Below are 72089 nucleotides of genomic sequence, written 5' to 3' on the forward strand. Positions count from 1 at the left end.
TAAGGTTGAGAGTATATATCAGTAATTTAGGGTAAACTACATTACAGAGACATTGTAATTATACTAAAACCAAGTATAGTCAATCCAGAAAATTCACAGTTAAGGCTAAACTTAAAATAAATTCAAATATGACAAGGCATAGAAGTGTACTTCTGGGGCACCCAAACAACCTTAACTGATCTGTAGTGACCACCTGTAAGAGCAAGGGGCAAAAGGGGAAAGAATCTAATGTGTCTTTAAAAATCAATTTAATCTAAATTCCAAAGAATAATGGGGGAGCGAGGAAATGACCATTCATCCTAAATAAATAAAAAACAAAAATCTTCAAATGTAGCTTCTGCACAAGACTTCCATGAGCTTTAACTACATGGGAAATCTGAAGAATATGTGGCTGGGCGGAATTAAGGTTGTTTGGGTGCATTAACTGTCCATCTGCTTTGTTTTGGGATAGTCACAGCATCCCTGGAATGTATTTTACCTTAAATTATTGATATGCAGTCTCAAACGTAATGTAATTTTTTGTCTGATGATGTAAAGAAAGTGCTAGCCATGAAGTCTAGATTTTGGAATTAGTTTATTATTAACCTCAGGATGAGGAGTAAAACAGAAGTGGAAGCCTGAATGTAGTGAGGAATCTACATTCGTGGAAGATTAGCAGAAATGCTATGAAGATGACAAACGTATCTGCTATTCATATGTAAGTACCACAAACTGAATTTAAGCATTAAAAATCTAGAGCAGAATAAAACAAAGAAATTAAAGATAAAAGAAAAATACTTACCAGTCTCCATTTGTTGTTGACAGCTTCTGTAACAAGCAAAGAGATTCCTGCCCAGGATTACTCGGAGACCTGCAGAATGAATGGGTTTTCAAACAATGAGAAATAGAGCTGGCTGAAACATGTTGAAGATTTTCAGTAGAAAAAATTGACACTTTTGGGGACTATCTTTGATAGAAACATGTTGAAAAACATCCAGCCATCCTCCTCTTTGTTGTCCCATGGGGCTCTGATTAATTTAGGGTGAAATTTTAGTTATGTTTTGAACACCTACCTGGTGCACAGGCCTTCTGCATGTTGAGATGAGTTCCTGTCTGCATCCTGTAAAACTTGCCCATACCAGTATTGCCCTGACCTCTTCTTTTGTCATTCAGTGTTGCACGCATTCTAAAACATTATGCATTTCCTCACCTTTTGGGGGCGAAGCCAGACTTTGAGGCACCTGCTCCCCTACTTGGTGTAAACTTTGCTTGTGCCAATCAGAAACAAACACAAACAGGTTTTGGGCCCCGTCCTCTATGACACTTCTATGATGTCATAGTTGGTACTTTATGGGTCTGCCTGCCATGTGCAGGCAGGGAGAGGAGAAAGGAAAACGAATCCTGTGTATCCTGTGTACATCCGTAACCAAGCCTGTCTCTCTCTCAGCTCACGTGTTTCAAACAGAGTTTCTACGTTTGCCAGTTGTTATGCGTTGGTTTGTATTTGTAAGTATCAGTTATTACTAATTGCTGCATCTTTGTTTATAAATATTGTTAGTAGATATTTTAGTCATTGTGTGTTTTAAGTTTCATTAACTCTATTAGCTAATCAAACGCTGCTCCCTTACCCCTTGTAATTATCCCCACTAAAACTTTAAATTGATTAATTTTAGTTGTGTGGGTGTCTGCAGTTTGCATCCTGACCCATACTCTCCTTGCATCCCTTACCAATATAGTCTATTGCCAGGTGCAGCCTGGTAAATAACAGGCCTGCATTTTCTTTCGCCCCTGCGTGCCCGTGGTAATCCACACTGCACAGGTGTGAATTCCATCCTTAGCCTACAATTTTCTGATTAGCAGTAGATAATATATTCAGGGTTAATTTTTTGTTTTGGTACCTTTTGATTTCTTTAGGGATAGCACAACTCTTTCTACTTATTAGAGTTATGATGACCCAACTCTCTGAGGTGTTCCACATAATTAATAATCTATTCTCCATTACAATTTCCAGACTTCTTGCATTTAGTCATGTGCACATCCTTCTTGGGTTCCAGTGAAGAGTCAGGAGTTTTAAGAGAAAGCTGGGGCTTACTACCAGTTTATGTCTTATGCTCCTAAAGCTCATGCTTTAGGGTTTTGGTCAGCCACTGGCAGCGGTCAGGAAGGGATTTCCCCCCCCCCCAAAGAATTCTGGGAGTTTTTTTTATCTCCTTCTAAAGCTCAGGGATGGCCACAGCTGGACATGGGGTAGGGTGGGTGAGGACTCTGAGGTGTACCAACTATTCTTTCTCTCAGAACGTTGTGGAGAAGGGTTCACCTTACTCTGCAGAGTTTGTGAGTGTGGGTCATTTGCCAGAATCATCTGAGAAATCTCACTTATCATTTCCTTGCCATTGTGGGGGCCTCGAGGACTGGTGCACTTTGATCCCTCCTAGTTTCTGCCTCTGGCACATAACAGTCTAGTCTCCTCTGGGACGTAATACTTTGGTCTCATTTTGGTTGTTGGATTTAGTGTACAGATGCTGGGGTGTGTTGGTGACCTGTGATATACAGGAGGTCAGATTAGATGATCTAGTGGTCCTTTTGGCCTTAAACTCTACAATTCTATGATGACCTGTGTCACACAGGCTTTCATTAGTGACATTTTTACATGATATTTTTGGCAAACTAATATGTAGATCCTGGAGCAGGGGATCCCTGTGCCCCGTGGTTTCTATGAAGTATTTTGTTCAGCGAGTCTTTAATATGATATTAGCTACAGGAACTGAGCTACTAAACCAATAATTTCAGTAACCACCTGTGCTTTGAGATTAGCTCAGTGAGCTAGAAATAGTAATGAGTGCTATCACAGAGCTCATGTCTTGACATCACAACCAGAGACCTCAGAAAACTGTGCCTTGAAATGAGCCCCAGTTAGCTAGTTGTAATGAACCAATGACTTCACAATGCCTGTTCCTTGATATCTGCCATATTGCTAACTCTCATAGTCATTGGTGTTCTCAAGCTCCAGATTTCTGAGTTATGAAAATATGTGAGAACCCCATCTTTCACTCAGGACAACCTCCCTCCTCCCCCCCCCCCAACATGCACACACAAGTTTATAATCTTTATGATTGTGGAGAAAAGCTTGAAAACATGACCCAACGTAAGACCCAGAAACCAAAAGGCAAGGAAAGGATGTGAAATTTAGTTTAAAAAAATCTCATTAAATCTCATGATTTGCATATGTGGGGCTATCTGTAGGAGTATAGATGAACACAAGTGTAATTAGAGCCATACCCTGTAGGCAGCTGGCAGCCAAGCCTTCTATTCCTTGTGCACCTACTGATGTTCAAGCTAGTTCAAGTCCCCCCAAAACATGAGTTTTCGAAGTAATACATTGAGGGCACTTTTTATTTGTCATCTGGATTGTGAACTTCTCAGAGTACTCTTGGGCTATGTCTTCAAGCTTACTCACACAACTGTGTCACCTAAAAAGTTACTTTAAAAAAACAACAACCCTAAAAGCGGAGATTCTCCCGCAATCACATGAAAGCAGGAGTTGGGGTTGTAAGAAAAACAAATATCGCAAGAGTCGTGATAAGAGCATGAAGACTGGCAACAGTGGGGTGCCGCTACGTATGTTTAATGATGTGTGGAAAGAGCAGCAGCTTGCCACTTTCTGCATAAGGCACCACTTTGCTCTTCCTCCCTTCCTTTTCATCCTCCTTTTAAAATAATCCTTTGCTACCAGCCACCATTTGTTTGGTTTGTGTTCTACAGGGGTTATTATTAAAAATTCATTATTGCTGCTGGAAATTTATCACGCCTCCCTCCCTCTCAAAACACCCACACACATTTTCCCTCGCATGCTTCCCAGACAGAAGCAGCCGCAGTCTTAGCGGGCTGCTCTGCAAGCTCTCCAGCCACTAAAGCAAGGGCAGCGCGCGCCTCACCCCGCCAAACGCGAGAAGCCCCGCCCCCCTCCCCAGATCGAGCGCGCGCGGGGAATCTCATGCTTCGCCTAATCGATTTGGCCTAAAGCGGCTTCCGTGAGCCGTCTGAAGTGCGCGTGTGTGAGCCGCAAAGTAACATGGCGGCCGCCAGTGGCTGCCTCTTCTCCTCCGCCCGCCCGATGCTGCGCTGGCTTTGCGGGGGGCTGGCCGCAGGGCCCAGGTCGCTCCTCGGGGTATCGGCTTATTCCACCGCCCTGGTTGTGGGGAGCGGGGGGCCCAGCCAGAGCAAAGGTGAGACCCGCCCCCGGGAAGGGCGCTCGGGGCGGGGCCGCTGAACCCCCAGAGGTTCCATTGTAGGGATTCGAGTTCGGGTCTCCAGGTCTAGCGCCACGCGTCTCTGCTGCGTGTTCTGCCCTGTCCTTGGAAAGGAAAACAATAAATGCAAAAAAAAAAAAAAAAGCTTAAATTCAGTAAACTACGATAAAGTTAAGTTTGTGCAGAACATACTTTAATATATTTGACTTTCTTTTCAGCGCGGTATTACCTCTGAATTCCCTGGGGCTATAATGCTTGGTTTGGGGGTAATCACCACTTGCTATTGATGTTACCTGGCAGGTGCTCAAATACTATAGGGATGGGTAGCAATAAAAAAACCTTAAGAAGATCTTTTTGCAGTTTGTCCAAAGCTATGGAAGTAGACTTTGTTATAGTCGTCATATCTTTGCTCTGATGTTGACTACTTTGGCTGTGAGCATGCCATATATTTGTCACTCTTGCTTCACAAATTGTCATCAGGATATACCAATTGTTAATAAGGTCAGATTTCCTAGTCATGAAACAAACTTTCTATGTGTTAGTTTCTATGCATTTAAATATCTACTGATGGGAGAGCAGATCTTCGTGGGCAGTACAGAAGACTAGTTAATCAGATACATATTACAAGGATTGATGCAGGTCACAAGATCTAATTCAGTCTTGCCATGAGTGGATAGAAATTAATTGTATTGGTGATACACTAGGGCTGAATTTGTCCTAACATCATTAGAGTGCTTAAAGATCTGCTAAATTACGATTAGGGTATGATTTTATTTGCTATATTGATTTTAGCTCATAAAAATTGTATTCTTGAAATATGAGCTTAAGAACATGAGGATGGTGTTCCTTTTCGCCATTTTTTTAATTTAAATGTTCAAACAAGACTCTGAAAATGTACCAATATGAAAGATGGTTGGGCTGGGGAGGAAGTTAATAAGTGAGGTCCATGGTCAGTTTCATGTTGAGAAGTCATCTAGATCGTAGGTGTCTGGTAAGTTTGAAACTCCTTCCTCATTCTGGCAGCTCAAAGTGAAAACTCCTCTATCCTTCCCCACTTTCCTTGCCAGTACCCATTGCTGTGATGTGGGACAGGGTGTATGTGTGTAAAACTGACATTCTTTAGATTGTTGTAGGCAGTGTTATTGTAGCTATGTTGGTCTCAGGATATTAGATACACAAGGTGGGTGAAATAATATCTCTCACTTGAGTAGCTGCTGTTCATGAGAGAGATGAGCTTACACCAGACCTGAGGAAGAGACCTGTGTAAGCTTGTTTCTCACCAACAGAAGTTGGTCAAGTGGAAGATATTACCTCACCCATCTTGTCTCTCTAATTCTTCAGAGTTTCACAATTGCCAACCCAGAGGTGAAACTCAAGTGTCTTGTTCATTTTACTATGTTGCTCATAGCTTTCCTGAACAGCAACAGCAAAAGAACTAGAGCTGTGCTCAGACTCTGGAAGACAGCACTGTATTGACATACATTTGAAAGGTTATCTCTGCAAATGCATGGGCTCTGCATAAAGGCTAGAAATTTAACTCTTTAAAGGAGAGCTTTAATTCTGCAGAAACTGATGGCCTAGGTTGCTCTTTTCCACAGATAGCTTCCTTCCCACCGCTGGCAAGTGGTGTGTGTGTGTGTGTGATATATATTTTTTTAATAGTCCTGATCTGAAAGCCAGTTCTCGTCACTGTTTTTTATCTAACGATAACAATTAATTCTGCAGGTTGGATTTACCATTTAGTTTTACCGTTGTCTTGAGATGCCATGGAATGATGAGGCAAAGTAAAAATTGTTGAATGTGCAAGTTTTTAGCAATGCTGCTTAAGTCTTACTGAAGATACTTGCACTGCTTTATCTTGCAGTTGCAGCATCGAGAAGAAGCAGGACATCACCAATTGCAAGAAACAAAAGAGTGGTAAGAAATAAAAATGTTTGCAACTACCTTATCTGCAAGACTCTGAAGAGTGTTTACTGCGTATTTTAGTAATTTGTCCATTAACCCTCCCTGTCCCAAGAAGCTTACAATCCAACCATAAGACAAAAGATGGATCCAGACAGTCATGGGAATACAAAGAAATGATGAGATGCTATTAGTCAGCATGATACGCAGCGGTTTCAGCACACCAGCAACCTACCCGTTGTCAAGGCTTTTGTAGGCATCATGGCAAAGAGTTTTAAGGAGGGATTTGAAGGAGAAAAATAAAATGGCTTTGCGTATGTTAGGGCAGGATGGATTAATTTAAATCAGTGACTTAAATTACCAGCTTTAATCGCGATTTAAATCAGCAAACAGGAAACTGAGATTTAAATTGTTTTTTTAGTTTTGTTTTGCATCTGTACTTTTTAGTTCTTTTCCTAAAGAAAGATGGATTCTCATTGGTTGGTAATCATTAAAACATGTTGACTTGGAACTAAATATAGCCTTGAAACTAAATTTGGTGTTTCTTTTTGTTAACCAGGAGGATATGCCATATCAATATACATTTATTTAAGTAGTCATAGCTTACATCTATTCAGAATTTTAATTTTTTCTCACTAGATGAATCTTGTACTCATGACTTGTGTCAAGCTTTTTTTGAAAAATCAACTAAAATTGCACAAAACAGCATTTTAAAATTGTTTTTTAGTTAAATAAAACAACCTGAAATGTGCAGGATAAGAAAAAAGTTTATCAAAACATGAGTTTTGCATTTAAAACTAACTGATTTATTAAACAACATGTGAATTGAATGATTGTTTCTGGTCACCATTTTCCTTCAGAATTTTAGAACTAGTGGACCTCATCCTTGCACACTTAGTTTTTATGCATAGATTGGAAGAGGAAGACAAATTTTCCTACATTTTGAACTCCAGTTGGTTTCTTAACTTTGAATGAACTAGTAATTGAACAGAACTAGTTGAATAAACTAAAATGAAGAAAATATTTTTTTGCATCTGCAAAAGAGGCTACTTTTGTCAAAATCTGGTTTAACATTTCAACTAACTCTTGGTTACAGTTTAGTCCATGACTTCCACCAGTGCAGTGGTTTAACTTTCTTTAAGACTTTGGCAGAAAACATGTACTGCCTCATAACGTTGTTTAGTTTAATTAAATGATTTCAATAGGTTATAATAAACTTAGGCCTTAACATAGGTTGTTATAATTTCAAATGTAATTTTAAATAAGCTGATTTTAAAAAATAAACTTGTTTAATTTTAAAAATCTGATTTATTTACATATTACACATACACACATTTTTATCCATCCTGTTTTATAGAGAGTTCCTCCCAAGCATGAAAGGCAGCATGAGAGAGAAATTTTAGGTGCTTGCTTTGAAAATTTAGCAAGTGGGCAATGGAGGCTGGCATCATGGACCATTATAAGTTAAGAGTTGATCTTTAGACTCTGAGGGCAGGTCTGCACTGTGGAGGAAAGTGTCTAAGCTACACAAGTTCAGTTACGTTAGTAGGGTAACTCAAGTCGACATAGCTTAGATCTATTTACCGTGGGGTCCACACTATGCTATGTTGACGGGAGAGCGATCTGTGGTCGATTTAACCGGTCTTCACTGGTGGATTGATCGCTGCAACGTCGATCCACTGGCAAGTGGTGACAAGCCCTGAATGAGCGATGATAGGTAGTGGAGGTAAGCCATAAAGGGCTTTGAAAGTGTTTGGTGCGGTATAGAAAAGGCAGTCCGTGGAGGGATGTGGAGAGGGGTGATATGGTCAAAGTGACAGGGTAGGAAAATACAATTTGCAGCAGCATTCTGAATGGCTATTAGTGTGGGAAGATTGCATTTGTCAAGGCCAGAGAGAAAGAGGTTGCAGTAGTCAAGATGAGAGCCTGGATGGGGGTTTAATTGTGTGAATGGATGGGAAGGGATGTATCTTAGAGATGTTATGCTGAAGGACTCCATAAGACTTAGACATAGCCTGGATCTAAAGACGTAGAGAGAGGTGGTAATTGTACTGAAGCCAAACATTCCCAACTCCAGGTCCTCAGAGTTAAGGTAACATTTAAGAAATCCATATATGTTGAAGTGTGACCTTGATTTGAGTTTTCTGCATTTGCAATACTTGATTTTTAGGATAATTACATCAACTATCATGGCTTTGACACTAAACTACTAATGCATACTCTCAACATTAAAAGAACAGGAGTACTTGTGGCACCTTAGGCCTTGGCTACACTTACCCGGTAGTTCGACGGCTGGAAATCGAACTTCTGGGTTCGACTTATCGCGTCTAGTCTGGACGTGATAAGTCGAACCCGGAAGTGCTCGCCGTCGACTGCGGTACTCCAGCTCGCCGAGAGGAGTACCGCGGAGTCGACGGGGGAGCCTGCCTGCCGCGTGTGGACCAAGGTAAGTTTGAACTAATTCGAACTAAGGTACTTCGAACTTCAGCTACGTTATTCACGTAGCTGAAGTTGCGTACCTTAGTTCGAATTAGGGGGGTAGTGTAGACCAAGCCTTAGAGACTAACCAATTTATTAGAGCATAAGCTTTCGTGGACTACAGCCTACTTCTTCATGGTATGCATCCGAAGAAGTGGGCTGTAGTCCACAAAAGCTTATGCTCTAATAAATTGGTTAGTCTCTAAGGTGCCACAAGTACTCCTGTTCTTTTTGCAGATACAGACTAACACGGCTTCTACTCTGAAACTCTCAACATTAACTCTGTCTGAGTGGGCGTTTTTGTCTGGGAATCTCCTGTGTGTGTGGTTTGTTTGTTTGTTTGTTTTTAATAAACACATGGTCACTCGACAAGAAATCCAAAGGGAATGCATTATTTCTGATTTATTTGAATGAAAATATATATATATATACACGCACACTTTTAAGGACAGATTCAGTGCCACACCAAAGCAGCTAGAGCACAGCAACCAGTTAAGCTGAATCTACAGCTGCTTTGTAATAACAGAGCAGTGCAAAGTGGCCAAAACACTGATGAATCTGGCTCTAAACCAATTGACTTACTGGTTTAAAGGGTTGTGTTAGTAAGATATGTGGTATGTGCAGTGGTGGGATAGAGCTCAGTCTGAGGCCCAGTATGGCTGTGCTTTAAAAGTTCCCTGTCTTGGCTCCCTCATCAGTACTCTGTGCGCAGTGGAGATGAAACATCAGTGCCATGGGGGCCTTTCAAGCACTAAAACCCAAGCTATATTTAAGTTGTTAAACCTTTCAAGAACAGTGACAGTTGTGCCAAGCAATCTACTAGTGAGAATGTTTGACACATCTCCATTCTCCCTCATACCACTGAATCATTACAACTAATAGTTGTAGAATGAAAACTATCTGTAGATTCCTGTGGTGATGGCTTAGGTTATCTCTGTAACATTGGCCCTGCTTGTATTACATGATCCAGTTTTTAATTACTTTTAAAAATCCCTAAACTAACAGATAATTCATTCTATGCTCAAAGAGTAAAGGTGTGAAGATGAGGCAGAATACATTGTATTTTTCTTACAAAACAAAGACAAACTCAGCCTTAACTGTGTGGAATCGTGACCAATGCCTCAATAATCCATTCAAAATACTGCTGCAAAGATCATTTTCTTGATTTACTACATCACCCTCTTTGTGTCCTTCTGCTTGCTTCCCTTCTGTACTGCATCAAACGTAATTTTTTTGGTCTTCACTTTTAAGGCTTTTCATGGGCTTTTTTCCTGCCCTACCTATCACTTCTTATGCTGTTGAGCTATAGAGTTCCATATCTGCTCTGCCAATTATGCCAGCCTACATCACCCACTTCTACTTAAATTTTTGAAACAAGTACCTTCATGGCTTTTTCCAAGCTGCCCTTTGTGCATGGAAAGAGCTCCCTGCAAACATTTGCAAAGCCACTTCATTGTTGGCCTTCAAATCTTCTAAAACTCTTCTCTGTCATGAGGTTGACACAGATGTGACCTCTGGGTTTTATGGTGACCAGTATTCTCATTGTTATCCCATAATCCTCATTCTGTTTGTATCCAAATGTTTCATCTTTCCAGTAAAATAGTAAGCTCTTTGAGACAGGGGGTGGTCTCTTTGTTGTGTTTGTACAGTACCTGACACAATGGGGTCCTGATTCATGATTGGGACTCCTAAGGCACTACCACAGTACAAATAATACATAATAAATTCTAAACCAAGCCATGTTGGGGATATTATGGGGTAAAAAAGTTGTTGTTTTGTTTTGTTTTTTTAAATCAAGTGAACTTCAGTTAAATTTTCAAAATACCATAATTTTTTACTCTTGTTTTGTTGTTTGTTCTATTGTAATTTAGTTTACTTGCTTAGGCACTCTGAAAAATTCCACTTGGTGCTTATCTGCATCTTTAGGCATCTAAATACCTTTCAAAATCTGTCCCTCAGAGCTCACATTAAACATTATTTGGTCATCTCTATGAACTTATAACAAAACCATGGAAGACCAGACTTAACTTTCCTGATACTTCTAGAATACAAGCCGGGGGGGGGGAACACTTTATTTATCATAAAGAAACCACAAAGGGCACAAGTCTCTCTTTTAAATTCCTTTGCATGTCCCCTTTGAACTTTTCCCAGAATGAAATAAGAAATGTGATATAGAATAGTGGTCTAAAATTTGGGTTTGACTCATCTTTATTTTTTACATTTGCAGATTTGAAACTTGCAGGCATGCGCGCACGCACAAAATACCTCCGGGTAAAGAGAGAGACTTTCTTGTTGTGAACGTAGTTTTTTCTAGAACATCGTGAATGTAGTTTGGTTAAAATAAGATGTTCATATGATAGAATAAATGTTCTACAGTTGAAAAGGGATTTATTAAATACTTACTACAAAAGTATGTTTTCTTAAAACTCAATGACCTTAGCAAAAGGCATTCCTTGAAGTTACTGGCCTTAAGAAGATCCACGATAGCCAGCAAGTCAGTTATTCCTGAGAACACCGTTCACTTTGACTGTTACTGGTTTCATCTCTCACAATAACTGACCCCCACCTATTTTGTATCACTTCTAATTTCTTTAGCCTGAAGCTCCTAGAACTGAAAAGATGGCTGTTGATCAGGACTGGAGCAACGTTTATCCAACTGCAGCAGCATTTAATCCTTCTTCGGTGCCTCTTCCCATCAGAATGGGCTATCCTTTGAAGAGAGGAGTACCTCCACCGAAAGAAGGCAATTTGGAGCTTATAAAGGTAGGTGCATCACAATAGTCTTTATATAACTTAGTTTTATTCCAACTCTCAAAGACCAATGATTTGCAGTATGGCTTGATCAAAATGTTTTCTCCAGATAGCATTTCATACTTGATATATTTATATATACTTCATCCATTTATCACACAATATATTTAACATAATACAACTGTGCACCCAAGTAGCGAATGAAGATGAAGAGATTCAGTTCAGCTTTAATATCAGTTTACTGCGATCCCTTAAACTTTCATGTGTACAGAGTCTGGTCCTGGTGACTTGCTCTCATAACTTATTAATGAGACTTGTGCTGGGTCAGAGGTGAGAAGAGACACTTGTTTAATCCTCTCATTTGAATCTCCTATCACACACTTGGTCTAAAGACAATTAAACAGTGAAAGTAGTATTCTACTTTCTACTACATATTCTACTTATAAGTAGTCAGACTTTGTTTATTGAGCAAGTTATTGTCTGCTCACGGGAGTGCCTTCAATTTTAAATTCACACAGCAGTTTGTTTATAAGCAAACTAGGTTACTGAAAAATAATCAAATATTTTATTTCAGATCCCCAACTTTTTGCATCTGACTCCCCCAGCAATTAAAAAACACTGTACAGCTCTTAAAGGTGAGTTTTTGCCTTTTCTTTAAAATGGTCTCCTTGGAATTCTTAAGACACTTTAATAAGTAATTTAATTACACCATTGTGTGGTAGGATAAGAAGACCCAAATACAAAGCTTGCTGCTTGTCAGATTTCTTTCTCAATATTGTCCAGTACCATTTTTCTTTTGTCCCATTGATTGGTATGGAATCATATTTCACATAAGTCTATATATTCATGCTTCTTCAACTCTCAGGGAGTTCAGTTTTTTCCCCCAGAAAAGAGGCCATTGGGAGGCTTAATGTGTTACTCTGGGTTGCGATGTATTCAATGTGCTGGTGAGATTGCTTTTCTCTTCTGTTAGGCTCAGCTAGTGTAGGGAAATGGATAACCTGATGTCTTCATGAGTATGGCTTGGATATGACTCAGTCCAGAGAAAACTACGGCCTGGTTTATATACAGTGTTTTGTACCAGTAAAACTGTTGGCTAGGACTGCATTTTGTTTTAAACTGATATAGGTTTTCTGGTACAACCCCCAATCTGGATGTAGTTATCAGTATAAATGTGCTTCTACCCCATTCAGAAGAGGAAGCTATACTGCTATACATTTATACTTGTGTAATTTCATCCACCCTGGGGTTGTACTGCTTTAACTGTAGCATTTTAGCTATACCAGTATAAGGCCTGAGGAAAGCAGCTGGAAGAGTTGAGAAAGATTGTATACATTCTCCAGCTGTGATTGCGCAGAAAACACAATTTAGTTGTATTAGATGTTTGGTTGTTCTTGGATGCCCAGGTAGTGATGGAGGCCAAGAGTGTGTTTTTCATCTGTCTCTTTTGAGAAGTGCAACCTATCTTCTTCCAGTGAAGATCTTGCGATAGTTATCCATGCCAACGTCCTCTCAAAATTAATTACTGTAATGTGTTCTGCTTGGTTCTACAACTTGAAATGGCTTAGAAATTAAAACTAATGATGAACGTAGCAGTCCCCTTCTTAGGTGGAGTTTCATGCCAGGGCACATTCTACTTGTGCTATAGAATCTCTACTGTATGCCAGTAAGTTTCTAGGTGGAATTCAAAATGTTGGTTTTAATTTATAGATTCCTAAATAGCTTGAAACCTGGTTATTTGAGAGATCCACCTGTCTCTTCCATTCCTCTGAGATCAGTAAAGACATTTCACATGGGAGTCTTCAACTCCATACAGAAGAGGGATCTACTGGCAGTGTGTTTTCTGAGAGGAATTCTCTATTTTGAAATTCAGGGGTCTTCTATTTTGAAATTTGTTTTTCACCCTCTGCCCAATGCAACAGATCCACAATCTGTTAACTAGAGCTGGTCAGGAATTTTTTAGAAAAATGTCCATGTGCCAAAATAGACTTCAAAACAGAGTCAGGTTTTACAAATCTTCCAACTTCCCCCTCTTCCCCCCCCCCCCCCCCCCAAAAAAAAAAGTTGAAGAAAAGCTTCAAAATTGTTAAAACAAAACAATTTGGCTGACCCAAAAGAAAAAAAAAATAGCTTTTTGGTTTTCAAATGTTTTCAGAATTTTGACTTTTTTTTTCCTGATTTGAGATGGGAGGGGAAAAGACTTCTCAAATATAAGATATATAAATATAATAAAATTCTCAAATATTTGTGAGATGGGAAAAGTTTCCCACCCAACTCTATTAGCCTTTAGAGTATTCTGCAAAGCCCATCTTTTCTTCTGGACATCTGGAAAGGGTTCTTCCAGCATTAAGTTGATGAACTGATTTCAAAAGTGAAGCAATATTGTTGTGATGGTGCTTGTAAACCAATAACCGCTTTATGTTTTCATTACGTAAGGGAATATGGTTTCCCTATAAATATACAAAAAATTCTTTAAAACTATAAATACAGGTAAGCGACAATTTTTTTTAAAAAACTTGACTTTTGTATCCCTCAGATTTCTGCACTGAGTGGCCAACTCTATTGGACAGTGATGAGAAATGTGAGCAGCATTTTCCTATTGAAATTGAGACAGTAGATTATGTTTCAGCAGGACCATCTGTTCGTAATCCCAAAGCAAGAGTGGTGACTTTAAGAGTAAGTACTACATTTTAGTAAACAACAAAGGCATTTTTCAAGCTCTTTCCAGAAGTGTTGCAATTGAGCCTCAAATAAAAGGCAGTAGATTACTTTAAATATAGAGCAACATGTGGAAACTCCTTCATATTAGTGTGACCTGTATCATATATAAGTGAAGAGCAGTTTAAAGTAAAGCCCAAGTGGCATGCTTCCTGTCCATTCAAACGTTCTGAAAGGCAGACAGAGATACAGTTATTAGCCACATGAATTTATTTTAGAAACCAAAATGCCATCAAGCTTGATAAAGTCAGTCTTTGTTATTCCTTGGGTTATGGAATCTTATTTAAGTAATATCTAACCAATGACCGGCATTTTGTGGGCCTGGTATCTTTTAGGACTCCTTATTGCTTTTGCACTTTTTCATTTGTTTGCTATAACTGTAAGACTTATTATAATGAGAAACTTTATTATAATGAGTTAACTTGTGTTGTGGCCATAGGGATCTGTTTAACAGCTTTCTAATTAATCTGTCATGCTTTCTAATCTAATGTCATCAGGTTAATGTGCTCTGACTCGTGATGCTCATTATTAATTTGCTAGAATGTGATAGTAACAAAAGCTTGGATTGGAACTGTTCCCAAAAACAGAAATCTAGTCCTAGGAGTGTAGTCATTTCAGGTATTTTATTCTTTGTCTTCAAGGTGATTTACAAAGGGGAAAAGAGTTATAGTAAAACAGAAAATCTGTGATGATATAATTTTTAATTCTGCTTGATATTTACCCCAGAAATGGCAGAATATAAAGTCATACCTGGCTTTGCTGGAGGACTAGAGCATTTGGGTGATAGCTTACTTAGCTAGAACAGAAAGGGCAAAGTGAGTCATTATCAGAGAGCTTTAATTCACCTGTCGAGAGTTTAATATTCAGGAGTTCACAGAGACAAAACTCTTCTGTTTTATGAGTTAAGCCATGGAAAGCAGGTATCCTGTCCTAGGGATGTGAAAACAGTGTAATCCTTGTTGGGGCCAGGGTGGCAGAAATAGTGTTACTTTTTCCTCTACTATTTTATTTTGGGTAAAAATAATGTTGAAAAAACTGTTCAATTATCTCAGTGGTCCTAATATAGTTATGACTTTAATATTCCAGGACCTACAACTACATTAAAATGGAATTAAGGTTGTGAATAATGGGGTGGGGGTGGGATTAAAAATATTCCAGAGGTGTTGTAATTATTATCCCAAAAATAAAGCATTACAACACTTCTGGATTTTTTTCATATGTAAGGTAGAGATGCACAGTTAAGGCATGCATATAACCTTAGCTCTACCTTGTAGTGACATCCTGCAATAGCCATATGATTATGATTAAAGCATTTCAGTGTTTGTGGTCCCAGATCAGATTAAATTGATTTTTAAAGATGTATTTGACTTTTTGTATTTTTCCCCTTGTGTTGCCAATGCAAGGGAGAGTTAAGTTTTTATTGCATGCCTTAAGTGTGCATTTCTTATGCTAATATCTTTGGATTTCTGCAGTACAACTGCTAACTCTCAATTTCCTGGGTTTGTAATGGTTTTAGGATAATTAAAGTTACTGAAATCTACTTGTAAGCTTAACTGCATTATAACTTAATTTTTTTGTCTTGGAATCTTTATAATTGAAAATGTCATACATGAACACTAAACAGGGAACACTACCTTGTGATGTAGTATTGACATTAAATAATTTTTAAAACTTTAGTTTGAGGGCAGATTCCAATACACCAAAGCTGTGCAAAGCAGATAGCTGGGGGTACTGGTGAATTTGGCTCTTAATTTGCAGTTAATTTGACCTACTTGTGTAGAGGGCTGAATTAATCAGACAGGTGGTATGTGAGGAAGTGGGGGAGAGAGGAACAGGGAGAACCCAATCCCAATGTCTTTTTGCTTTAAGGTTAGCACTGATGTCCAAGCTAGTGTGTGGAAATGGAAGCTTTTAGAGAGCAGCGACAGATGGGCTAAGTAATCGACCAGTGAGAACTCTTGACGCATGTCCAGTCCCCCTCATATGACTGACTCTTTACAACGAGTAGAATTGTTGTATGCAAATTAGCAATACAGGAACAGTGGTGACTGGTGGTTACAACCCTATCTGTGGCCTATTATAATTACAAAAATATTAGATACAATTATAACAACCTTGGTTATAGCTATGGGCAAGATAAGATTTCAGGTAAGTTTAACTGTATGGATGTCTTATTCCGACAAAGAAAAGACTGAGAGGGATGCTAAATTTCTTGAATGACCCTATTTTTAAACTATAAACTAACAGACTTGATTATTCATTCTGTACTCAAAGTTGTAATGTTGGGGAGGCTACACTGTGTTTCATACATAACAAGGAGGTGGTGGAAATGGAACTCAAGCTTAACTATGGAGAGTCAAGACCCAGTGCCTTTAGTATAAATTAACTTCCCTTGGGGTGGCAGGTCTTTGAGATGCATGAGAAGGGGTATATTTGGTTTTGGAATCTTAAAGGCTTGTGTGTACTTTTTGGGTTGGGGTGGAGGGGCTTTGGGGTTGGAAAAGTGGTAGTAAGGGCATTGGACCCTGGCTACCTCAACCGTGGTATCTCCATTTTCTATGGTTGGGGTGATGAGGATTGGCTTGAATTCTCTCTGAATGAGAGATGTGTGGGCTTTAATGGGGGTAATGGAGGGAAATTCTCAATGGTAAGGAAGTACCTGTAGAAGTGTTGTCCGTTCATCTGTCTTCTCCCTCCCTGTGTGTGGGATTACATCATTTGTTAGATGGCTTTTGCAGCTTCCCCTGCAGACTGATACTTGGGCATCTGACTCTGGTGACTGCTTACTTTGGAGTGCTGACACGTAGCAGCTGAGAAGTTGGAGTGTAGGTCTCGGGTGAAAGGGATATGGAGGCCTGGGCGTGGTTGTAAGGATGAAGGGGATCTCTTGATCCCGGAGGTGATGAAAGCTTTTGGTGTGGTGTTTTTTTTTTTTAATTATTATTGACAGAAACCTAAATTGAGATCTTTTATCTGAATACCATTAGTTCTGCCTTAAGAGGCTAAAGTGTTGTAGGAGTTTGAGTGTCAAAATAGTTACATAGACTTTAATGGGCTTTGAATGAGGTCTGTAACTAGCAACGCAAGAGCATAAAGACAGCAGGGCTCAATATTTCAGTTCAGAAGCTAATTGCCATGTGAAAATTGCTCACCACAGTTTGGGAGATCCAGATGTCTATATGCAGATTAAAACTGTAGTGGTTTCATAGGAAATGGAAATGAACGCGGGTAGTAAATTAGCAGTACTCAAGCCTGTGTAACATTGCACTTCTAATAACCCCATTTGCCAGTCATGATGTGGTAGTGCTAGCCTCTGCTGCGTGTAGAAATGGGGCTTCAACGGAAGCAGTCTCCCTTGATAAGTGGGAGGAACAGTCTTCTTGACAGTGGTGGGAAGAAGGCTGGGGACTGCCTTATTTTCATGCGTTGGTCTAGCCCGGATGGTGGGTGTCTGCTAACCCTTCATTGCAACAGGCCGGGGTGTGGTAGCAGCTGTCATTCCTACAGGAATAGTTAAATGCTCAGTATTCCTGCTGTGGATCCAGGTTTCTCCATAAGTCTATCAAAACTGTTTGTTTGTTTTTATTTTTTTTTCCCCCCTTTTTCTTTTTTCCTTTTAGTTGTCCAGTGGCTAGTTGGCAATATGAAACTTCAGAGTCCTAAATAATGCACAGTTTTCTCAGGGTCTGATTTTATTCTTAAAATCTTAGCCTCGGTGTTCATGTTCATGTCTTTGCAGGGGGAGGAGGGCTGTTTTTATTCTTGCATTTTAAACAAGGTAATTGTGAAATTGAAACACTCTAGTCCAAAATCTTAAAAATGAAATCTATTTTTTTATTTTTTATTTATTTATTAAAGAATAGGTTTAGCATTTTGCTACACTTTAGATTTTTGGAAATGTAAATGGCCTTAAATCTCAGTTCTTTCCAGTGATTATTTTTGTTGACATCAGAATCCAAATACTTAGTAGTGCTGCAGATCTGATGGTAACTGACAGCATTCTATCTATTATAACATATAGAGGTTCTGGGGTTGTGAAATATAATGCAGAAAATGGCTTTTGATGAACTCTCTTTATTTTTGTGGAATGAACTTAGTGCTATTGAAGAGCACTGTATTAACAGGCCTACAGAGATTGTCATTTTTCAGCCTGATCTTGAGAATCGCCTTTGTGGCTGAGATATTAGCCCTTTGTCTGAGCCCCAACCCTCCTTTCCCCCCCCCCCCCCCAACAGTGAGCTCTGTTGTAGTGGCTGTTGTATGATAAGGATGGGTCCCGTTAAAAACTTCAGAAGACCACCAAGTTCTATAATTCTATAGAAGAGCCATCAGATTATGCTAACTTTGAATAATGGTTCACTTCACCTCTGAGCTATCTAGTTGTTTTCCCCCCTTACCTACCCATTAGATACAAATGTAGCAACTTGTGAATTGGAACTGAATTTGATTGGTCAGTGACTAACAATTTTGTACTTTACTTAATTGTAAAGTCCTGTCTAGCTGAAATGTGTGTCCTCTGATATTAGCATGTGATATGGTGTTTATAGGGCAGCATGTGGATATTTAATAGTATTCAACCAAAAAAAGAGAGTAAAAATGAAACAGCCAGCCATATGGGCTTATAAGCACTAATGATCATACCCCAGACCTCATTAATGAATTCTGTTTTTAGTCTTCTCTGATTAATCCTTTGACAACATTATCTGCCTGGTGTGGGTGGGGAGGTGGGGGGAGATTTCACGGTGGAAAGCAGATGACATTAGGTCAAACAGTGACTGAGATTCTGTCATGAATTTGCAGGTATTTGCTGCAACAGTCTCCATTGTGCCATGGAATAAAGAAACCTCTGTTGATGTGCAAATTTAAATACCGTATTTTCCGGCGTATAAGACGACTGGGCGTATAAGACGACCCCCAACTTTTCCAGTTAAAATATAGAGTTTGGGATATAGTCGCCGTATAAGACTATCCCTCTTCCAACGCACACCAAATAAAAATTAAAAAAACATCAGATTTTATTTCAATATGGTAATTTTAATTCAAATGCTTATGACATGCAGGTACTTAGCAGGAAAACTGTCACTTATAAACATAAGGCTGTTTGTCATCAAATATGTAAACATAAAACAGTGCAAGTGGATTAAACTTTTCCTAATTCACTCTAAAGCTGAAAGGAAGGATAAGACAATAAACCCATGGGAGCTGCCATGCTGTTTGTTTTCTAAGCTGTCAACCAAACTGGAACTGATGATGATAGGAGGAAGATAAACAATAGAGAGAGAACAAGTGCCGGGCAAGTCCCTGGCGAGTTAGCAACGCCCATCATAACTGCAAGCTACGGTATTTTTACAGGTTTTGTTGGCGTGACAGTTTCCCTTTAAAAGCCTTCAAAATCCTCCTGTTCGTCATCTGATATCATAAGTACATCAATGACATCTTGTGATACATTTGTAAGGTAGTCATCGTATGGATCGAATTCCGTATCAGATGGTGTGGTCTCAGCTTCGGCTTCCTCTTCATCTTGCCACAAGTAGTCGTCCTCCATACCATCTAATGAATTTGATATGCCACACTTCTTGAAAGACTTGATTACTGTTTCTGCATCAATATCATTCCAGGCTTTTATGACAAACTTGCACAAAACATCCAACTGTGGAGCACGCATGTTTCCTCCTTTTGTGAATGACTTTTCGCCGCTAACCATCCATTCATTCCACTGTTCTTGAATGCGATCTTTAAATGGCTTGTTTAGGCACACATACAGTGGCTGTACCAACGATGTCAATCCTGCAGGAATAACTGCCCTATCTGTGTTTAGTCTTGCAAGCCTTTGCTTGGTGCTGGGAGTTAAATGAGCCCTGAACATATCCCACACCAGTAGACTACATTTTTGAATAAGTCCACCTGGTCGCCTGCTCCATACATTATCAAGCCAGAGCTTTACCCCTTCTTCATCCATCCAGCCTTTTTCATTCACATGTACAAAACAACCAACGGGGAACTTGAGTTTCGGCATTGTTTTTCTTTTAAAAATAATCATTGGTCTCAGTTTGGCGCCATCAGCTGTGCATCCTAGTACCACTGTAAAACTGGACTTCTCATGTCCTGTTTTAATTAAAATTGTTTTTTCACCTTTTTGATGGACAGTTTTATTTCCAACCATATCAAAATTCATTGGAGTTTCATCCATATTTCCAATACTACTTAACGCATAGCCATGTTTAGTGCGCTGTTGTATTACGTATCGATGGAAACTATTTACTTTGCTATCAAGATCTGCAGGTAATTTTTGGGCAATTTTCGTCTTTTGCCTCAGTACCATATTATGCCTTCCCATGAATCTAGTACACCAGGATACAGTGGCCTTAAATCTCTTGCTGTGATCTGGGTTAGATTTGGCCCACTGAAGTGCAAACAAACATTTTTTTTCGTGTCACTACATAACCGTTTTGGCGATGCTCATTCACCATGTCGGCTACATGTTTTTCGAGTTCTGGCCAATGTGGGGTGCCTCTTCTTAATGCACACTTACCCCTTGGCATATTCTTTAATGCTTTTTCATTTGCTTTCCAGTCCCGAACCATCTTTTCTGTTACTCCATATTGTCTTGCAGCAGCACAGTTATTATGTTCCATGGCAAAGCTTACAACTTTAAGTTTGAAACTGGCTTCATATTTTTCTTCTTGCTGGTGGAGCCATGATGGGGTTTTGACTGTTGGACATTTGTATACTGTACTTTATGTACTGGTGCTATACTGTATGAACAGGTACAGATACTGGTGCTGTACTGTATGTGGTACCCAGTATACAACAACCAGCCAATCATGGCAAGCGATGTACCTTACCGGCGATTGGCTGGTTGTTGTATACAAAGCCTGCTTGGATTGGTCAGCTCTCCCTGCCTGCCCAGCCCTCCCTGTCTCCAAGACTATCAGAGCGGTAGCGCAAACACGCCTCTTTCACCCGTCTGGCTCGCCCTTGTATCCTATTACCACCTTCTCTGCCTCTCAGATCTCGCACATGCGCGCCTGCGCCGCTTCACTGCAGTCCTCAGGAGCGAGATCTGAGAGGCAGAGAAGGAGGTACGGTAATAGGATACAAGGGCGGGCCAGACGGGTGAAAGAGGCGTGTTTTTCTGGGCACAGCGCCGCTCTATCTCTTTTTTCCATATCCCGGGCGTCCCGGACGCCTGCAGCTTGCTCCGCCCTTCACTTACACCTTCCCGGTGAGGCGCCCCCTCACCTCGTCATTGGGACCACGTTAAGTCACTTCTTTCCACGTATCCTGGTGAGTGGATTTTCTTCTACCGTACTTGTACAGTGCCGCCCTTGCTGCTTTCATACGGTCACCGCATACGGCGGGGATGCCGCCGCAGCCGTTTTTGAGCTCCCCCCACCATATGCGGCGACCGCAGATTCTCCAGTCCGGCTCGGAAGTTTCAGCACCCGCCCTATAAGACGACCCCCGACTTTTGAGAAGATTTTCCTGGGTTAAAAAGTCGTCTTATACGCCGGAAAATACAGTAAAACAAAAGTGCAGAATTGTATTGTTTTTTGAAGAAAAAAATTGTAGAGGCTCTTTAATATCTTAATTTGCCCCGCAAATTTTTTGTTCCCTCCTCCTCCAATGCACTTGCTTGGGTCTAATCTCAAATAGGAATCTTGTCAGCTATTAGTCTAACCTAGTGTTATACGACTGAAAAAATAATCCGCTGTCATTTTACATCATCCACTATTAATGATACTATGTTTTATAAACATTAACTATCATAAAACAGTGTGGAGCAGTCCATTTGATAATTGGAAACAGTAAAATTAATATCCTGCTTGAACTAGCTAACTGCATAAATGTCTGTCATAGTAACATGGCCCTGGATGAGCAGAAATAAAAATGAAATCTTTTAACTTCCTGTAACATAAACTGAGCAGACAGTTAAATATTGCTTATGGAACATAATAATATGAGAATGCTATAAAGGTGTTTATTGTCATGAGTTTGGGATAATTACACTATGCACATGCGAGTATAACAGATACTGATACCCCACAACTATAGTATGAAAAGTACTGCTATGTTACAATGGAAGAATGCATTGTTGGTACATAAGAGCTAATGCCTGAGATCTGGGTTGGTGGTTTTCACTATGTACCCGGAGGTTCTGTTAAAGCAAGTCAGATAGCATACATAGGCACTGTAAAATCATGACTAACATGTTTGTTTGCCACCCAGTCGCTGAAACTATTCAGCGCTCATAGCATAATCTGTTCATATAGCTTTCTGCAGCACTGACCCAGTCTTAAAAGAAATATTTGACAAAGAATGATTGCCAAAATTTTAGCCATAAAATACTTAATTGGAGACGGTCATTCAAAAATACACGTTAAAACTTGCAGTAGAAATGTCCTCTCTTAACTGTTTTAAATGGTGGCTTAGGGAAGGGTTTTTATTGTTGAAGCTTTAATGAAAAGTTAAACTACTTAGAACTTTGGTTTCTAAGATCTCATTCAGTCTGCTCTTTGTAGACCACAACGATCCAGTGGAAAATCTTGCTCTGTGATGGTATAACCATTCGCCTGGAAGAGATTCCATTTTTAAATGGTGTTGAACATACATGAGACCCACTCTTGCAGACACTGATGTCTGTCTTACATGGAGCCAGAGCTCTCAAGTGCACTGAATCTTGTGCGACATCTGAATTTAGGGTGAATTAGGCTGCCTGTTCAACAATAGGAGGAAATTCTCGTCCCCTCCCCCTGCCTCCCCCCGTACTGTAAGCAAGAGACAGAATTCACATCTTACATCTACTGACTGCTTTTTATATTTCCATACACTTACACAGCCCTTATTAGTAAAACCTCATATCCTGATACTAAAAGGTAGTCAAGATCCCCTTCTTACAAATAACTTTACAGAGAGAGCATAAGGAAATTGCAGGCAGTACTGAGATTAGAGCTCTCTTCCACTCAAATTGCCTTTCAGACTGAATGTGCTAGATACGTGTTTTGGTTATCCAATCTCCAGTCACTGCACCACATTCCTCTCCTAAAGCAAGAGTGAGAACTCAGTATGTCTGATCTCCAAAATTCTAATGCTTGCCTAGTAAGTAGTTTTGTAACCCACAGACTGTGTGAGATGAGTCCCCATCTAGTGGCTAGTCCACATAGAGGTCAGCATTTGCTAAAGGTTTGTAGTGGGATCTGAAGGTCCAGGTTTCAAATTCATGTGGAGGGAATTTACAGTTGCATGTGACGATGTGTTTTTTAGTTTTCTTTCTAGAAACTGGTTAATGTAGTTAATAGATAGAACTTGGTTTAAAACAGAGCTTACAGTTTAAAATAAAATCTATAAATTGTGGTGTGACATGCAACAAAACACAGGTAAACCACATTTAGGTCATTTGTCAAACATTTTGATTGTGATGTCACATGCTATCAGACTTCCATTTTCTCTGTAAGCCTGTCTCCTCTACACATTGCTAAAATTATAGAAATCGTTCTTACATAGTCTGGACATAGAGGAAAACAGACTTCCACAATAGCATTGCCATATTTTCTTAAATCATAAGACCTCCAGAACAGGTAACATAGCTTTTGTGTATTTGTAAAAGGTTATGTGAAGTGAGTGCTGTGACATTTTTAGTGCTACTTCCTAACTTCCTTGTCCCTTTTTTCCCCTTGTTGGTTAAAGACATATATTCCAAGTTCTGTGCCTCAGCCATTTTTGAGTCATTAATTTAACCCTACTCCTTATTAATCTAGTACATTTTTCATGAAGTTTGTTAAAGCCTCCTAATTCTTTTAGCCCTTTAGCTAGCATTGACTCAGGGCTAGTCTACACTAGAATCGCTACAGCGACGAGCTGTAGTGCTGCTAGTGCAGATGCTCTATGCCAACAGGAGGGAGCTCTCCTGTCGGCATAATTACTCCACCTCCCCAAGCGGTGGTGGCTATGTCAGTGGGAGAGCTTCTCCCCCCCAACATAGCACTGTCCACACTGGCGCTTAGGTCTGTGTAATTTATGTTGCTCAGGGGGGTGGCTTTTTTCACACCCCGGAGCAACTTGAGTTATACCAAAGTAAGCCCGAGTGTGTACAAGCCCTCAGTCTGGGGGTTTTGTCTGCCTTTTCTTGACAAACCCCTTCCTTCCCTTCCTCCCTTTGATGGAGCGGGGGGGTGTTAACAGGCCACTTCACCTTGAATGGTCCCTTGAGATATGTGTCAACTACTTATACTAAACAATCTGTCTCATCTTGTATTTATCTGTGACGCTGAGACTGTCTACTTTACAGCAGCACAGCTGCACCGATGCTGCTGTGCCACTGTAGCGCTTCTGGTGAAGATGCTTTAAGACGATACGAGAGAGCTCTCCTCTCTGCTTAATAACTCCTGCCTCTGCAAGAGGTGGTAGCTATGTCTGCTGCAGAAGCTGGCCATACCAATGTGTAGGTTGGTATAACTTTGTTGCTTTGGGGTATGGATTAGTCACACCTCTGAGCGATGTAAGTTATACAGAAGTAATTTGTAGTGTACACATTGTAGTTTCCCAGACCTGAAAAAAAGCTCTGTGTGAGCTTGAAAGCGTCTGTCTCTCACCAACGGAAGTTGGTGCAATAAAAGATATTACCTCACCCACCTTGTCTCTCTAATATCCTGGGACCAACACAGCTACAACAGCACTGCATCTTCTTTAATTGTCAGAGCAAATTCTGGTACTCTTAGTGTACAGAAGCAGGGTCCATGTGGCCAGTTAATGCACAGCAGGCTAGAGCACCATAGATTTATAATCTAGCTTGCTGCACACATAGTCACCTCATGGACAAGCCCTAATTCTGATCTTTGAACAGTTCCTCAAAGAGCTACATCGGCCGCTGCTTGTTCCTTGCATTGTTCCTTATCAGAGGAATTAGTCCATTGCTGGTTAGCAGTAATGCCTTTTAGAATTCCTCAACTGCCTTTCACACTGGTGGATTCTAATATGTCCTCCCATCGCTCCTCAACAAAAATTTGTCATCCTGAAATCTAATATCCTTGTACAGGCGCATTCTGTGAATCCATTATTTGCTAAAGTGAATTCAAGTAGTTTATAGCCACTAGTACCAGTTTATCATTCTTTCTTGGGTTCTGTATATAATAAGTAGATTCAGGTTGATTTCTTCTTAGCTGGATTCTTCTGCTTGTGCATTGTAAAGCTATTTTCTATGCATCTAAGGACTATAGGCTTGATGCAGGAACAACTGTGGAAAACTCTGTGGCCTGTGTTAAACAGCCTATATGGTCAGTATCATCTCTTCTAGCCATAATATCTATGAATATTTTTGATACATGCTTGTATTTGTCAGTTGGGTAATAAAAATCCCCCAATAAGTGTTGTGGTATTTTGGAGTGCATCCTTTTTAGTGTCGTCCTGTTTTTTAGACACTTAGGACAAGCATCTTTGAAATATGAGTAGTAATCCTAGTGATCTGCAAAAGATACCTGTTGTTTTTTCTGCATCTGGATAAAAGGAGAGACTGACAAATTCACCCCAAAACTCTTTGTTCTCAAATGGTTCCTTGTCTATATTTTAAATATTTTTGACAAGTAATGCTTTTAAAGAGATTTCTATGAGTGCACATATCTCAATTCCTGGCTTTTAATTCTTCAGTAAAAGATAGTGTCTAATTCTAAAAAACATCTTGTGTGTGTATGTGGATTGGATCTGCAAAAGAACTAAAGATGTTTTCTCTTGTACTTCAAGGTTAAGCTTTCCAAATTGAACTTGGATGACCATGCAAAGAAGAAGCTCATTAAACTTGTAGGAGAACGGTACTGCAAGGATACAGATATGCTTACCATTACAACAGACAGGTATGGTAACACAAGAAAAATGTCTGTAGCATTGGCCCTATTGGAAAGTAGTGAGGGCCTGTTGCACTATGTCAATTTGTCTTACTAAATTCATGTCCCTTTCTGAACTAAAATCTACTGATTAAAGGCAATTACAAGTATTCAGTTTGCAACTATATGTTTGTAATGGAAAATCTTAAGTATCACCAGGTGCTGGAGAAATGCATATTTGTAAATCATTATTTTAAAATTATGTTTAGAAATGTGAGACAATTGGATTATATGAATTTTACCAACACTAGAAAGAGCATCAGGCAGAAAACTAAAAGGGCTTTGTTCCAAACAAAGATCTCTTCAAAACTCATCTATTTATAGGTCACTAATCATTGTAGTTATTTATAGTTACATTTCAGCATTGTAGTTATTTATAGGTTTCAGAGTAGCAGCCATGTTAGTCTGTACCCGCAAAAAGAACAGGAGTACTTGTGGCACCTTAGAGACTAACAAATTTATTAGAGCATAAGCTTTCGTGAAGAAGTGGGCAGTAGCCCACGAAAGCTTATGCTCTAATAAATTTTAGTCTCTAAGGTGCCACAAGTACTCCTGTTCTTTTTGTAGGTATTTATAGTTACATTTCAGCTCCCTGGAGGAGCCTGTTTTTTGTGTCTCACTGCGGCATTTAAGAGGATAATCCAAATATGAAGTTGTTTGTTTATAAACCAAAATATCCTACAAATTCAGAATTTAATTCAGTTATGGGGTAAAATCTGTTGATATATACATGTTAGTGTTTGTAAAGCACTACCAATATAAAAGCACTAACTAGGTAATCTTCAGAACACTTATGCACATCAGCAGTATTATCCTCATTTTACAGCTGGGGAAATTAAGACACTGAGTGTTGCTCGGGGTTCCATAGCAAATTACTAGAGCCAAGTTCAGAGCTTCAGAGTTCTGGCTTCCAGTCCCATTTTCAGTCCATTTGATCATGTTACTTTTACTTACACTTACACACACACCATTTTTTTTTTTTAAAGGTATCTTTCAGTGGAAAACTACATAACTGAAGTTAAAATAAACAGAAGGTGTAACTTTTTGGTCACAGGCCTTTGTATTCCAAGTTGTTAACAAATTGACTATCTGTTACAACTATTATTTAATACAATTTTGTAAACGTCTTTACTGAAACTGACTGTGTAGGTTATTTGATATTAGTAGCAAAATGTTAACTTGAGGTCCCTTCTGCCAGTCTGCAATGGTTTCTGTAATGGAAATTAACAATCTCATATTGGATTTTGAAAGAATAAGACTATAACCTTGATATCTTGGCAATGTTAATTTTTAACCTCTTAATAAAACAGATTCTAATGTCCAAGGCTTTGAAGGAAAGCTTTTGCTCCATCTACAAGGCCTTCTACATTGGCCTAAGGTACACTATTCAAACTGGTGTTTGTAAAGTGCTATGAGGTATCTTGAGCATGAAATGTACTAGAGCAAGTTACACTCAGTTCACTTAAGGGATCTTCCTTTGTGGAAAGAGTATGGGCAAAAAGTCTTGGGGCTCTTTTTTCCCCCCTCTCCTTTTTGTGACTGTTGGTTCCATCATGATTCTTAATCATTTAGATGGATGCTAAAAGTGGTTCCGTTGAGAGCAATCTCTCCTACTTTCTTCGGTTACACAACTTAGTTAATGGTAAAGGGTTGTGTTTGGGTGAAATTGAAACAGCAAAGTAAAGACTTGTCTAGATAAGATTTTTGCCTTTGAGTTCAAGCAGCAGTTCTTTGAGTGATTGTAGACATGTATTCCACTCAGATGTGCACATGCTTCTCGCACTAAAGCCAGAGAACTTTGCCTAGCAGTGCCTGTAGAAGTGGTACTCATGTCTTCTCACCCCTTAGCCTATTTAAGGTCCTCTTACTTCCCTAGACTATTTAAGGGCTGTGCCACTCTGACCCCTTCAGCTCAGGCTTTGTTGTATTTTATTGTATATAGTTAATAGTTGGTCAGTATTGTTTAGCAATACCCCTAGGTTTAACTTGTAGTAGTTGTTATTTAGGATAGATAGTTACCCTGGGTAACTCCCTCATTTGGGGTTTATACATTCTGTCGTATGAGGTGGATATTCCCAATAGCGACCCTCCACATGTGCTATTTGTTATGCCTGGGAGAAGAGCATGTTATAGAAAGGTGCTCCATCTGCAAAGTGTTTCAAAAGGAAATGCAGGTGGAGCATTCCATGAGGCCCACTTTGGCCCCGGGGATGTCCACAGATCATCCAGCTCCATGCTCTTCTTCGGAGCCGACACAAGATGCCTCTCTGGGTTCGAGGTCCACTGCTTCCCTTAGTCCTCTGAGAAAGAGTTCCCACAAGACTGACAGACAGACCATTCCAGAGGTCAGAGATTTTTCTTCATCTTCCAAGAGGGGGGCTGACCAGCACCATGATTCCTCCAGTATATCGGATGGAGTTGGGTCGCCTAACTGCTCACTGGTACTGTGCCAAGATCAGTTGGACACTGTGCTGTTGAGATCAGCACCAACTATCTCTGTGCCATTGGCCTAGCAGACAGCATCAGATGTACTCTGCCTCTCTGTTCCTGATTCCCCAATAATTCAGGCGCATTCCGCTGCCATGGCATCTGCTGCTTCTGCAGTACTCTTGGCATCATCTGGTCCCAGAGTTATCTCGTTCATCAGTATTGTATACCACACTGCCTAATGCAGTAGGGATGGGGCCTCTGGCCTAGTATGTACTAGCCACCTTGACCCTTATTCCCAGTTGCCCACTTGGAATTCTTGGGATGTTCCTTGGTGTATAAGATCCTGTTCTTCAAAGTAATCCAGAGGAAGGTTGCCGATTCTGGCTAAAATTTATCTTCCTGAGCCATCTCTAATTACAAGTACAATCTGAGGTAATTCCTCCTGAGCTGGGCCTGATGCTCTCATGCAGGAGCCTCCAGTGGCCCCATCCCCTTCTACTTCCTGCTCACCTGATGACTCTCTGATACTGGACTGTTCTTCACCTGTGCCTGAGGATTTTAAGTTATACCAGGACCTCCTGAGGCACATGGCTTCCACCTTGGGCATTTAAGCTGAGTTTGTGCAGAATACACCTAAATTGCTGGATATTCTCAAGTCGTTAGCTCCATGGAGGGTAGCTTTCCTGATAAACGAAGCTCTCTTGGCGCCTACCAAGTCCTTGTGGAATATCCCAGCTTCATTACCACCTACAGCAAAGCTCTCTGGGAAACAGTGTTATGTTCCTTTGCAGGGCTTCGAATGTTTCTGTTCCCATCCAGTTCATAGCTCGCTCATGGTAACAGCATTAATGACAGATCATGACACGGGAGATGTAAGTCCACCACCAGGGACAAAGAATCTAAGAAGATGGACTTGATGGGGAGAAAAATGTACACAACTTCATGATTACTACTGCGTGTTGCAAATCGGCAGGCACTGTTATCTAAATATGATTTCATCAATTGTTACTATGTTCAAACTCACAGTGAAGTTGCCAGAAGTGCCCACTTAAGGGTTTACAGCTTTCGTTGCAGAAGGTCATCTGGTAGGCAAAGCTTTGCTGCTGTCAGCCCTGGATCAGTCATAGACTTCTTCCAGAGCGATGGGATCAGCTGTGACTATGAGAAGGGCCTCATGGTTGCGAATTCCAGAAGATCTCCTGATGTTCAGCAGAGCATAGTAGACTTAGCTTTTGATGATTGGCTTTTGTTTTAGTAGAAAACTGATGAGACTTTACATTCTTTGCAGGACTCTCGGGCTACTTTGTTGGGGGTTTATACCTGTGACAAAGTAAGGAATTTTCTTAATGGTTTGCATGAATACTGTGTGTCTGTTTCCCTGTGTGCTGCATGTTTAATGAGGTGGTGGGAGAGGGTGTTTGTTGTTGCAGAGGAGGTGTGACCTCACTTAGCAGTCAGGGCTCCGGATAATGACCTGGAGATTGGGCACCCTAGCAACTGGTGACCGGAAGGCTCACCCCATCTTGGAAGTCAACCAGTTCAGACCAGTGGGGGAACAAATGGGGGGGAGGAATAGCTCAGTGGTTTGAGCATTGGCCTGCTAAACCCAGGGTTGTGAATTCAATCCTTGAGGGGGCCATTTAGGGATCTGGGGCAAAAATCTGTCTGGGGATTGGTCCTGCTTTGAGCAGAGGGTTGGACTAGATGACCTCCTGAGGTCCCTTCCAACCCTGTTTTTTTAAAAAAAAAAAAAAGGGACAAGAGAGGGGGCCCAGATGGCATCTTTACCTGGGACCAAATACAAAGGACGGAGGAGGGGCTGTTGGAGAAGGTGAAAAAGGATGATGGGCTGGAAGGAGGGGGCGGCTGGACTGGGGACTGAGAGAGCAGCCTGAGCCCATCGGGACTGGGGGCAGACCCAGATAGACTGTGGACCTGAGGGCCCTGAGAACTTCCTGTGCTGAGTTCAGACATTCAATAAACCCTTCTGTTTTAAGCTGGCTGAGAGTCACTGCAGTCTAGAGATCAGGGTTGCATTGTTGCTTCTGGGTGTGGTGAGTGGACTCCCTGAGAGGGCCCAGGGCGAGAGAGAGAGGGGTGTGCAGAAGGCTCAGAGGTACAGTTCCAGGAGGTGGCAGGGCCAGAGGGCCTAGCCCCAGAGAGAGAGTGCAACCTTCACGGAAAGCTGTCACACTGAAGAGAATTACTCCGAGGGACCATATGGAGCTGAGAGATCACAGGGCCTGTGAGTCCTTGATAATACTCCAGCCACAAGAAGGTGGCATTATAGAGGTCAGCAGTAATAGCATCAATATCACTCTCAGCTATTTTTCTGGCAGTTGTTCTTCCCTGTTATGCAGCAGGAATTATCTAGTAGAGGACATGGATTGTGGAGGAGAAATGGGCCTTCTGGGTCTAATTTCCGCCAGCTAGCTGGTCATCCTTCAATGAGCAAACAGCCATTTTGACTTTTAGATCCAAGGCAGCATTCCAGTTGTGACTTCCATGCCTCCATCTGCTCAGGTTGGCTTGTCTTGCTTTATCCGTGCTTGGGATACAGTAATACACAAATAGGTCCGAAGCACCATGAGATCGGGTTGTGCCATTCAATCTCTGTGCATCCCTCTTCCCTACAGTCCTACCCCTTCCCTCTTCAGAACCCCTCTCACAAGCCACTGCTCTTTCAGCAGGTCCAGACTCTGCATGCTTCAGAAACTATAGAAGTGGTCCCTCTGCAGCACTGGGGAAAGGAATTCTATTCCTGGTATTTCCTGGTCCCCAAATTCAAAGGAGGGATGAGACCTATTCTCAATCTCTCCTCTCAACAAATACATCAAATATGGGAGACTCCGTATGGTCATTCTAAGCAGCTATTCTTCTGTGTTAAATCACAACTCGCTTGCTGGCCTGGATCTTCAGGATACTTACTTCCACGTGGTGACTTTTTTCCCCCAAGCCACAGGAGGTTTGAGATTTGTTGTGGCAGGTGAACATGATCAGTACACAGTGCTACCCTTTGACCTGTCCCCTCTTCCTTTCATTTTTACCAATGCGTGTTAGTAGTGACGACATACCTCAGAAAAAGAGGAATTCATGTCTTCCCGTATTTGAACAATTGCATAGTGAGGGGCAAGTCAAGAGAACAAGTCCTCTCACCTGTCCAGTTCACATTATGCCTTTTTTGATAGTCTGGGTCTGATCTTGAACAAGAGAATGTTGACATTAATACCATCTCAAAAAATCAAGCTCATTGGCGCCCTCTTTGATTCTACAAACTCAAGGGCATTTTTGCCAAATGAGTGATTCCAGGCAGTTAGTCACCTGTCTGTGTCTCTGCTATCACGCTTCTGTTCCAATCTGAGTGTTTCTGAAGCTGTTTGGTCATATAGCCAGACCCTTCATGCAAGATTGCACCTTTGTCATCTTCAAGCGTGGTTGAAGTTGATCTATCACCCAAATTGTCAAGCATTGGACTGTCAAGTTCGAGTGCCTCCAGAAGGTCTGGATTCTTTCCAGTGATGGTTAGTTCAGAGCAGTGTATGCCAGGGTGTTGCCTTCGCTTGCCCCCACCACCCCGGACAGGACCATAATTACCAGTGCTTCCACAATAGGTTGGGGAACACATCTGGGGGAATTGGAGGTACAAGGTTTGAGGATGGAGCAGGAAGCATCTCTTCATATCAACATCTTGGTGCTTTGAGTCACTTACAATGCCTGCAAGGTATTTTGAGTACAGCTCAAGGCTGTAGCAGTTCATGTACCCACCACCACCACCACAATGTATTATGTGAAGAAGCAAGGGGGAGCTCGCTCCAGTCAACTTCATCATCTCTTGACAAAGCTCTAGCAGCTCTGCACCGAAGATAACATCACGCCTGCAGTTGCTCATTTACCAGGGGCCCAGAATTACTTGGCCAATTGTCTTGGCAGGAATTTCTCCTAGAATCATGAGTGGTCTCTGAAGAACAGAGTGCTGAGGTCCACCTTTACATCTGTTTGCAATGAAGGACAACAAGCAGTGCGGGTCCTGAGCAGGTCTCAGTCCGTGTTCCCTGAGCGATTCACTTAATCTGAATAGTGGATCAGTCCTGATGTATGCTTTCCCCTGATCCCAGTCATTCCTGGGATGAAGCTGGATCATAAGATTGATTCTCATCACAGCAGCTTGGTCAAGATTGCATTTCTCTGTGATGTTTCTTTACTAATGTTTGCAGGATTGCTACTTGGTCTTCCATACCTACTTCTACCAAACATTATGCTATCACATCTGTGACCAAATCAGATTTGAATTTTGGGAAGGCATTCTTGCAGTTGCTCTTTAAAGTAGACTCAAGCCCCATCTCCTCCTGATACTGCTTTTGAGTCACCTGAGTGGAATGCACGTCTGCAATCACTCGAAGAAAAGATGGTTATTTACCTGTCCTGTCACATTATTCGTCAAGATGTGGATGCAGATGTTTATTTCACAACCAACCCTTCATCCCCTCTCCATTGAAGTCTCAATTATTGATGTTTGGTATGAAGGAGAACTGAGAGGTCAGGGTTGTGTTGCCCTTAAATAGCTTGGGGAGGGCCTAAAAGGTCAGTGGTTATGAGTGCCACCTGTACAGGTACTGCTACGCAGTGTTCTCTGACTTTGGTGCACTGGGCCGTGTGCACACCTGAATGGAACACGTCTGCACCCACATCTTAAAGAACAGTTACAGTACAGATAAGTAACTTTTTCACTGATTAACAATGATGCAACTTGTTCAGTATTCAGTTATAACATACATAGCGTTTCAGTGTGTCAACAACAATTTACTAGCTTGGATGCTGACACTAAGCTCTCTAATCATGGTTATCAATTATGAATTTTAGATACTAGCCTTTGGGAAGTTCTCATCAGAATTGTAAATAATAGTAAATAATGATACATCTGATTTCACCTGCAGAAGTAATTTAATTTATTTTTCCAATAATCTGGCAGCTTCAAATTAAAAATTACTTAAATATCCTTTCCAAATGGCTTGCGGTGTTCAGAAAAGCTTCAGACAAATGTCATGGCCTCAGCAAAGTACATAGCATAAGTATTTAGTTTTGCTTAAGGAATAAAAAAGCTTTTAATATTTCTTGAGCCTTTCTGCTACAACCTGTAATTAAACTGAATTTCAAAACCCTTCTTTGTCAGTCTCGAGTTAATTGAAAGTAAAAGTACAACTTAGCTGTGTTCAGAAATATGAAGCAAATTATGATAAATTTAGAATTAATCATGGACACCTGCATTTTGTGTAATTCATTTGGAACACTAGTTAAATACATAAACCAGTAACTGAAGTATTTTATATATCCCAGACTTTGTCCAAACATTGTGAGGGTTGTCGTCCAAATATTTCTATGTGGTGACAACACTGATTCCTAATTTTATTTCCCATTTTATTATCAGCACTGTTGTTAGTACATTCTTTGGCTCATACTTTCTAGGTTATTTTGTGTAACTATTATGTCCTTTAAGGTTTAGTGATTGTAGCTTATTATTTGATTGAAGCATTTCTATTAGGGTTATTTGTTTTATGAAAACTTCTTCCACCAGGGGGCTGTAAAGAACCTCCAAGTGCAGGAATGGAAAACAATACTCTTTGCTGATTTGTTTTTGAGGAGGGAGAGAAATCTGTTATGTTGGGATATCACAAGACTTATATTAGTTTAATGTTGCTTTTTTTAAAGTTTAGGTTGTTTTCCTGATGCTTAGTTTTGCCTTCAGTGCGGTTCTCTTCGTGCCCAATCTTATTTTTAAGAAATAACTAAGAGTCAAACTGTTACCTCAAAAATCCCCAGTTAAAGATCCTGTGAAGCAAGTTTTTATATGTTCTCAAAGCTGCTTAGGTGGTGATAGAGGCAGGCTTCATTTGGTGATAGAGTGGTTTGGCCTAATTCCCATTTGGAGGCTGGATATTTTTTAATTACACTAAACTAAAAGCAAGCCCCGGGCACAAATAGAGGGATGGAAGGCTTCTGCAGCTATTATGAAAGTAGTAATGTAAACAAGGTTTATGTTCATTGAAGAAATATTCACTCTTTAAATAGTGAGAAGTTAGATTCAGTGTTGCGGAGTAGGGACAACGGTTGGCAAGTGTTTAAATCCAATTTAAGCTAGTTTAAACGGTAGATTGTAGACTTTACCTTTGTGACCATTGCTAACGTGGTGTGATCGTGACGTTTTTCATGCTTTGGCTGTCCAAGTATCTGGTTCTGTAAGTCAAAAGGAGTTGTCCCTGTGTTGAGCATCACCAATAATAAGTTTCTGTGGGACAGATGAGTCAATTACACCTGTGTAACCGTGTGGCTTTTAATGAATTTGCACAAGTCTTGCTGCTTTAACTTGATGAACTGTTCTGTTAATGCAGAAGGCATAGAAACCAACACCCTCAATCTTAATTCTGTCTGCTCTACAAGGTTACTGGAAATTAAAAGCCGCAACAATTAGCAGACATGACTCCAGATGCACAAAAAGATTGTGTTCCACAACCATCCTGACAGAAGAAATCCTGCCCTGGTTTAAAAACCTCTGACCTGGCTTTGCAGGTACTTTAAGCCCAGGCTAGCTTAACCAGTTGTGGGTAAAGATTAGAGCCCAGGCTCCAGTTTAACTCGGGTCATTGTCACCAGTCTTCTTTTGAAGTGAGGCAGTCAATCGAGTGCTGATAGTCCTCAGTGTCTGTCCCGCAGTTCCCCCAAAGAACAGACAAGTTCTTCTGCAGTTGACAGGGAAAGAATCCTAGGTTGGCTTAGCACACAGAATCGTGGGTGAGTGCGGAAACAGAAAACACAGTAATGCAAGTAGGACTTTCACTGTGGGGATCCTTGTGCCCAGACCCGGTTGCCAATCACCTGCATTAACTGTGAAGACATACTCCACACTTAGTCTCTGACAAAGCCTCATCTTTGTTACCTGACAAGAACAGGTTGACCACAGTATCCTTTGTAATGAAGAAATTTTCGTTTCTCTGAAATCCCTTTGTCATCAATTAGTCCCCTTGCTCCCTGGTATCCCCATGATTCTCTTGTAGGCATCCTGTTTCTAATACTTACAAAACTTCTTGCCTCTTTTTTTTCCTTTAGTTATTTTCTTCCAAAATTCCCTCTTGCCCATCTTACATTTTTTCCTGCCATAGTTGGTTCCTTTTTATTGGCTTCACTTTAGCTGGATTTCAATTTTTGAAGGATACTTGTTTGGCTCAAATACTCTCTTGTCCTTTGCCATTTAATCGTAGTGTGATTTGGGTTTTTTTCTTTCCTGTTTCTTTTTTTAGGGGACTTAGGAGGGCATGCACCCCTATACATACCTTCTGTGATTCTTATAGGAAATGCTTAAGTAATTCCCTTGCTGAATGAAAGGATTTTAACTTCCTCACTTTTTAGTTTAGGGTCTTTTCAGGTAGCCTGCTATTATAAATCTACTCCCACTGTTACTTAGTGGGTCAACTATAATTACTTACTGCTCAGCTCCTGTGTTTTACTTCGGACTAAATGTGGCATTGTTACTCATGTATGCCATAGAAGTAGCTTTTCCAAAAAAAGCTGTCATTTTAAGACATTGAGAAATGGCTTCTCTAAACCTTGTCCTGATATGACATTGGTACACTTTCTGTAAATGGGTACTTAAAACAAGCATTATTACTAGTTTATTAAATTTTAGTTGTCTCTAGGCTCTCTCTCAATATTGCACATGCAATATCGTTCCTGATCCAGAGGCTGGTAGTGTAAACTTATTAGTACGTTTTACATTTTTAGGAATTAAGATTTTTATGGATACCATTTGTATTTCCCTTTCCATTCAAACTTTTATAGAGGTTGGCGGTAACTTCTAGGTAGAGTTGGGTTCAACGCTGGAAAAATAGAGTAGGAGGGGTACTACCTCCCCTGCTGACACCACCTCCTGCCTTATGGAGGGAGAGGGGAAAGAGTCACTGGTTGCTGCACTGCCTACTTTGCTGGACTGTGGGACTACCTGAGAGCTTGGAGCAGAAAAGGTGCTGTACTGGCCCTACCTGACCCCAGGAGATCACTTAATACAGAATGACTCTCCTTCCTGCACCCTCTAGTAAATCAGTAGAGAAGGGAGAAACTGATGATGAGCACCCCACCTGTCAGCCTGGAAAGAAGCCCACAGATACATTGGGGGAGTTGGTGTGAATGAGAAGGAGAATTGAAGGTACGGTGTGTTTAACACCAGCTTCCTCAATTAAAGGATTGTGACAGCCTGTCCTAGTGTCCTTATGTTATTTCTGGAAGTAATTCAGTCTCCCTCTGGACCTCCAGATCAGCACCTCTGGTTTCAAGGTGCATTACTTGTGTTCTGAAATCCACAACCTGTTTGTGCCTGATGCATACGTAAAGCACTTGGGCATGAGGCAAAAAAGTGCACACCATAGTCTGTGCAGTATCCTTCCCTTTCTGGCTACTTACACTTGGGAGCATCTTTCTCTAACTTTGGTATTAGGTTGATCTAAGTTTTCTTACATTAGAAGCTAATGTTTTATTTAAAGTTTTATTAGTTTTTTCTTCACTCACTAACTGAATAATATACTTTTCTCAGTACCAGAATCTCATGCAGTCTACACTTACCTGTACTCACTGAAAGCAGAATTTCATTGAAGACTAGCTCTGGCCAAGAGTGTGCAGAGACTTGAATGGTTGCTGAATATGTGCCCCATCGGTTCTAGTTTATTGTCATAATTTTTCTCCCAATGAGCAGATGCAGAATAGTCACTGAGGGAAATATTTCCTTGACATCACACTAAAAGCCTGAAAATCTGTATAAATCAAATTTAATTCAGAAATGTACAATGAGCAATTGACTAGGAACTGAAGTGATACGAAATCTTCCCAGAGTCTGGGGACACAGATTAAACAAACAAATCTTAACTATGTATTCTAAATTTCCAAAAACGGAATAGCGACTATTTCAAAATGCATCCTTTGTTTTTAAATTTCAGGTGTCCGTTAAGGAGACAGAACTATGACTATGGAATCTACCTCCTCACAGTTTTGTACCATGAATCGTGGGTAAGCAAATGAATGTATCTAGCAAAATAAACAGTGCTTTTAATTCAGAAAAGAGAACGCTTCACCTAGGACCACATTTAGTTAAAAATCCTGACTTGTGTGGTGGGTGGAATCATTCTGCAGCTTCAGCATGCTTGGAATATTTACAAAAAGCATAACAGCCCTGTTCTGTCCAACGTGAACCACAGAAAGCACTTCTAATACCTTTCCAGGATGCCACAATTTTATTGTTTACCTGACTTCATATGCCCACAATAAATAATATCTCACAGGAGGTCTTAGAAATAAATTCCTTTCTTCTGACAGGAATTAGGAATAATTTTGATTGCATTTATCCTGATGCAATATTAAAAAGCTAAACGGAAATGAAACAGCTTTCCATAAGATTTCAACTGGCTATTAAATGCACACACTGAAAATTAGATAAGAAATCAGTGTAAAACGTTTGGGTTTTTTTAAATGTGGTTTTATAATACCTGATTATCTTAACCCAAAGCAAAATACAGAGAAGCAGGAAACAAAATAATTTGACAGACTTGTGTTTAAAAAATACAAGTTAATTAGTTAAATATTCAAGATGTAAAATCAAGTTTGTTTTTAAGCAATTAATGAAGTTATTTTAAAGATGTCACAGATTATTTGAATCTTACTTGTCTTAAAATACGTTATTTTTCCCTTTGGGGAATATTTTATATTCAAAACAAATTTTTTTAATGTGTACAACTTAATTAAAAACAGGTCTGTGCCTAGTAAGTTTCACAAAAGTAGTGACCTTGTGATGAGTGAAATATTCTACTGTGGTGGGTAGAGGGAGAATAATTTTGCATTTATTCCAGTTCGGGGGGTCTCTTTTTTTTTTTTTTTTTTGGTTGGCCCCTCCCACCCACTGCCCAATTGCTGAGGCTATCAGTGGAAGCATCAGTTGAGGTGTGTTATCAAGAACACTTGTACATTAGGAATTAGAATGAAAAACTGTTTCGTATAAGTCATCAAATGGACATAAGACAACCTTTTAATCCATACTCTTTTCTCTATCAAAATGTATCCCTCAGCTGGCCTGTTAATACTCAGTATATCCATTTCGCCCATGACTTCTAGTCATTCCTATTGATTACAAATATTAAAATGCATTTTTTTAAAGGAATCTATTACATTATATAGAATGATAAAAGCAGCATAACATACGTGCCATAAAAAAGAACGTTGAAACCAATACTTGCATTTTGGATAGCTTCTATTTGTTTCAGGGAAGTAACTGACAAATATGACATTTGGCCGCCACTGCCACTACATTTGGCATTTGTACAGCATGCATGTTTTCGCACAGTATGTGAGCAGGTATGTTTACAAGTACAGTATTTTTTCAAAAAGAACAGGAGTACTTGTGGCACCTTAGAGACTAACAAATTTATTAGAGCATAGTAGAAGTGGGCTGTAGTCCCCGAAAGCTTATGCTCTAATAAATTTGTTAGTCTCTAAGGTGCCACAAGTACTCCTGTTCTTTTTGCGGATACAGACTAACACGGCTGCTACTCTGAAACCAGTATTTTTTTCAGAGTCTGTAAAATGTAGCAGACTGGTAGTTCTCAAAATAATGATTAAAAAAATAGTACATTCAGTTAACATTAACTATCTGACTAATTATATTAGACTGAAAATAAGTTGGGTACTTCCTTCCCACAATCTCTCAATCTTAGTTGTGCCTTGGTGTCACTGCATTTGTTACCCAGCTTTTATATACTTCTCTGTGAACCTTGCAGTACTGAGCCCTGGTCTACGCTGCGGGGGGTTCAACCTAAGATACGCAACTTCAGCTACGCGAATAGCATAGCTGAAGTCAGCGTATCTTAGGTCGACTTACCTGGCCGTGAAGATGGTGGCAAGTCAACCGCTGCCGCTCCCCCGTCGACTCCGCTTCGGCCTCTCGCGAGCTGGAGTTCCAGATTGACGGGGAGCAGGTTTGGGGATCGATTTATCCGTGTCTAGATGAGATGCGATAAATCGATCCCTGATAGATCAGTCTCTACCCACCAATCCAGCAGGTAGTGAAGATCTGTCCATAGTCAGAGTGCAGTTAAATTGGATTGTATTTTTAGTCTTGCCTTTGTATGAGAAGACCCTTAGTTTCCCTTCATAATACTATTTTTAGTTGACTTTCCAGTAGTATTTAAGTTCCCATAATCAACATTCTTTCAAAGTCTAATATTTCTGCCTTCAGTCGTCATAGTTACTTAATTATGTAATAACCTCATTCAATGAGGTATTTTCATTTGATCAGAGACTACCTTGAAGGACGCGTATGATGTAATTATAGACAACATGCTATTAAATTTGGCTTATGAATTTATATTTTAAAGAATAAGTTTTATAAATAAGCTTTTACTTTTCAGTGGTATGCTACCAACATAGGTATTTTCTTTTTACCAGTAACATAAATCTCAAACTCGGATGACAGATCAGTTTCCAGTAGTAGAACAGTGACAACAGAGGCTAAACACTGTTCCTTTTTTATGAATTCCAGGCGAACAACACATCTGTCCTTTGCTCTAGCATTACTTAGCGTTAGAAGTCCAGGCCATACGATATTGCCATGTGAGTGCTTGCTGTGTATTGAATACGCACAAGTCTCTTGCCCTTTTATTACCTTTCAACTTCCATGTTAATATTTGATGAACTCATCAATCAGTTGTAATTGTCTTTGATTTCCATGAAAAATTTATGGTCTACTGTGACATATTTGATTTTTTTCCATGATCTGTGGTAATCCCTTTTAATAGACCTGCTGAAAGATAGTTTCGATGCATTTTGTTAACCAAAAGCAAACAGGCTGTGATCTATTTTAATCTGCGTGAACTTTAAATATTGCGGGGGGGATTAATCCTAACTATAGACAGTAACGTTAGACAAAAGTAATCTCGATATTTGGTCACCTTGCCAACAGAGTGGTGCCACATTGCATGCTTGCATGAGTGGTTGGTGGAATGCAATAAGAAAATGAGGCCAGTCTTTCCTTTCCGTGTTGACTGTTACTGCTTTTGTTGCAGGTTGTGATGCAAGACCTAAAGACCCAGTGCAGTGCTTGCTGTTTTAGTTATTGTAGATCCTCTAATTTGTACTAATGAGTGGAAGAACTGTTGTGAATTACTGAAACTTGCAAATTAGCACGTATGGGAACAAACAGACTATGAAAACCAAGGGCTGTATATAGGTCAGAAAGTGTAGTTATGTTTTAAGTGTAACTTGGCTTTAATTGTTTGATGCGCCACAGCATATGTACTAGTATTAGGAAGTAATTTGTCAAAATAATTACATATTAGTAATATGAGGTCTCACTATAGTATCTCCTAATTAAACCTTTTCTCAGAGGTGGGAGGTGCCAATTTCTATGTGAATTGTCCAATGCTTGGTAAATTGCATGCTATCGATCTGTATAAAGTGATGCAGGAGTAGTAAAGTGCTAATATAACTTTGTTCCTAAGTAACACATACATAGTTAACTCTGGGTTGGTTGGTTTTTGGAAAAAATCCCTTGTGCATCACTCTTTGCAGAAAACTCATGTACTTTTTTCCCCAAAGATTGCCTTCCAGGTCCAAGTTTGGTCTCGAGGAGCATTTCTTCCTTTCTAACTGAGGCTTCAGTCCAAGGACTAGGTCCTCTAGTAGTGGAACTCTGATTTTATAGATATTGCAGTAGCACTTGAAGGGTCCAATCAGAATTGGGTCTCCATTGTGCTGGATACGTAAAAATAGCCAGTGACAGTTGCTGTTCTGGTGTGTTCACAGTCTATATGTGCAACAACTCAGTGACAAACTAAATGGGAAGGAAAGGAGAGGGCAGGAAGTAACCAATAAAGTAACAGTTGCATAGATAAGGTATTGCTTAATATGAAGTGTGTGTGTGTGTGTGTGTGTGTGTGTGTGTTTACAGGACTCATTTTTGTCTAATTGGAAACAAATATCAGCTATTCCTGATTGACTGGCTCGGTGTCGATCTTTGGAGGTAGGAATGTTTGTGTGCATTAATTCAGTGAGTGTGTTCTGTGTATAACAGGCAGCATTTGAAGGCATGGAGTAAATTGTGGGAGCAGATGAGACTAGCATTAGCGGAGTGAAGTGGGGTTGATCTATTGAGATGGACAGGAAGAGTCAGAATTGGGAAGCGCTTGAAGAGTGAGCACAAGAAGACTCCATTTGATGCAGTGAAGCCAGTGGAGAAATTCAGTGTGTGTTATTGATGTGGTCAAAATAATGTGAAAGGAAAATTATCTTAGTAGCTACTTTTTTGAATGAACAGTAGATAGGCAATGTGAGGCTGCAATACTCCAGATGAGAAATAATGGAATAGATAGGTAGTCTTTTAACACTGGAGAGTGTGTGAAGGTCAGATTTTGGAAATGCTATGGAGGGAGAAACTGTGACTGGATGTGAGGGGCAAGGGAGAGGAAGAAGTCTGACTACCACCTAGATTATGAGCCTGAATGAATGACAAGATGATTGTTGTGGTTTCAACAGTGACTGAGAATGGGGTGAAGATGAGACCTTGAGAGGAAAGATCAGGGATTCACATTCTGCTGTGTTATTTAGAAAGAGGGGCTGGAGAGACAGGCTGAGATGAGGAATTATACACATGGAGACAAGTCAGAAGTGGGAGAAGTAGATTTGTGAGTCACCTGTGTAAAGGTGGGTAGTTGGAGCCATGTGAACAGGTGAGGTACCCAAAGAAGATGTGGAAACACTTCTAACATTTTATGGTTTTACTTGAAGCCACTACGCAGGCATAGTTGAAAGTGTCTTCCCACATGCTGTTCCCACAAATGGTTTGATCTTGCAAATTCCTATGGAAGTTGAGAACACTCAGTACTTTTTCCAGGATCAGGCCCCAAGTTTACCAAAGTGTATGTTTCCCTGGGAGATCTGTAAGTATGGGGCAAAGTGTGAAGATTAAGTTTCCACAACCATTTTGAAGGGAGAACTAGGATGATTTCCCTGTTTCTGGCATTCATTCCCACACAGTATAATGCACAAGTAAGATTCCCCCAAACAGCCTTGATGGGCTCTACAGTGCTGCTTACAGAACAAACAAAAACCAGGAGACAGTGAACTTCTTCATTGCATCAATGACCTTGGAAAATCTGAGGTTATCTTAATTGGTTAGCTTTGATATCGTTGTTATGCTGATGGTCATACATTGTGGTGAGATTTAAAGGTAGATGCGCTACACTTTACCTTTCCATAGCAAACTTTCTGCCATATAAGCCTATGCACAGGAGTTTGAGGAAGGCAGGCTTTCATGTTTTGTCCCCAGAAGTGATGACATTTTGGTGACAATTTCCAACATACAAACTTTAAAACATTGATTACAATATTTTGAAAATATATAGTAATGTTTAACATTTTATATTTTGCAGCTTTTTCATCTTAATCAGTAATTAAGTTAACACTTGCACATTATTAGTTTTTACACACCATGTAGTAGCTGTCTGAATAGCCAGTTTGCTGTTCATATGAACTGCAATTTTCTAACCAATGCCTGAATGACCCTATGCTTTGTTCTACTGTACTCTCTATTTGATGCTGTAATGTTTGGGTTGGTGGGGAGAAAGTTTACTAAAGTCTTGTTCTGTTCCCAGTTTGGATGGTCTAGACTCCGTTCCTTGTGTTTTGTGTCTTGGCTTTGGAGATTGTTCCCAGGAAAGGGCCTGTGGTGGACATAGTCTACATTGCCAAACAAAAAGGGCAGCATTGAGAGAACTTTAATGAAGTGTCTTTCTGTTTTACTGTTGATAGCGGTACACAAAGCAGTAATTATAATAGGCGTGTAGCGGTCCTTATATTAATTTTGGATGGATGCAAGTATAATAGCACTAAGAAAAACTTTGTATTAGTGTCAAAAGAATGGTAGTTTGCTGCCATCAAGTGGTTAAAGGAGGCATAAACCGATCTCTCATATTTATGTAGGAATAATCATTGAGATTTAAACTTCTGTTGTGGGTTGGAAACGAAGGAAACAAAGCAGAAATAAAAAATCAATTTTCAAGATGGATGGAGGTTAATAAGTAATGTTGTAAGGATCTCTGCTTAATATTAATGATCTGGAAAAGAGGAGGAACAGTGAACTGGAAAAATTAATTGACTTGTTTAGTATGCAGCGGTGGTGTAGCCCTGTTGGTCCTGGGATATTAGAGAGACAAGGTGGGCGAGATAATATTTTATTGGACTGACTGCTGTTGATGAGAGAGACAAGCTTTCAAGTTATACAGAGGACTTTGTCAGGTCTGGAAAAGGTACTAAATGTCACAGCTAAAAATCGAATGGCATAAGTAGTTAGCACATACTCTGAGGAATCATTCAAGGTGAAGTGGCGTATTAACACCCCTGTAGTTTAGTGCCCCCACTAAGTGTCTCTCTCACCAACAGAAGTTGGTCCAATAAAAGATATTACACCTTGTCTCTTAAAATACTGTGCTCATTTCTGAGCTCCTCCCTGCCTCTTCTATGTAGCAGAAACTTAAAAAAAGTCAGTAAAATGCAACAAAAAAGATTGGAATCATAGAAAGGTAGGACTGTCCAGTCTCCTGCACTGAGGCAGGACTAAATTTATCTAGACCATCCCTGACAGGTGTTTGGCTAACCTGTTCTTAAAAACTGACAGTGACTGAGATTCCACAATCTCCCGAAGTAATTTAAGTGCTTAACTAACCTTACAGTTTGGACATAAGAAAAACTTCCTGTGTTGCCTCTAAGCTGCGCTGAGTGAGTGTCTCCTCTTGCATTGGCAAAGCTAAAAACACTTTTAAATTATATATGTCCATGTTAGGAGATTGGATTGATTTACCTAAATTGGTTCTTAAACCAATCTCGTTGAATTGGTCCAAAAACTGTATGTAGTTCAATCCCTAGTTAAACTTTAAAGTGAAAATTATTGGAGACCAAGTGAATACCAGTTGCTGGAGCTTTTCCTTGCAATTCCTCAATTGTAGCAGTAATTGAAAGGTTTGGAAGTTAAACCTGCATGTTTGCAACATTTTTCCTGAACAATGTGTATTGTGCACCTACTCCTCTTTTTGGTACTTTGTAAGAATACACTAGAAAATTGCTAATCTGTTCTTTATAATCAATGTAATAAAGGCTCCCTCCCTATACTACTCAAACACATTGGTATATAGTAATTTATACTTTCTAAGATATTACTTTTTACCAAATATGCTACAGTATATTTACTGGTGCACTGTATACATTACAACTAAAATATTTAATTTTGACTGCTGAATGTCTTATAATTAAGGCTAAGATTCTGTCATGGTTATTTTTAGTAAAAGTCAGACAGGTCACAGGCAATAAACAAAAATTCTGTGCTGTGACCTGTCTGACTTTTGCTGCTGCAGCTACATGGTTTCCCCCGCCACTGGGGTGGCTGGGAGCTGTGGGGTTCCCCCTTCGCCCATGGCAGCTGGAAGCTGCAGGGAGGGGGCCCTCTCCCACGGAAGCTGGGAACTGCAGGGGACCATATTTCACAAAGAGAAAAGGGGACACCCCCAGCCACTCTCCTGAAGCATCCTACTTCTTCCCCCCTCCTCTGCCCCCCTTCCCTCGCATGAGGCTGTCGCCCATTGCTGGAGCCCTGAGGAGGGCGCCCTCAGGAATCTGTCACCTCTCACTTCTCTTGCCTGTTGCTGGAACCCTGCCAGGGCCCCTGGGCTGAAGCACAGAATGTCACGGAAGTCTCTGGAACTCCGATTCCATGACTTCCGTGACATAAACCTAGCCTTAATTATGATGCATTATACTTGTTTTTTTATTGTCCACCTGTTAATTAACAATTTAATTTGCAAACAGTATTCCAGTCATTAAAATAAATTTTAAAAAGTAGTTCTGTATGTATATAAAGCAAGGGGCTAAGTAGTATACAGGGATCTGGAATTAGTAATCCATCCATCCTGGAAACCTGAAGTCAAATCCTTAAAATCAAAAGTGAAGAGAATTTGGTGATCTCAGTCTAGATCATTGGTGGGCAATCTGCGGCCCGTAAGAGTAATTCGCTGGCGGGCCACGAGACAGTTTGTTTACATTGACCGTCTGCAGGCTTGGCCGCCCGCCCACAGCTCCCAGTGGCAGTAGTTTGCCGTTCCCGGCCAATGGGATAGATTGGATAGCTATCCCACTCTAGGATAACTATTAAAATTAGCCTTTTACTTTATTTGGAATAGCGAGAGAATAAGTTAGATAAGAATAACTAAACTTAATCACACGTGCAGATTCTGATGCATTTCCCCTTTAGTCCAGAGCTGCTCTTTAGAGGCTTTCATTAAGTGCTTTTCACATATTACAATTTTATTCCTGGTGTTACTGATGCAAGTGAGAATAGTGATTCCAATTAATGGAAAGTTCCAAACTTTCTATGTTTAAATGGGAAACAATATGGCATTGTTCTGGAGTGACTCAGAACTGTGAGTGCCAGCCTCAGGGCAGATTGTCAAAAAGCAGGGTGGAAACCCCAAACTGGTTGTATGTTCTATAATTAGATTTCCCCAACCCAGTAACAAGCATGAACTCCTAAAGCACTGTAACAGTCTTACCATGGAGTCCCAGACAGTCCCCTGAGATATTCCAGTCTGTTTTGCCAGCCAGGCAAGCTGGACTATGTGATAGAGGGTCACTTTACCCCAAAAATCACAATATTCAGGTTACTCACGGTCCGAAAGGACCAGTCACTTACCCCAGGTCAGTTGTACTCAGATCTCAAACCAAAGACAACACCTGTAGCCAATCCTATAATGAACTAACTAAAGATTTTAACTAAGAGAAGAAAATAAGTTATTTACAATGTTAAAACAGAAAACATATACACACAAATGAGTTAGTCGTAGATTTATAAAGGTAATGTAAGCTTCTATAATCAGCTTTGTATGTACTTTAGGGATGACCCATGCCAAGCAGCACAGGGGATTCTTGCTTATGTTTAGGAAACTTTACCCCTCAGAGTCCAGAGACCGAGTTTCTCCTTGTCAGGGATTTTTTTAGTCCCTTCACCCCAGATTCCGAGGCAATGGGATGAGTTCGTATACAGGTTTCCCTTTTCCTTGACGGAGTTAGGAATGCTATCAACAAAGTCTCTGTCCTTTGATGCTACACAATGCCTCATTTGCCTTCAGTGGGCCATCCAGTGTGCAGGATGAGCACTTTATCCTAATTAAAGCTTCTTTTCCTCTTTGGTGAGTTACACAATTACAGAGGTTGACAATGCAAACACTCAATATAACTTTATACCATTGGATACATATTATATGTAGGATTAATACATGCACATCCTACAAGCATTCCATAAAGTCTAAACACTAAGCACATTCTTATAACACTAATGTATATTTTAACTATACTAACCCACAGATAAGCCAGACCGGTTTCCAACTCTGCATTTGTCAGTGTTCAGAGAGGCCTTGGCATGAGCTGGCTCCTGGTCTGCCAGCGTCACACATTGGAGTTCTATTTAGTAGTTGCCCGGAAGTGGGAGGGGGGAAGGGATTTGAAATAACCTAAGCAAGCCTACATACAACAAATCATTTGACTGGGTGTCTTTGTGGGGCTGTACTGTGAAACTATGCAGGCTGGGGTTCAAGCGCTTATCTCAAAGGCTGTACTAGGAGGAAAGGTGTGTTCATATCTTGAGTTCACTAACTTGTAAAATCATAGTGAAGACAAGGGAATTTGTAGTTTTCATACAAATTAGCTGGTCGAGTTAAACTAGCTGACATGCTAATTTGTTTGAAAATTGCGCACTGCCTTGTCTTAACACAAGGTAAAATACTAGTGAACTCAAGGACACACCTCTTACTAGTGAACACACAGCTTCTTTTGGGGTGAATCCCTGTACATGCCAAATCATGCATTGTTTCCATGTGTTTCAGTGGAATACCATGTCGGCATGTCTCTTCTAAAAGAGAACTTCAAGCAAAAACAGAAACTAAGTTAAAGGTGGTCTAAAATATTCTAAATTAAAAAAAAAAATAATGCTCCATTTGACTTACCATTCCCTTAGAAATATCTTCAATGTCAAATCTTATCTTTTCTGGATTTGCTGGAGAATTTTGGGGAGGGAAAGGCTCTCAAATATATGGTGCAGAATCTTACGTTGGGAGAAAGGATGTCTCTGAAGATCAACCTCCCCAGTCTTTCATCTAAGTGTTTATCAGGTATAGGTATTGAACAAAAAATCCAAAGTTTTAAAGCCTCCTTAAAATATTCCTTTTCCTCTCATATTAGCTTTTAGTTTTTTGATGTCATTATCTCACTCGTTCTCTAGTCTCCATAAGATCTTTGCTTTCTGAAAACCTTTGTTTGGACTTAAACCTTTCAGATAATCTTTACACAACCAAAAGATACAAAAAAGTACAGGTACTTCCATCCCAAGATCAGTATTGTACAGATGGCCAAATTGAGGGATAGAGGTAATAGTGTATAAGTCAGTAGCTGCACTGGACATGGAACCCAGGAGTTGTCATTAGTTATAAGATCATCCTTCCTCCTTTACAACCTGCATTATTGTTCTGAGATAGATACCTGTTTTTTCTTAATCCTTGTCTCTTTGGTACCACTGGCTCATACTTTTTTTCTGCTTTTAATTTGCCCTCTTCCTGCAATGATCCTGTCTCCCATCTCCACACTTCCCCACTGAATTTCTTTATAACTCCTGTGGTGCTCTCTCCCTCATACCATGACTACTTCCTGGGGGCAAGACCAGGACACAGCAGTCCTATCCACTTATTCGTTCCCACTGTTCTTCAGAGAGACACAAAGAGAGTGATGGGTGGAAGCCTTTTGTTCAGACTCTCTTGAGTGATCTCTAGCACCTGGGAGGAGAGGGAGCTGAAGGGGAAACTTCACTCATTGTTTGTATCCCTGATTCTATGTAGTGACATTTGAGTTGACATGGGTAAAAGTGACATTGGGACAAATGTGTTTCAGATGTGACATTTGACAGGTATGCTTTGATTTTAAAACTTAAAGCAAGATTTCTGTGTTATAAATATATTTTGCTTTGAAGCTCACCTTCCAGGCTACATAAGAGTAAGTTCCCTATAGCAGCATTTACAGTTAACGTAGTGAATTATATCAGACAGATGTTTTTAAGTATATTTTGCCCATTAAGTGTTTTTACACGTATACTTATCTTTCAAGTTGTTAGCTAAGAATTTGTAAGTGCAGTTCAAGGATATAGTATATGCACAGCGATGGGTATATAAATAGTTTTGACAGTTTTTAGAGGTGCTCAACTGAGTTAGTATGTTCCAAATCATTGCTCTTTATTACTACTTGTAAATTTGTGAGACAGGTCCATGAAGTAGCTAAAATGCATTCTATTTCAGCATAGTAGAAAGAGACAGGTTTACTCATTCTAGGGTATCTTCAGGTTAAACTTCCATTTTCAGGTTTGTAAAAAAACTACTAAAAATACTTGCTTTTTTGTTGAACAGCATTAAATCTCTGATTAATGTGTTAACTATTCAGGCTGTTGACAGGAAAATTGACTAACGTGAGTTCATAAGTATTTCTAATTGCCTTTAATTTTTCTATGTGCCACTTACAATGAGTTTTAAAATAGTTTAACTATTTAACTTTTCTAAAAAGACACATCAGAAGATTTGGCAACCTTAATCCTGAGTATTACTGCAGCTGCCAATTTGCTAAACTGAAAGAAAAGCCAAGAAAAATGTGATTTAAATGTCATCTTAAGTGATTAAAAATCACTCATTTTTGTATGTTTAGAGAGTCATTTTATAATGAGGCTTTTTGGTATTGTCTTGAATCCAATTTTTAATATTGAGGCTTTGTCAGCAATTCAGTTATAAGCCCCTATTTGGGGAGGTTCACAATTGATATAAAAGATTTGCATAGTAACACACCTTTGTTCTCATTATAGCATTTTTAAAAAGTCTCATCACCTGTTCTGGGGAGTGCAAAAATCCCCCAAATCTCATTTGTAGTATCCATTTCAGACATTTTCTGAACTTATATTAAAAGAAAAATGTTCTATAGCTTTCATTAGAAGTGTTTACTGGAGAACCAGTTGCACTATCAGGTGAATGTACCTTTAGGTGGGTCTGGCTAATGCTTCTTGGAAACTGTGTGTGTTTGAAAGAGCCATTTCAGTCCAGCTTATTGAGTAAGCATATATGTAAGGTTTTTAACCTAATACAGCACTGAGTCCAGAAAAATGGTAAACACACACAGTTTGAATATTCCAACTGTCAAACTTTATTCAAAGTTAAAGCGCTCACTGCATCCTTCACTCAAATATTGAATTTTGCTGGAGAAGAAATGGGCATCTACCACTCTGAATTAAGACGTCATATTGATGTACTTGGTTTTTGCATCACTGTCTCATTGGCACACTTTATAACCCTTTAAACTGAGACATCAATGTTTTGTTGTAGCATTCCTATTAGTGAGTTCACATATGGGTTTGATTACCCTAATGTGTTATCAGGTGGAAGTGTAATTCCAGGTTCATTTATTTTTACTCTTGCAGTAAATCTTCTGGTTGAAAGGTCTTTAAATTTACTTAATACAATCAGCCTGCAAAAATCTAGTTTCTGTTCAGTTTCCTGTTTGATATACTTCTGGATCTATGTATGCTAGGATAACATTTCATTTTGAAGTATGGCCACCAACATTTCAGCAAATGATTCTGGCTTCTTGTAACAGAGCAAAGGAACATATTTTGAAATCACACCCAGACCCCATCCTTAGAAGCAGTCTGTTTTATTTTAAGAATTACTTTGACACTCCAACCTGTTCGCAAAGCTTACAAACTAGTAATACTTCACAATTTCATTTGTCTAATTTAAAATCCCTTTGCATTGCACTGTTCAAGAGAGATGGGAAGCTTGTTAATCTGTTTATCAACATTCATCTTTGAAATCCCATCAGTTAATGTGCACAGAGAAGAATTTTCCTGAAGAGATAAATGTAATGACCATAATTGGTTTTTATTACCTCTGCTGGAACTTAAAGGTGTTCAAAGGCCTCACAGTGATCTTTTGTTGAACCTAGGACATGATTCTGGCAAATAACAAGAGTTTGGTCCAGGACTGACCAGGTGCAACACTCATTCCTTTACTTTTGAGAAACCCTATACCTGTGAGAGGTTGTTGTTGTTTTTTTAAAAAATTCTTTCTGAACGGGACAAACTGCCCTGGAGAGACAGTGTGCAATAAGTGGCTGGTATGAAAAGCAGGATAACTTTGCTAACTTTTAAGAATGTATAAGTATTTTTAAAAAGTGTAACACTTTATTAATAAAACTAAGTGTTAACATTGGCTGAAATCTCATGATGCATACAGAGAACGCTTCATTGTGACTATTTGTTTACTGGTGCTCTGCAGGTGCAGATTACAGCACTAAATTTTCCCTCTTTAATGACTGAATAAGGTTTTTATTTCTGCTTTGCATTGTGCCCAAGTTCTTTAAATGTCAGTCACATGAGACTTTTCATGATGTTAATCTGTTTCTGATTTAACAACATTTGGATTTGTAGATTTTTAAAAAAGAGAGCTTCCATTTACCGTATTCTGGGTGCAACACTTAAAGCATTTGTAAATTGGGTATTCAGGCTCAAGCACAAAGGCATAACTTGGATCCATATGTTGGAAATGTAAAAAATGTTGGCTTTCATAATACTAGCCATTATTAAGCATTATGTGTTTTGTATAGAACTACTTTGTTAACTAGGTAACAGACTTAAAAAATCTTTTGCCAGATTTGAGTTTTACTTTTGTTTGTTGCTAATGCAACTTAATTATGGCTAGCAAAGCTGGAGGATTACTGAAAAGTTGCCAGTTAAGGGATTTCATTAAGGACATATGATGTAAACGTTTTAGGAGAGTGCTTGTTTTAACTTACTTCCACAGGAATAACTTTCTTCAGAAGTAATTTCCTCAGCATTAAATGCAACAAAAGCATAACATAAAAATGAAAGGTTCAAAATGGTTGTTGCTTTTCTCAGTTGTGGTCTTTCGTTGTATGTTATAAGTGTCTAGCAAAATGAAAATAACAAGTTGTGATGTTCACCTATTTAAAACAATGTGATGGTGTGACCTAAATGAAGTTTACATTATAGTAATTACATACACAAGAATGCCAGTTTACATGGCACACCATTTGAGCCATCTCCTGCGCAGGCAGTGAAACAAAATAAGGGGCTACGGTATAAGAAAAACTTCTGGATACTTGGTGTACTCCTTGCAAGTAGAGTACTCCCAAATGTTTACAGGCAATGGTGCTGAAAACAAGAAACTTGAAATGAGAGAGGATCACAGCACTGACTAAAGAGAATTTAGCTGTCATTTCATGGATAAAGGTCCTCTATGGATCAATTTGTGAGCTGCAGAAAGTGGGGATAACGTGGTAGGCAGTGCTCTTTCCCCAAGTCATAAATAAATCAGTTTCTTAGCACTGAGGAGAGCTGTCTTCTGTATATAAGTACACACCAACAACCCATCTTACTTAATTTCTTACCTGATTAGATCAGAGCCCGGGGGTATTGCTACAAAGATATTAGCTAGCAATTGCTACAGCTTGAATCTCTGGGGTAATATTGTCTGTCCTACCCAATTGTTATATATATACACACACACACACTCACACTGATTGGGCCAAAAGCGACCTGCATTGAGAACCACTGTTTTGGACCTAGTGGCTTCCTTCATAAGGAAGCAGGTTCTCCAGTCACTAAACTTGAATGTTTTTCCCCCACCTAGCACGTCCTTGGTTTGTCTTCTGGCTCTACCGCAGGCTGATTCTCTTTGTCTCTTTGTGGACAACACGGAATGAAAGAGCAAAAAATGCCCCCATTGTAGAAGCATATGGATTCTTTCAGCACACTCACCCTGTGCCTTCTTCTTACACAAGTTTTGACTACTGTTCCTGCTCCCCTCTCAGGATAAGTGACAGGATCTCTCTCCGCAGAGAGGCTACAGCCATGGAAATGCCTGCCACAGTCTCCCTTCTGGGCTTTGGTTGGGGGGTGGGGAGGGTGTGTCAGTCTTCCAGCTTATCTGCTTCTCTGAGTGAATAGGAGGTGAGACAAATTAGAAAAGTACTGAAGGTAACTTTCATGGCTGTAGCTCTAAAGGGCAATACCAATCCAACAGCATTGGAAATTCTTCACCTCTTTGTCCTGATGATGTCAGTCTTCAGGCCCCTCCTCCCTTTACACTTTGGATTAGTTTATCCACTCCTAATCTTTCACCCCAGTGGTGGAAGAACCTAAGCATCCTGTCTGTGTGACTCTATAGTCAGTGAAATATGATTTCATGTTTCGCCAGTATGATGGTCATTCAACTCAAGGAATTTGATCATACACTATATTTCATCTTTTTCTTTTATCAGGAGTTTAGAGAGACAAGCTGCATGTCATCACTACTTCTTTCAAAACACAATCTGAAACCACTTGGCAGTTATATGGATGGGCGCGGTGTCATTTTCTGATGATTAACCAAGTTCTTTAGTCTAAATACCTAAGAGAATTGAATTGTGATCCATTGCATGACTATATGTCCTAAAGGTGTTGAGGTTGAGTCCAATTTGGTGTGGAATGATGATAAAAATCTGGTGACTTGACTTAGTCTGACTACACAAACTGAGACTACCAAAAGTAAGTCCTAGTGATCCAGATAGTCTAATGGCTGGTGTACCAACTTCCAACTAATGAAGGGAAAACTTCTTTTCATTTCACAAACTTTGGGTCAGATTCCAATAATGGTGTAAATACAGAGCTACTCCAGTGTTGACAGTGGAATTCCGACCATTATTTTAAAATAACATTTTGAAGGATTTGGGCTTTTTTTTTCTCTCTTGAAGTTTGAACTGTAATCAGTAACTTTACATAACTGGAAAACTAATTATTGCTTCTGCCAGCTCTTTTTCTCTCCAGATTACTGTAATCATGCCAAATGATACAGATTTGAAATGGATTTCCAGGCTTATATTTACAATAGCATTTGAACTTTAATCGCAGAGTTAAATTCACCCTGTGCAGAGGTCAAACGCAAAGCCCGTTCACCTCTTAAATTTCACTTAAGCTCTGTTGAGGGTTTTTTTTGCATAGACTCTACACTAGAGTGAACTTCATCCAAGACAAAAGTCTTAAACAATTTTTTGTGGGAGAGCGGTGAGAGTTTAGATTTTTCCTGATGGTTGTTATTTCAGTATTCAGTACTAACATTTTTAAGGTGATGTCTATTTTCTTTCAGAAAATTGAAATGTGGGAAAACGAAAAGACTGAAGCAGACATGGAGGAGTATATCTGGGAAAACAGCCCCTCTCAGAAGAATGCTTTGGACACGCTTCTTCGAATAAGAGCTGCAGAGAAAACCACCGAAGTAACCAGGGAAGAGCTGCTTGCCTCTGAGATAGTTGAAAATTACAAAACCGCTGTAGTTGCACTTAAAAATGAAGGGGAAACAGAAAACAACATTTTGCAGTACAAGGAATCTGTGACAAAACTACTGAATTTACAAGCATTACAGTGAAAATTGACATTCCATGCACATCTCTGATCTTATGTCAATATACAAAGATAATGTATGATAATATTACTTTGTAGGAAATTGTGAATGCAGGTATCCAAGTTTTTCTGGACCTTCAACAAAACAAGTTTTCCTTAGAAAATTAATAAAATTTTAAAATTTCAAAAACCTTGAATGGAATTTAGAGTGAATAGATATTCAAAAAGGGTCAGCAACAAACATTTTGTTTCCTCTTCTGCCAATATCCTCCTTTTCCTCTATAAATACAATTTGTATCTAGTCTTTTCTGGGAAGCCTTCTGAGTATTTATGGGCTTAAGCACTCTGGTGTGCTGTTCTAGCCTGGGATTTAGAAGGCCCTGATCGAATTCCTTGCTCTACCACTGACTTCTATGAATCCTTGGGTAAATCACATAAGATTTTCAAAAGCACCTCCTAAGTTCCACTGAATTTCAATGAGGTTTAGGATGCGGTGTGCCTAAGTCATTTCTGCAAATGTGGTACACAGGATACGTCTACACAGCAAAGAAAAACCCATCGCTGGCAGGGCCTGGGCTCCAGCCTGAGTCCGGAAGTCTACACCGCCATGAAAGAGCCCTGCAGCAGGAGCCCCACAAACCTGAGTCGACTGGCACGGGCCAGCCGTGGGTGTCTAGTGTGCATTTGAAAATTTTACTCTTAGTCTCTCTCTGCCTCCATTACCTTCATCTGGAAAAATGAAGGTAACATTATCTCCTACCTTGGCGGGCAGTTGGGAGGATAACTGCATTGGAGGTTGAGGCACATAACGTAATGAGGGTCACATAAGTATCTTAGATAGATGTGTATATCTCTGAAGGAAGGGGAACAGGATAAAGTCCAGAATAGAAAATGGATGGAGTAGTGTACCATAAAGAAGGGAGGGAAAGGTTAAATAGTGGCTGAAAGGATGCAAAATAAAAGTATACACCTACATCTTTACAATAAATATGTGGCATAAGTAAGAATTGCATGTCTTATTAGAGGAACAAAAACAGTTTGGGTGACAGATGGGAAGTTAAATTAAATATTTTTAAAGGATATGACTTGCTCTTAATACAGAAAGGGTGTTGTATTTACTCGAGAGACAATTTATGAGTAATAGTGCAGAAAATTCATCTAGGTTCCAACTTGTCACTCTGAGTGAAGGAAGGAATTATATGGATTATGTTACCTTTGGTAATTGCTCTTTGAGCAGAACTGGTCTGAAAACCTGAAAGTAGTTGGTAATTTTAGCACTCACCAATTATCAAAAATAGTTCCTAATGCTAAAAAATGTGAAAAGAGAACTTATTTTTAAAAGGAAGAAAAGAGAAGTGAGCTTCAAAAACTAAGAAGGTTAAGATCCTATGCCATTTAAAAATACAACTACTAGTACCAGCAAAATTAGGCATTCATGTTACAAAAATATTTCCCTTTCACGTGGGTGGCTTTTCATCAGAATTAAAGATTCTACAAAAGGTTAAATAAGCTTAACATCAGTCACAATGTTCTGCCCCCCAGCCACAGCTGGTTAAGAAGAAAAGATGCAACATAAGAGCATAGGCACCAGAACTGGGGGAATGGAGGGAAGTGACTCTTGTGCATCTGTTTAGGTCTCTATTGGAGCTGTTCTGCATGGCTTATGGGTACTCCAGCTGCTGCAACTTCTGTCATCTACATGTAGCCTTTGAGATTGGAATGTATATTTCCCTTCTAAAAGGAGTGGCATTGTCAAATGGGTTCTGTCTAGTAGAACACAGTTTTTCATCTAGGAATAAGTACCTCTATGCACATAAAATAGTAATATAGTTTTGGTAACTGCTATAGTTAAGATTGAAAATGTTTGCTTAGTAAACGCATATTTCAGACTGTCAAAACTTTGCAATCCTTCACCTTTTTGGCATTAAACATTCCCTCCTTTCAGCTCTGCACCAAGGTGAATTTTATTTGAAAGTGTCAAGGGCGAAAAATGGTTCAGCTGTTTTTGAATGTTGGGTTTTGAGTGGGAATAAAAGTGTGTGTGTGTGTGTGTGTGTGTGTGTTCATATATAGAGATATAGATACACTAACTTTTTTTGAAAAGTTATGGAACAGAAATCACTGGAGAATTGAAAGCTGCAATTTGACTTGGCAAATGCTATGAATTCTAGATCAGTGCCTAGCCTTACACCAGAGGAAATTTGTTTTCAATATGTATGGGAGGGATTTTTAGAGCTAGGGACTAATGCTCAGCTAATTTAGATGCACAAGGGAGTGGCTAGTCTGCAGAATCACTGTAGACTGATTTGAGTAACTTTCTACATATTTTGAGACGCTTAGAATCTGCTAAGGTTCTTGTTTCTGTTGCTTTTTCCCCATCAAAATGTCCTTGTGCACACATGAGTGGGCGACAGGAGGTCCTGATTTCTATTCCTCTGTACAAATGAATGCAATTAATCTCCTACCTGCCATAAACTTTACTAATTATGACCTGAACAGAGCATGTTCAGATGAAACTGCTAAAATTTGAAAGCAACAACTTTGGCATGGAAATAGTCTTCACAGATGCAATGGAGTGCATAGGTAATTAATTTTCATTTTACTACATTAGTATTTTAAAATCTGAAGTTTTTGTATCATTAACTCCATATCTAACGGGATGTGCTACAAAATGTATAGGAAATGCAAAATCCATTAAACTTGATTCTATGTGAAGTACTTCTTTCTAGCTTGGATTCACTTATCAAATGTTTCTAGTAATCCAGAGCAGGGTGAAAATTCATCCTCCTCCAGCGAGGGCACCTGGATTTGGGTGTCCTTAATCAGAGATGATTGTTTTCTATGGCAGCTGAATGGTTCTAGTTACAAAGTAAAAAGCCGAATAATTGTAACTTCTTTGCAAGTTAGAGCTCCAAGGAGCTGAGGATCAAAACTTGCTCTTTTCTTTTTTTTTTTCTCTCCTTTTTTTTAAAAAGGAAACAGGAAATTTAAATGTAAAAGTGTTAATGCAATACCAAATCCAAAATTGCATAAGCAACATTAACTACTACTACTTGGGATTATGCATTACACTACAGAGCTTTTGTGACCCAGTGGGTGAGGCATTAGATTAGGTCCCAGGAGACATAGGTTATATCTCTGGCTCTGTCACTGACTTGCTGTTTAGTCTTGAGCAAGTCTCTCTACCTTTCTCTGCCCCGGTCTACACTATGAATTTAGGTCTAATTTAGCAGCATTAGATCGATTTAACCCTGCACCTGTCCAAATGACGAAACCATTTTTGTCGACTTAAAGGGCTCTTAATCGATTTCTGTACTCCTCCCCGACGAGGGGATTAGCGCTGAAATCGACATCGCCAGGTCGAATTTGAGGTAGTGTGGACGCAATTCGATGGTATTGGCCTCCAGGACCTATCCCAGAGTGCTCCATTGTGACCGCTCTGGACAGCACTTTGAACTCAGATGCACTAGCCAGGTACACAGTAAAAGCCCTGGGAACTTTTGAATTTCATTTCCTGCTTGGCCAGTGTGGCGAACTCAGCAGCACAGATGACCATGCAATCTCCCCAGAATGTTTCTATGCTCCCCCTATCATCTCCGTCCCTGAGGTTATCGCAGATTAGAAGACGAAAAAGGCGCACTCGTGATGACGTTTTCCAAGCTCATGCAGTCCTCCCGCACTGATAGGGCACAGCATAATGCATGGAGGCATTCAGTGACAGAGGCCAGGAAAGAATTGCTGTGTTTGCTTAACAGCAAAAGTATCATGCCTTGCTCACGATCCTGCCCGAGCCAGCTCGCTGTGTCTCATGCAGTCTGTGCTGTGTCAGCCTTGGGCGTGGGCATGACTGCTTTGTGAGCAGGAAGGTAGAGACATTGCATTAGATAGCTTCTGTAGCTACAGAAAACATTCCGGTGCTTTTGGCAAAGTCTGTGGCAAAAAAAGAGAAGCCCCATAGTGCAGTGGTTATCACGTTCATTTAACATGCGAAACGTCCCCGGTTTGAAACCAGGTGGAATCAGGTCACTGTTCCTTTTTCTGACTCCCCTCCTGCATTTTTAGTTTTAGAACAGACCACGCTGTGAAATTTTACTTTGAGTTATATCAATTATGAGTTAAATAATATGGAAGCTCTCTCTAAGTTATAGTCCTGGGTTCCTTACCCTTTCAGCTGCTCTGATAAATTAATATTTTTGTTGGGGCGGGGGGAAATTTTCAGGAAGCCTTTTATAAGGACTAAATGCTATCTAGGACTCTGAAATAAACTTAAGATGGCCCATAGAGTGCAATCCTTCGTTCTGGCTTTGTCATTCCACAAGTTGAAATGCTCCTTACTACTGTCCAGGCTTCATGAGCCACGGGAGCAAGGGCAGCCTGGGGTAGGTGTGACCGCACGGTAAAGCCGGCTGGGAGAGCAGCCTGAGGCAGAAGCCTCCGCTCGCATGATATTCCAGGCAGGACTGAATCTCCATGAGACGAAACTTAAAGAAGAGAATGACCTGGAGTCACTCCTTTTCGGTGCTCTAACAGGAGGATAGCCATGTCTGTCAAGGCACTCCTGATTGACCTCACTGAGGTCTGCCAACTGAGTGGGACCCTGGCTGGCAGAAGCCGGCAGCTGGAGCCCCAGACTGGCAGCGGGCTGCCAGTCTGGGGCTCCGTCCGTTGGCCCCGCTCAGCCCGCTGCCTGCCTGGGGTTCCGATCATCCAGGCAGGCAGCAGGCTGAGCAGGTCCGGCAGACAGGACCCCGGAAAAAAGGCACGAAACAATTGTCTGCCATTGCTTTCACGGAAGGAGGGGAGGCCTGACAACATGTACCCAAAACTACCCGTGACAAAGTTTTTGCCCCATCAGGCATTGGGAGCTTAACCCAGAATTCCAATGGGCAGTGGAGACTGCGGGAACAGTGGGATAGCTACCCACAGTGCAGCACTCTGTATGTCAATGCTAGCCATGGTAGTGAGGACGCACTCCGCCAACTTAATGCGCTTAGTGTGGACATATGCAATAGACTGTATAAAATCGAATTCTAAAAAATAGACTTCTATAAAATCAACCTAACTTCGTAGTGTAGACATACCCTCTGTCTCCCCTCTCATTCTGTCTTCTCTAATTTAGCTTATAAGATTTTGTGAGGCAGGAGCAGTTCATTACTATGTGTTAATACAGTATGTAGCACAATGGATCCCTGACCTGAGCTGGTGCTCCTAGGTGGCTGCTGTAATATGATTAAGTTGTCTAATGTATAATATACACTTTTATAACCTTAAATCAATCTTAAGCATCTTCTATTACATATTCTTGTAGGGCTCAGTCCATGAAAGACAGGGCCCTGTACTTAGACCACATCTTGCTCATGAAGTATAACAGCAGTAATAAATGTGCAGGTCCACAGAGTGACTTACTGCATCAGTGGTGCTTTATTAATGTACACTACTGCAAGTACACTATTACTCTGAACCTTATATACGTACATTTTTACATTACGTATGACTAGACACATAGGTCACATAACATAAGAACTGCCATACTGGGTCAGACCAAAGGTCCATCTAGCCCAGTATCCTGACTGCCGACTGTGGCCAATGTCAGGTGCCCCAGAGGTAATGAACAGAGCAGGTAATCACCAAGTGATCCATCCCGTCACCCATTCCCAGCTTCTGGCAAACAGTGGCTAGGGACACCATCCCTGCCCATCCTGGCTAATAGCCAGTGATGGACCTATCCTCCATGAATGTATCTAATTCTTTTTTGAAGCCTGTTATAGACTTGGCTTTCACAACTGTGACAGGTTGGATGACAGAACCCCCCTTGGGAGCTGCCACCTGATGTGCCAAGACTACTTCTATCCCTGTTTTCCCTGCCAGCTCAGGACTCCAGCACCCTGTGTTGGTGAGTCAGACACTCCCATCTGCTCCAACACAATCCCAGGGTCTGAATTACTTGCCCCAAAGCTGAAGGTTTACCTGAAAACAGCTCACAGAAGTGTGCTTTTCTTCAGCACTCAGATGCCCAACTCCCAGTGGGGTCTAAACCCAAATAAATCTGTTTTACCCTGTATACAGCTTATGCAGGGCAAACTCATAAATTGTTCACCCTCTATAACACTGATAGAGAGATATGCCCAGTTGTTTGCTCCCCCAGGTGTTAATACATACTCTGAGTTACTTAATAAGTAAAAAGTGATGTTATTAAATACAGAAAGTAGGATTTAAGTGATTCCAAGTAGTAACAGACAGAACAAAGTAAGTCACCAAGCAAAATAAAATAAAATGCGCAAATCGATGTCTAATTAAACTAAATACAGATAAGATCCTCACCAGTTCCAGAATGCTCCCTTTTACAGGCTAATCTTCTTTTAGCCTGGGTCCAGCAATTACTCACACCCCCTGTAGTTACTGTCCTTTGTTTCAGTTTCCTTTAAGTATCCTGGGGGGGTGGAGAGGCTCCTTCTTTAGCCAGCTGAAGACAAAATGGAGGGATCTCCCCAGGGTTTAAATAGACTTTCTCTTGTGGGTGGAGACCCCCTCCTCACCCTGTGTAGAATCCAGTCACAAAATGGAGATTCGGAATCACATGGGCAAGTCACATGCCCATGCATGACTCAGGACTTGCAGGTAGTAGTCATCACCCACATGCTACCTTGAACGTCCTCAGGTAGACTTCTGATGTGGATTGGAGTCTTCTAAGCTCTTTTGTCTGTTAAGTGCTTCCTGATTGAGCACCTAATTTGCACATTCCTTTCCCAAGAAGTGACCAAATGTTCTAACTAAGGCTACTTAGAAATCAAGTAATTATACAGCCAATGTTCATAACTGAACACACAAATGGTGCCTGCATCCAGGCATATGTAGCAAAACCCTATTCCACTTATATCATTTATGAGCACACACACCCCCCATAAGGCCTTATGGGGTACACTGTCACAACAACTTCCTCTGTCAAGGAGGTTCCACAGGTTGACTATGCGTTATGTGAAAAAATACTTCCTTTTGTTTCTTTTAAACCTGCTGCCTATTAATTTCATTTGGTGGCCCCTAGTTCGTGTGCTATGAGAAAAGAGTAAATAACACTTCCTTGTTTACTTTCTCTACACCAGTCATGATATTATAGACCTCTATCATATTCCCCCTTAGTTGTCTCTTTTCCAAGCTGAAAAGTCCCAGTTGTATTAATCTCTCCTCATATGGCAGCTATTCCTTATCCCTAATCATTTTTGTTGCCCTTTTCTGAACCTTTTCCAAGTCCAATATATCTTTTTTGAGATGAGGCAACCACATCTGCACGCAGAATTCAAGATGTGAGTGTACCATGGATGTACATAGAGGCAATATGATATTTTCTGTCTTACCTATTCCTTTCTTAATGATTCCCAACACTCTGTTCACTTTTTTGACTGCCACTGCACATTGAGTGGATGTTTTCAGAGAACTATTCACAATGACTCCAAGATCTCTTTCTTGAATGGTAACAATTAATTTAGACCACATCATTTTATGTGTACAGTTGGGATTATGTTTTCCAATGTGCATTGCTTTGCATTTATCAACACTGTATTTCATCTGCCGTTTCGTTACCCAGTCACCCAGTTTTGTGAGATCCTTTCGTAGCTCTTCATAGTCTGCCTGGGACTTAACTATCTTGAGCAGTTTTGTATCATCTGCAAATTTTGCCACCTCACTGTTTACCCCTTTTTCCAGATCATTTATGAATATGTTGAATAGGACTGGGCCGAGTACAGACCCCTACTATTTTATTTCTCTCCATTCTGAAAACTGACCATTTATTCCTACTCTTCGTTTCATATCTTTTAACCAGTTAACAATCCATGAGAGGATCTTCCCTCTTATCCCATGACAGCTTATTTTGCTTAAAAACCTTTGGTGAGGGACCTTGTCAAAGGCTTTCTGAAAACCTAAATACACTGTATCACTGGATTCCCCTTGTCCACATGCTTGTTGACCCTCTCAAAGAATTCTAGTAGATTGGTGAGGCATGATTTCCCTTTACAAAAACCATGTTGACAATTCCCCAACAAATTATGTTCATCTATGTGTATGACAATTTCAACCAGTTTGCCCGGTACTGAAGTCAGGCTTGCCGACTGTAATTGCCGCTGTCTCCTCTGGAGCCCTTTTTAAAAATTGATGTCACATTAGCTATCCTCCAGTCATTTGGTACAGAAGCTGATTTAAATGATAGGTTACAGACAACAGTTAGTAGTCCTGCCATTTCACATTTGATTTTTTTCTGGTCCTGGTGACTTATTACTGTTTAGTTTATCAGTTTGTTCCAAAACCTCCTCTACTGACACCTCAATCTGGGACAGTTCCTCACATCTGTCACCTAAAAAGAATTGCTCAGGTTTGGGAATCTCTCTCACATCCCCAACCGTGAAGACCAATGCAAAGAATTCATTTAGTTTCTCCGCAGTGGCCTTATCATCCTTGAGTGCTCCTTTAGCAACTCGATCGTCCAGTGGCCCCACTGGTTGTTTAGCAGGCTTCCTGCTTCTGATGTACTTAAAAAAATATATATTGCTATTACTTTTTGAGTCTTTGGCTAGCTGTTCTTCAAATTGGTTTTTGGCCTTTGTGACAGACCCAGACCAGTGGGGTACAGGAGTCTGGAAGAGCACAAATATACTGGTCACTGGATGAATAGTTTTCTGTTCCCTGAGTGACCAGAGCAGGGGCTGCACTAGCGTAATCAGGAACCTGCTAGAACCAGTTAAGGCAGGCAGGCTAATTAGGACACCTCGAGCCAATTAAGAAGAAGCTTCTAGAATCAATTAAGGCAGGCTAATCAGGGCACCTGGGTTTTAAAAAGGAGCTCGCCCCAGTTTGTGGTGGGAGTATGAGGAGCTAGGAGCAAGAGGTGCAAGGAGGGTGTGGGGGCGGCGGCGGCTGCTGAAGGACTGAGGAGCACAAGTGTTATCAGACACCAGGAGGAAGGTCCTGTGGTGAGAATAAGGAAGGTGTTTGGAGGAGGCCATGGGGAAGTAGCCCAGGGAGTTGTAGCTGTCATGCAGCTGTTACAGGAGGCACTATAGAGAGCTGCAGTCCACAGGGCCCTGGGCTGGAACCTGGAGTAAAGGGTGGGCCTGGGTTCCCCCCAAACCTCCCAATTGAGCTGGACTATGGGTTCTCCCAGAGGGGAAGGTCTCTGGGCTGTTCCCCAACCCACATGGTGAATCTCTGAGGCAAGAAAATCTGTCAATAAGTGCAGGACCCACCAAGATAGAGGAGGAACTTTGTCACACCTTCTTAATCATATTTTTACACTTCATTTTCCAGAGTTTATTCTCCTTTCTATTTTCCTCATTAGGCTTTAACTTCCACCTTTTAAAGGATGCCTTTTTGCCTCTCACTGTTTCTTTTACTTTGTTATTTAGCCATGGTTGTTTTTTTTTTTTTTTTTTTTGTTCTCTTACTGTGTTTTTTAATTTGGGGTACACATTTAAGTTGAGCCTCTATTATGGTGTCTCTTAAGTTTCCATGCAGCTTGCAGGGATTTTACTTTTGGCACTGTACCTTTTAATTTTTGTTTTCTAACCTCCTCATTTTTGTGTAGTCCCCCTTTCTGAAATGAAATGCTACCATGTTGGGTCGCTGTGGTGTTTTCCCTGTTACAGGGATGTTAAATTTAATTATATTATGGTCACTATTACCAAGCAATCCAGCTATATTCACCTGGTAACAGTTTCTTGATTTAAATGTTAATATTCTAAATTGCATCTAGTATGTGGGAGGGGGAGAGAGGACAGGAGTAATATCTGAACTTTAATAAGGCATGAAAAGTACTCCTGCATCCTGCAGGCAGACAAAGAGGCATTGACTATCTTCACCAACAATGGGCCTGTTATCTTAGTGCTGGCCTTTACCAGCCAACAGTAATATAGGGCTAGTGTGCAGGTCATGGTCCAAAGCACTCCGAACACTTCCACTTCAACTTGTCATCAGCTGAAACTTGAGCGAAAAAAAGCCCACTGTATTTGTCCCTTCGAGACATTGTGTCTGTGGGACAGGACAGATGCATGATTCCAAAACCATGCAGTGTTCACAAAGAAACTGTAAATTCCTTGCAGTGAGAGAAACTCAGCTCTGTATCCAGTAGAGGCAACTCAGATTAGCCAAGCCAGTGCTTTGGTGGAAGCTAAGTTTACCTGTATCTCCCACTGAGCTGCTTTAAAAAATGTCTAGATGTTGCAGTCAGACTCTGATAAGATCTTTGTGCATTAATGTACTAGCTATTTCCTTGTTTCATTTATTGCAACACGTTGTGATCTTTTTTTGGTGAAGCAAGGAACAGCTCAGTTCAGAGCTATTGTATTAAGAGTCATGGACTAAAGATTTTTATATTATGGCAGACCGTTGACTGTGGTATTTCCTCATAGTCGTCAGTAGCCTATGCAGTATCACTGCTCTTCTTATACAGACTACTAAATTAAGTCTCATGACCTGACTGGATCAGTGCGTCTTAACTTCAGACCACATGAGGTGATGATGTGATCTTCAGCAAGGGGAGTAATATCTCCATACGTGAGATCCAGAGTGTGGCCTGCTATACACACACAGCCAGAAAGCACCGATGGTAGCCCCCTGGTTATCGCAGTAGCAATGAACTCCTGAGTTAATCTAGGAGAATAGCTGTCCACCTCCCACTCCCCCTCTTACCATATCTCTGAGCATGATGTTGCAAAGTTGGCCGTTAAGGACACAACTTCCTCAGCTAGGTTCCCAAATAGGAACCTGAGAAACTCTTGTTGTTCCTTCATGTGGCTGCTATTGATAATCCCCCACCCCGTGTAATTAAAAAACACTAAACAAATCCTCCCCCCAACTATGAAAGTAGTCCCAAAAACATTTTCCTTTTTACATTCTATATATTCCTTTCTCCTATACAAAACTTCTCCTATGTCAATCACTTAGGCCCAAAAGCTTTTACTGAAATATGAATCCTGAGGAAACTCCAGGATCTTCAATCCCAGAATAATACTTTCTCTCTACTTTCTAGAAATTAATCCATAATATATATATATATAGTGCTTTTTGACTGTATGTAATAAATCACTTTGCAAGGAGGTTAAGTATCACTATCACCAGTTTAGAAATGCACAGAGAGGTTTGAGATCACACAGCTGATCAGGGGCCAGATATAAATGTCTTTCTGTAAAGGGGAGGAAAACAAACTAATCATCCTTTAAAATATATAGTACAATGGCAGCAATATTAAAATGCATGCCTCAGGGCAGAGGTTCATACTACTAACTACACAATTCTCTAAATCATATCTTAATAGAGAGAGGCTCTTGAGTAGACATTGTATTCTTATTCATACATCATCCCTGTTGCAATTACAGCAACTTCTTATTTTTTCAGTATCACTTTTCCATGTGTTTGATTTTTACTTATTCCACTAGTGGAGATACTCCACACAACCACAGCAATGTTACAGTGGTTCCAGTCACTGATGGCAGCTCTTCTAAGGAGCAGGAGCTACTAGGGGAAGCAACTATGTTGGCTCCTCTTCCTTGATTGCAGCTGCTTTTAAAGGCTATTTGCAATTAAGAGAGTACCATAAAGCAGCTGAAAGTCACCACCATGTGGCCTCCCAGTTCTGGAAACTACCAGCAAGTGTTCTGTGGATCTCTGTATGAGAACCCCTGCCTTACTGAGAGGAGAACTTAGTATCTAAAAAGTCATTAAACATATCCTGACAACTAAAAATTAGTGTAAATATACAAGAATGAAAGCATTACAGTATGCTAAAATGTGGCTGTTTTACATAAAAATGTATGATGTATTTGAGATGCAATTCAAATTGTATTATGATGCATCTGATGAATGGGCATATTTAAGTATCCATGTTCCATTTAACTTTTGACACTTCCTTAATATTGCATGGTTAAGCATGCAAAAGACATGTTGCATTAACTATTTATTTAATTGAATATGAAAAGGGTTTGCTCAGTGTAGCCCCAATTCAGGAAAGTTCTTAAGAATGTGCCTAATTTTAAGAGGCTACACGTGCTTAAATTTAGCCAAGTGGTTAAGTAGGCTCCAGTTCAGCAAGGTATCTCTGCAAATAAATATACATTCTATTCAGTATTGTCAACTATTATATATGAAGCATTCTGATACAAACTGAAAGTAAATTAGGATATGATGTTTACAACATTGTGGCATTTGTGCAAATCTTATGTTAGTTACTACCTATTGCAAATGTTTACATATATAAATCTAATCTCTCATAATGCATGGAAATTGCAGAAATATTCTGCAATCCTTTTTTATAAAACCTGGGGAAGAAACAATGACTTATGGTCATGCAAAAGGCTCCCAAAGTATTTTACAAACATAATATAGGGATTGTTAACGCTAAAATGCATCTGCTTCTGTGGTTAAACATGACAACTGTTTAACAGTTCTTAGCAAAACTATAACCTAAGAAATCAGTAATACTTTAGCCAATTGAAACTACAGTGGAATTTTAAGGTAGGCAGAAGATGACATTACCAAGTACAATTGGGCCAAGATAGCAGAATGAGTGCTCTATATCTGCAAAAAGAGATAATATTCCTAACTCTCATTCAAAAGATGCCACCTTCTGCAATATAGTTCTCCCCTGCCCCACCCCCAATCACCATGCTGGGGGCACTGGGCAAAATTCTCTTGTAGAGAAGAGTTGCACCTAGGGTTACCATACGTCCAGATTTTCCTGGACATGTCTGGCTTTTTGGGCCTCAAATCCCCGTCCGGGTGGAAATCCCAAAAAGCCGAACATTTCCGGGAAAATAGGGAGGTGCTGGGCCGGGGGTGCTCGGCCAGGGGTGCTCGGCCGGCGGTGCGGGTACGCGGGGCCGGCGATGCTGGGCCGGGGGCCGGCGGTGCTGCCCTGGGGGTGCTCGGCCGGGGCTGGCCCGAGGCCGGCACCCCAGGGCCCGAGCCGAGCCAGGTTGGAGAAGCTGGAGCTGGGGCCGGCCGCCGGAGGGAGCCGCTCGGTTGGGGGGGGGCAGACTGGGCCGCGTCTCCTCCCCCCACCCCAGCTTACCTGCTGCCTGCTTCAGGCTTCCCGCAAATCAAATGTTCGTGGGAAGCAGGGGAGGGGGCGGAGTTGGGGCGGGGACTTTGGGGAAGGGGTGGAGTTGGGGCGGGGCTGGGGGCTGGGGGCAGGGCCGGGGCCCTGTGGAGTGTCCTCTTTTTGGACACTCAAAATATGGTAACCCTAGTTGCACCTCCTGCGTGACCTGCCTACTTCTGGTCAAGCCAGTTCTTTCTTAGGTAGAGAGATCACAGCATGAGATGGTATGGCTGCCATGCCTGTAAGAAAAGGGACAGGGACTAATTTCAGGATGAATGTATATTCATAAATCTGTGCTGCAAAATCCTGGAAAATAAAGTCTGCGCTATTTGGAACGTCCAATTTCTCAAGTAACACAACACCTACTTTCTGGCTGAGGGCTACAGAGGCTAGACTATGAACACAAACAGAGCTTTAAGAAAGAAAGGCTGCATTCAGCCTGAAGAAAGGCATCCCAAAGGTGCAGATCTAGTTCTCTTAGAAGTATTTATCTGGGTTTAGGTTTAGGCTACCTTAAAACTTAATCCCACAAAAGTACAATGTTCTTTAAGGTACAGTTCTTGCTGAGCCACCATTTGGCAGCAAAAGGTGCATTTTGCTGTTGTCTAATCATATGGTCGGGATAAACCATGAGGAAAGAGTTTGATAAACCATTTCTGTTACACTGAATCGAATGTTTATTCATGTGGTAATGGATGGCCAAGGAGAAAGCAAACAATGGTGGTTTTTTTTTTTTTTTTTTTTTTTTTTTTTTTACATGTTACTGATATTCCCTTTTCATCTTGCATACAAAAGAGGGCTTTTAATGCTGCTTTTGCGTGATTAAAAGTAGGAGTTTTCCCCTTATTTAAGTTTATGTTTTATATAAACAGACATCAGAATCTGGCTTACTAATGTGTTTAGTAAAGAGCTCAGAGGATGAAAAGTCCTAGTTAATGGTTTTGGTGGTAAAAAACAAAACAAAACCCACAACTGTTTGATTTGTGGGGATGTGGCTGATCATTTCATGCATTTAATGTATGTAGCTATAGTTATGCTGTTATGTGTAATGTTGTAATGTAATAGCATATGAAGTCAGAGCATCTAAATGTTGCCCATCAGAGAGGAATTACCATAACTTGCCAGAAACCTAATTTTTTTTTTTTTAATTAAACTGATTACTTGCGCCTTCATCTTTAATTCAAAAGTACATCGTGCAGAACCAGGATCTGTTGTTCCATTTTGATCTTAGAGGTAGCTAGAAGAGGGGCAGTGAGGGTGCAATTATTGATGTCATCTTGTTCAAGGTAGGTATGGATGTTGATGTTTTAACTCCTTTGGAGATCTTGCCAATTTATCAGTAAAACCACAACAAACCTCAAAACTTAATTCTAAAAATACAAATAGATTAGGGTTAGCTGAATAAAAAAAAAGATGAAATTTCTGTTGCATTATTTCATCTGATTTAATCTCTTCTCCCTCCAAATTAGTACTTCTAGATATCTTCTAATGTTAATCTGTTTTGTAGTATATGTGCACATAGGCTTATATATATAATCAGAGGCCTTTACAGACTTGCTATATTCTAGTTTCCTAAATTTTAGTAGTTAATTAATATTCAGCTAAAATATAGTTTTAAAGTCGTTCACACCGACCTCTTCTGCTGTAATGGCTTAGGCATTTGGCATTGAACCCTCATCAGCTCATTAATTTAAACTTTAGTCAGTGTATCTTATCAATTTTAAGATAGTTTTACACAAATATAGTGAACAGAAACTTTAAGAAAACGACTTTAATACAATAACACAAATTGAACCAATGTGTCTTTTTACACCTCTTTGTTCAAGAGAGCCGGTTAAATTACTTCGGACAGAAAGTAAAGAAACTGATGAACCCTGAATCATCAACCAGTTTAAAAGATGAACAATCCAGGTGACTGTTGAAAATGCACTTGTTTTGCCTAAGTTCATTAACCAAACTTCTTGGGTAAGGTAAGGTGGCAGCTTACTACCCTGCTGATCTAGAAACTTGGTTTGAAAAATACATTGGGAATTGAAGGGCCATTCTAATTAACAGAGCAGTGGTTTTAAACCTGTTGTCAGCAGACCCCTGGGGATCTGAAAACTATGCCTAAGATTCCAAAGGGTCCGCACCTCCATTTGAAACTTTTTAGGGATCCGCAAATGAAGTGGTTGAAAACCACAGGAATAGAGTGTACAGTGCAGAACAGGAAGCGTTCTTTTTATTTGTAATTTATATCATGGAAGTTTCTAAAGGCCTACAATTTCAGAGCCCCATTGTGCTATATGCTATCCAAATATATAGTAACTGTGTCTTCTTCAAAGAGCTCGCAGTCCAAACGATGTGACATAAACAGGGTAGATGAGAAGAACAAGTGGGCCAGGGTGGATGACATGGAGTAACACAAATAATCTTAGCCAATCATGAGCAGTAATCACAGTTTGCCACCTGCTTAGCCATTATAAGGTTGTATTTCTCAGCATTCATACAGAGCATGAGAGTGTAAGGACAGACTTGAAGGAGGGGAAAGACTTGAAGGAGGCAGCCTGGGAGAAAGCACAAGGGTGCTTGTGAAAGAAGTGGGGAGAGAATTGAGGCTGGCCTCACTGGCAGAGTGAAGCAGGGGGTAATGGCTTGAGGAGGGAGGGAAGGAATGGGGCTAAACTGTGAAGGGCTTTGCAGATTGTGACGCATGGCTAGAAAGGGTTAAATCAAGCAATCCTGCAAAATAAATAACCCTCAAAAGACCTGTGAGGAGATAATGTTTGTTTTTGTGTATTTAAATATGTATGAGTAGTGTCATACTGTAATCAGCAGTCCCTGTCTATGGTGTGCTCTGATAATTCAGAGGTCAAAAGAACATTCTGACATTTAAATGGATTGTAAACACAGGATATCTCTGTATTCATCTCTTTGAAATGTATAGCAAATAATCTGTGAATGGTGGAAGAACAAGCAAATTGCCTTATGTTAATTCATATAGCTAAGTACCAGTGATAACCTCCTTCCAAGTCATCCTAATTACCATTTGTTCCCAGAGGAACTCCCAACTCGTCAAAGAGGACTTGAAATTGTATAAAAGATCCTTGAGTCCTGATTCTGTCATCTTAGAGCTGCTTAAGCTTCATCGGGGGAAGTTTGAGTTGTAAGACTAAGGTCCCAGTTATGCTGGTACACCCTGAATCTATTTGGACATTGGACTATAACCTATATCTGAAAAAACTCTTTGCAGCTACAAAGCTCACCATCTCTGCTATGAATCTGAACCTCAATGAACTGAACTCAGTCTGTATGTATATTGATCTTTTAACCCTACTCTCTTTTGTTTTGTAATAAATTTTAGTTTAGTTAATAAGAATCGGATGTAGCGTACCTTTAGGTAAGTTTGAAACATTCATTAACCTGGGAGGTAATGTGTCCAATCCTTTGGGATTGGTAGAACCTTTTCTTTTATGATGATTTCTGAAAATCTTATTTCATCATATATTTGATTTGGGTACCTGGGTGGAGGCCTGAGGCTGGATCACTTTAAGGCAGGGATTCCCAAACTTGGTCCCTGGCTTGGCCTGCCAGGGGCTTACCCTGAACAAGCCACGAACCAAGTTTGGGAACACCTGCTTAAGGGAACTGTGTTTTTTGTTTGTTTGTTTGTTTGTTTGTTTTTGACTTCTGAGTAACCAGTAAGGTAATAAAACAGCTTCTTTATGCTGGCTTGGTAAACCTAAGTATTGGAATATCCACCAGCTTTTTGGGGATTGTCTGCCCCCTTGTTTGCAGTTCACCCTATATGAGTGACCACAGCTGGCCCGCACTGGGACCCCAGTCACACAGATAAGGACAAGAAATGTGTATGAGATGGTGCAAGAGCGCAGCGTTTCATGGAAAATGACAAATGTCTGGCTAAAACATCTCATCCTCATTTTGCCAGGGGAAAGGCAAAAAATCCAACCTCTGGGATTTACTCGGAGAACAGAAGTAGAGGCCCTTTTAATGGAAACAGTAGCCCAGAGACAATTAAGAGTTAAATGTGTGTTTTGCTATAGTGTCAAGAGACACAGTTCATTTTCTTGTGGAGGGGGAGGGACTTTAGGGTGTTTGACATTTGTAAGATATAGGAGAGCATTACCAACTTGGAGGGCTATTGGCTTGGGAGGAGGTGAAAGAAAGGTTGGCATCTAGGATGGGAGGGGGAACCAAAGATGGTGCTAGAGACTCCTAGAAGGGAATTGCCTGTTGCAGCATGCTCAATTGCCAAAGGAAAATATTGGCTAAATATGAAAGTATATTTCCAAATAATAAGGCCTAAAAGATTGTGGAAGTCCCATCTCCAGAATAATTTTAAAACACACAGTAGCAACAATCCTGTCCTGGATGGTTAAGTAGATAACTGTGTTTTCAAACTCTAAATTTCCTCTGTTTTAAACTGATGGATGTTGTTCAGGATATTAATGATCTAAAAGTAACTAGGTCTGTTTCTCTATAACCTTGCATCTTTTGTGTCCATAAAGACTTAGACAAAGTAAGTGTAAAATGCTGCTTTTCTGATATGGTTGCATTTTACACTTGCTTTACGTTATACGAAGTAAGACAGGGGAAAAAAGAGTACACACAGAGGAAGTGGAGAATCAAGCCCACTGTCTCTACAGAGAGGTTAGGAAAGGATTCTAGCTTTACTCTTGATCAAATTATAAACAAAGGTATGTAGAAATACCTCTGAGTTCAGTGGAAGTTGTGAGCATGTAGATGTGACTAGAATTTGGCCCTATATCTCTTTGGATCAGTGGGTAGTAAAAAGAATTATAACAGGATGTTTAGTCGACACTTATCAAAAGCTGCTGAGACATCTGCCAAAAAATAGTTCAAAATCTCCAAAGGGAAACCCCCAAGAAATAAGCTGAGAGGTATTTCACTAAATACGGCTGCTGCCTCTTTCTCCACCAACATGAGTGATGCAGGTTATTTAGCTCCTTATTACTTTTTCAGTATCTATTACAAACTATCCTTTACAAGAGTATATTTTATGTACTGCCTGGACCCCCCCTCTCCTCTCTGCACTGGCTTATAGTGCC

At 40.3% G+C, this 72089-nt stretch overlaps 2 protein-coding genes across 3 annotated transcripts in view; one reads left to right on the forward strand and one right to left on the reverse strand.

The window, feature by feature from the left end:
• Positions 1-4000: 4000 nt before the first annotated feature.
• On the forward strand, positions 4001-55880 carry MRPS35 (mitochondrial ribosomal protein S35; the record flags this gene model as incomplete). Its single annotated transcript, XM_034759842.1, has 8 exons — positions 4001-4205; positions 6094-6146; positions 11205-11372; positions 11935-11995; positions 13897-14036; positions 25815-25924; positions 37363-37432; positions 53683-55880. Coding segments are annotated over 8 exons (1086 nt in total), but the record flags the coding sequence as incomplete, so codon positions are not given.
• A 15747-nt stretch (positions 55881-71627) lies between these two features.
• The window catches only part of MANSC4 (MANSC domain containing 4), a 9923-nt gene continuing 9461 nt past the window's right edge, over positions 71628-72089 (reverse strand). For both annotated transcript variants that reach the window (XM_034784529.1, XM_034784519.1), the window contains one exon: positions 71628-72089. This exon is cut by the window's right edge and continues 600 nt beyond it. In XM_034784529.1, coding sequence (XP_034640420.1) covers positions 72010-72089 — 80 coding nt within the window. In that variant the 3' untranslated portion in view covers positions 71628-72009.

This window comes from Trachemys scripta, chromosome 1, assembly GCF_013100865.1.
Source record: "Trachemys scripta elegans isolate TJP31775 chromosome 1, CAS_Tse_1.0, whole genome shotgun sequence".
NCBI classification, from domain to species: domain Eukaryota; kingdom Metazoa; phylum Chordata; order Testudines; family Emydidae; genus Trachemys; species Trachemys scripta.